Source organism: Schistocerca piceifrons, chromosome 8 (assembly GCF_021461385.2).
Source record: "Schistocerca piceifrons isolate TAMUIC-IGC-003096 chromosome 8, iqSchPice1.1, whole genome shotgun sequence".
Taxonomy (NCBI): Eukaryota; Metazoa; Arthropoda; class Insecta; order Orthoptera; family Acrididae; genus Schistocerca; species Schistocerca piceifrons.
In genome coordinates this window covers 420,007,474-420,079,562 of record NC_060145.1, presented here as the reverse complement: position 1 = coordinate 420,079,562, position 72,089 = coordinate 420,007,474, and the positions used below count along the sequence as shown (strand labels likewise).

At 41.4% G+C, this 72,089-nt stretch overlaps 1 protein-coding gene across 1 annotated transcript; it reads left to right on the top strand.

Annotated features, from left to right (window-relative positions):
• Positions 1–18,217: 18,217 nt before the first annotated feature.
• Positions 18,218–51,942, top strand: LOC124712408 (fatty acid-binding protein, muscle-like). The gene is made up of 3 exons (XM_047242703.1): positions 18,218–18,296; positions 41,843–42,126; positions 51,886–51,942. The coding sequence occupies exons 1-3, from the start codon at positions 18,218–18,220 to the stop codon at positions 51,940–51,942; spliced, it is 420 nt and encodes a 139-aa protein (XP_047098659.1).
• The last annotated feature ends 20,147 nt before the right edge of the window (positions 51,943–72,089 follow it).

Genomic DNA, 72,089 nt, shown 5'->3' with positions numbered 1-72,089 from the left:
TATCACCCACCAGCTAAGCGCACAAAAATTACTGGCCTGTAATTTACTACAATTGCGTTACCGATGTTAGACTTATGCTGAAGATTAGATGGGTAGATCGCATGACTAATGAGGAGGTATTGAATAGAATTGGGGAGGAGTTTGTGGCACAACTTGACTAGAAGAAGGGATCGGTTGGTAGGACACGTTCTGAGGCATCAAGGGATCACCAATTTAGTATTGGAGGGCAGCGTGGAGGGTAAAAATCGTAGAGGGATACCAAGTGATGAATACACTAAGCAGATTCAGAAGGATGTAGGCTGCAGTAGGTACTGGGAGATGAAGAAGCTTGCACAGGATGAAGTACCATGGAGGGCTGCATCAAACCAGACTCAGGACTGAAGACCACAACAACATGTTAGACATCTAGTGCACCACATACTTCCAGAAAACCTACCAGGTGTATAGCGTTCCAAAGGTCGAGTAACGTGCTATTAAGAAGATGGTCATATACTTTCCACTCATAGATATATTAACACAACATTTCTTCTCACTATCCTATCAAAAACAAACATTTTGGGAAACATGGCATCATTCACCAAGATCAACATGAAAATGTGAATGTTGACCATAACGTGTTGTGTCCTACAAATCAGAATGATTTTTATCAAACTAACATGAAGTAAATTGTACAGTAAATACACTGATGAGTCATAACATTGTGATCACTTGTTTGTCCGTCTTTGGAATGAAATACAAAACTGATCCAGCGTACCACGGATCCGACAGTTTGTAGGTAGGTTTGTGGAGGTATGCGGCATTACATGTCTACTCACAGGTCAAGTAATTCGTTTAAATAACGAGCCACTGATTTGGAACGCATTAATGGCACCAGATAGTGACCTAGGTGGGTTCCACAGGTTTAAACTGGACGAGTTTGGCAATCGAGGCATCAACTTCAGTTCTCTATAAAGCTCCTCAAACCACTGTAGCACGGTTCTGGCTTCGAGACACAGACAATTATACCGCTGAAAAACGACATCGCCGTAGGGGAAGACATCATGCATGAAGGGACGCTGGTGATTCGCAGCAGTCAGAGAGTCTCCGATTACTATTACGGGTCTCGTGAGGCGCAGGAGAATGTCCCCATAGCATTGTACTGCTCCCGCCAGCCTGGGTCCGTAGTGTGCTGCACGTTTCGAGCCGCCGTTCACCTCGATGACGGCGTTCGTGGAGACGAACATCGACCCAGCGTAGCAGAAATGTAATTCACTCTAAGAGCCGACACCTTTCCATTGATCTATGGTCGAATCCCGATGGTCCAGTGCGCACTGCAATTGTAACTGACGACTCCGTTGGGTCAACATGTGAAGTATGGATGGTCTGCTGCGTATCTCCACGTTCGACAGTGTACGGTGAATGGGGGGCTCCGAAACACTCGCGCGTTACCAACAATTTGCTCTTTCAGCAGAGATGCCACATATCACTATCTATTCTATTTCACAGGGCAGACAAGCCCCGAACCCCACGTCACGTTTTGTAAAGAATCGTGGACGTCCAATTATTTGTCGCCTAGTACTGTTTCACTGTTCTCTTTCCGTAGATGTTCACGACAGTAACACGTGTCGGCTTGTCGGTTGAATCATGTTTGTGCTACACCATGGCAACGGTCATCTCCACAAACGCAGTCACACAGGCGATCCGCTGCTCCAAACGCGCACCGCACCACAGACGCAGGCCGGTGGGAACAGTATTATGCTATGATAGACATTCTCCTGCGATTGCATTCTCCTGGAGTGTACGAAGACCGAGTCAGCTGCCGACCACCTGCATCCCTTCGCCCCTGATGCCTTCCCTGACAACGATGTCACTTTTCAGCAACATAACTGTCCGTGTCTCGAAGCCATAATCGTGCTGCAGTGGTTCGAGGAGCTTGATAGTGAAATTTCTTGGTCACCAAATTTGCCTGATGTGAAACCGATGGTTCCCATCTGGGTTTCTATCGAGCGCCGTCATCGCGTACCCAAGTCAGCGGGAATCACGTGACTTGTGCGTAGGCATCTGGTACCACATGGTTCCACAAATCTACCTACGAACAGCAGAATCGGTGATATATTTTGTTGCAAATGTGTCCCAACAAATTATTATGCAGGTACTCATAATGATGCCCGAAAGTGGATTTGACCCACTGAACCAGTTAGCAAAGGATTGGAGTAACGCTTACGCGAACTAGATCATTGTTGTGAGGTATAAAATAGCGTTCCGTGAAATAAGATCATTGCACAAATTTAAATTAACGCGGCGCTAAAGACATTTATTGGTATACTTAAATTATTGCTACAATATCCGACTCATACAGGAAATAATTACTAAATGTTTTATTTCTGCCAATCACAACACAACACAAAAGAAAAGCCCATGCTCTACGCATCCACCATAATGACTGTTTCTCATTGATTAGGTCCAATTTCCGTAATAATAGCTGTTATTGATATCTTGGATGGTCTGCCACTACCGGGCTTTAGACAAGCCCTTTACAACCCAATTGAACAATTATGTAATTCCATACGTTATTCGTTGGCCATATTAATACACTTTTATAAAGATTTCAGCCTGTCCCCTCGCGCAATAAGCGAACTAATGGGAAAAATTTACATGTCGATAGGCAGGGCGACAATTCGGTAGAAAATGTACGTATGTTATGATTAAAATTATTGATATTTTCTGTCTTTCCTTCTTTTTCTTCAGTTCGTAAATTAGGCATCAAAAGCAATAATAAAGAACAATCATCGAAACACCTTCATCAAAGTAGCTTGCTACCAAACTCAGCAACCTGCTCTAGTAGATGGGTATAATATGGCGCAATTTTTCTCATACTAGGGAAACTTTTCATTATACTTGTTTTAACTAGTTTTAATAACTCTGATTCACCGGAAAAATTTTGTTTTCTGCAAAACAATACGAATTTTTTAATGTTGTCAGTTTTTGAACTAATTTTAATAATTGAGCCGTATAACTCAACAGATAAAAGAATCATCTGGCCTAGTTGCAGTAGCTCGTCTAACTGCTTCCATGGACAAGTGAAGATTGATGTTAACTGTTTGGTATAATTATTGAACGATAACACTGCTCGCAGATTGTTATCAGAAAATAAAACAGTCAAGATGGCAATAAGCATTTATTTCAAAATGATGATGCTTCATCCTTGCCAGAGCATATCGATGACCATACGCCATCGTCATAACAACAGGCAGCGTCCTCCTGGTACATCTTTGGCTACCAGCAGCCATCTTGACGACGACATGTCTGTGGAAACAGCGTCCCTGAAACTGCCAACCAATGCCACCAGGCGGCGACTGGTTGCCATGTAGCCTGTCACACTGGCCCTTTTAATATGAATTGTTTATAGCTCACACTATTACTACCAACTAACTGATATAGTTTTTGTAAGCTACTCTTTGTATAAAATTATACAAAATATTTATATTTTCTTCCACATCTTTATTCGCTCATTTGGACACTACTTTCGTAAGCCATTGTCTGTTGGCTGAGGCTGACGTCACGTGGCACGAATGCGCGTTCTCCACTTTACTTAACTCGTGGCAGATCAGCCATCATCTCAATAGTGCTATAGTTTTCCCTCTACTTTCCAATCTTCATATTCCACCGCGCCTTTATCAACATATCCCACCAACCCTTCAAATGGTTCAAATGGCACTAAGCACTATGAGACTTAACATCTGAGGTCATCAGTCCCCTAGACTTACTACTTAAATCTAACTAATCTAAAGACAACACACACATCCATCCCCGAGGCAGCATTCGAACCTGCGACCGTAGCAGCAGAGCGGTTCCCGACTGAAGTGCCAATAACCGCTAGGCCACAGCAGCCAGCCCACCAACCCTTCACCTACACACCCTCTACATACTATCCCAAAGAAACTTCAATCATGTCTTCAACCACTGTCCCCTCCCAAGTCATTAACTCCGCGTTGACATTTGCCCATACTAATATTTATAAGTCGACCCCACCCAATCCACCCTATCAGTGCTTCCTCTCCCTCTCCTTCCCACATTTCTTTAGCCCACACTTTGCCCCATCTGCCTTTCTTTTCCCACCCCTCCCTTTCCCCAATAACCACGAGAATCACCAATTCCCCCTCTCTACACCACTTCCTCTTCTGTCCTACCAGCCACTCCTACTCCATTGCTGCTATACAGTAGTCCTCCATCCTTATGTCACTACGTTCCTGCTCTCCTCCCTGGCCAGCATTCGGGAGAATTCCATAGCAAATCCTTCAAGTTTCTACTTATACGAAAGTGTTTCTTTCACGTATTAGTGATTCAGCTACATGTTTTAAATGTGCCCTTATTGAGTTTCATTTTACCTGTTATTATTACTGTTTTAATTAAAAATTCAAGAAGTGGTTTATCTATTAAACTTTCATTTTACTTTTCACCTTTAAAAAGCTTTAAATTTTCGGATTGGTGAGGGATGGGCTCACCCGCCCGTATGTGACGAGTGTGGAAGAAATAACAATAAAAAAACCCATCAACATAAGTAAACGATTGTGATTTCACGCAGCCGTCCCGTGCACCGCCCGCTGCAGCCACATGGGTAAATGCGATGTTGTTGATCTTTCTTTCTCGCATACAATGTTAGTTTATGACATCCCTATTTAATCTGACAGTCTTTCTAGCTTTACAGTGAGTTAGATCTGAGGATGAGCAGCATAGAGGCCGAAACGTGTCATCATTTTTAAATAAATGATTGTTGTGGTCTTGACTATTTTTATTAACTGATGAATTATAGAACGAATTAAAAAATTTAAAATGCTATAGTATTCGAATTATTAAGAGGCGTAGTCTATCGTTTAAAAATTTAACACACCAACTCAGTTTTAAAGTTAGAAACTCTGCATATGTCTTGAAGCACCGTAACCCACAGCGCACAAATTACTCAAACTATGTTCACCCAGTATCTGAGAATAAGAGCGCTTAGCCATTTCGAATAAACTTTACACATAATCTCCCATGTTTTTGAAATTTCTCGCTGACACGCATCACAAAATAAGGAAAGGAAAAAAAAAATATTGCTTCCTACGGTTTCGCTGCTCACACAGCAAAACTTCATCATCAGGTGAACGGGATCGCTCATTGATTAGCACACAGGATTCGCATTCGGGAGGATGACGGTTTAGACCGCGTCCGGTCATCTTGATTTAGGTTTTCCGTGATTTCCCTAAATAATTTCAGGCAAATGCAGGGATGGTGCCCTTGAAAAGCCACGGCCGATTTCCTTCCCCATCCTTCCCTAATCCGAACGTTGCTCCGTCTCTAATGACCTCGCTGTCGACGGGTTGTCAGACACTAATCTCCTCGTCCTCCCCTGTATTACGTCATCACTAATCACAGGTTTTCTGGTTGTATGGTCATATGCCATTGAATAAACCTGACAGATTATATCATTGTGAGACACATAGCTTGAGCCATATGACGTCATCAATACTGAGATATGTGAAACGGATGTTTTATGTATTGGTGTTCGATTATTTAAATATTAGAATGGCGGGGGGGAGGGGGGGGGGGAGGGCGGGGAGGAGTCCGTTTCCTTCTAACTAGAACTAATCTTTTGTTTCTACTTTTGTTTAAAACCGAAGTACTAGTGGATAACAAGTTATACTCCGAAACTAATAGTTTCTTTGCGCCGGTTGTAAATCGCATTTTCAAGCGGGTGTTGTCAGGGGACTCCAAGCATTAGCGAACTCCCTCACTTGCTTGTTCATCACCCAACGTACATCGGGCCGAGACGGTGACAACGCAGGAACAAAAGGAGTATTCTGTTCTCACTTCAGCCGGTGCATTTCAGTTCCAACAGTGCGGCGTGGTCGAGGTTGCGGATCTGCAGCCCCCACCTCCCACCGTGTGGGGATCTCGCATTCCACTGCTGGCCTCGAAGGTCACCTGAAATGATGACACGTGATTCTTTTTCCGTGGACGTTTCTGGGACACTCCGTCTGCCTCCCCTACATCGAGTTAGGGTTACCTGCAATGCCGTGTAGCAACGGGAATCAATGCAACAAATCATGACATGCCTCCTGAAGTTTCACTCTCGTCTGGATAACTGTCATGCATCCGATGGACGGCATATTCAGCATTGGTGAAAGCTAAATGAAATCTCTTGTATCTCAGGCATATACTGTTCACGATTGCTAACTGCGTACTAAAGGAAGCAGTTCACACATATGTGTTTTAGGGACTAATGACGTAATTGAGCTCATACGAAACTTTGGGCTTAATTACGCTGATCGCAAACATTACCTTAAACTAGTACAGTCCGCCAACATCATGAATGCTTTAAAGTGAGCATCACACATATCACTCTCAGTATTAGAAAAGAAGAGTTGTGTTGGGAAACCATGAAAGTTGGTTCAATCCCCTAAATGGAAAGTACTTCAGACATTGATATGTTTCCTTCTCGATATGACAATGTTTCCTCCTGCGTACCACATACAGGATGGACGCAAAAATGATGAAACACAAAAACCGAACACATTACCAGGCGTAATACGGTGTAAGAAAACCGTTGACATTCAAAACAGCTTCTACTCTTCTGGAAAGGATAAATACAAGTCCTGTACAGTTTTCACGGAAATCTTGAATCATCTTGGTGCAAAAAGTGGCAATTTTGGTTAGCAATGTGGGAGTGGACAGTATTTATCTACGAACGGCACCCGTCCAATGTCGTCAATACGTTTGAAGTGTCAATCGTGATCAGAATAGTGTTATGTGTAGTTGTGAGCATATTATGTCGGAGCTTCGAACGTGGACAAATTATTGGTGCTCGTATGGTGCTTGCTTCCGTAATCAAGGGAGGTGAAGTGTTTGGGGTTTCAGGACGCAAAAAACTGTTCAAACGTGTGTGAAATCTTACGGGACTTAACTTCTAAGGTCATCAGTCCCTAAGCTTACACACTACTTAACCTAAATTATCCTAAGGACAAACACACACACACCCATGCCCGAGGGAGGACTCGTACCTCCGCCTGGACCAGCCGCACAGTCCATGACTGCAGCGCCTTAGACAACTCGGCTAATACCGTACGGCTTCAGGACGCATTGTATGTAAGATTCTCAGGAGGTAATGTATACGGCGTACAAGGAAAGAGGAAGTCAGCTAAGTCACAACCCGGACAAAAGTGTGCGTTGAGTGATAGCGACAGACGGTCACTGAAGAGGATTTTGCTGAAAAAAGTGAGGAGGACAGCTGTGAAAGTCACTACAGAATTGAATATCATACTCGCGAACCCAGTCAGCACCAAAACAACAGGAAAGGGTTTCATATACCGTGAATTACGAAGGTACCTGGAATTCCAAAACTACTCATCAGTGATGCAAATGCCTGTAACCGGAATGATACGGTGCAGAAGCCATAAAACTGGAGTATGGAGCAGTGAAAGAATGTCATTTTGTCAGATAAGTGTTGCTTCACATTGTTTCTAACTACTGGCTGGCGTTACGTCCCAAGAATACACGGTGCTGACTCGGTGAGGATTTTGGAAGACTTACTGCAGTATTCCATGGCCCCAAAGTTGATCTGCAAGGTAGTACTGCCAAGCAGCATGTGACCAGTTTCTCTGATCAGGTCCATCCCATGGCGCATTGCTTGTTCTGCAGTGCTGATGCTGCGCTCCAAGATTACAGGACCCCTGTTCACACAGCTCGAGTCCTGCAGGACTGGCTTTGTGAGCACGAAGATGAACTGTCGCTGGCCACCACTGTCATCAGACGTCAATATTATTGAGCCTTTGTGACCTGCTTGGGAGAAAAGTATGCTTTATTACTATCTGCTTGCCGGCCGTTGTGGTCGAGCGGTTCTAGGCGCTTCAGTCCAGAACCGCGCTGCTGCTGCGGTCGCAGGTTCGAATCCTTCCTCGGTCATGGATGTGTGTGATGTCCTTAGGTTAGTTAGGTTTAAGTATTTCTAAGTCTAGAGGACTGATGACCTCAGATGTTAAGTTCCATAATGTTCAGAGCCATTTGAACCATTTTACTATCCATGTCCATCATCGTCATCTGAATTTGCCATTATTTTGCTCGAAGAATGGTATAAGATTCCTATGAAAACTGTACAGTACCTGCATTTATCCTTTCCGAACGACTGGAAGCTGTTTCGAACGTCAACGGTTTCCCTGCATAGTATTACCCACGGTAATGTGTTCTTCTTTTGTGTTTCCATATTTTTGTGCCCATCCTGTATATTGTACTCGGGAAGTAACGTTCTCATATCGAGAAGGAAACATGTCAATGTCTGAAGTATTTTCCATTTAGGGGACTCAACCAACTTTTGTGGTCTCCCAAGCTAGTAACACAACACTTCCTTTGTAATACTGAGAGTGATATGTGTGATGCTCACTTTAAGACATTCATGATGTTGACTGGCGGACTAAGCAGTGATCAGCGTAATTAAGCCCAAAGTTTCGTATGAGCTCAATTACGTCGTTAGTCCCTAAAACACATATTTGGCTGTGAACTGCTTCCTTCAATACGCAGTTAGTAACATGAACAGTATATGCCTGAGGTACTTACCGCGGGAGGATGTACGTCGTTACACGTTGATATCACTCAAATTTCAGGTTCCAGCGCACTGTGTTTTAGCTATCTGATAACGTAGTTATCTAATCGTATTTCCTGTTTTGCAGAGAAGTAAGGCAGCTACACAGCTATATATTCAGGTGCAGCTCCGTGCAACTTGTTAACATCCATTGTTCACGTGTCCATCATGACTCTTGGTTCAGCCGTAGAATCTGCCAGCGACGTCGTCTCCAACCGTGAATCGATGAAACAGTTCTCTGGAATAATATATAAACTTGACGTTGACACTCAAGAGAACGTGGAGGACTTAGTCTACGAAATGGGTGAGTGACACGCCTTTGCATTAACTACGATTGCTGACAACTGAAGGCCGAAGTGTTGCAGTGTAATTCACTTCATGAATAAACTTCCAGTATTGCCGATTCCTCTCCACTGCCAGGCCACACGTTTTGTATTTCTGTTATCTCGGAGAATCCTCTGCCACTTCTGCTGTCTACGAACATTTACTGGAAATCTACATAATGATTCTTAGTTTCGCCTAAGGTGCTTATTGTTAAATTGTCGGGAAGATAGATATAAACCGAACTGTTATCTTTCCGAATTATATTCTTCTGATCTCGTAATTACCACCGCCCTAGAAAAAATTGTGTCTGTTATGTTGTTGAACTTGCATTTGATGTTGTACAGACATCCACACATTCACGTCACACAATTTTTATTTTGATAACCATGCGTAAAATGCTACGAAGCGGTAGGAAAAGAGAACAATGGAAGTTTAATAATAGAGGAGACTTGATATTTGTTAGAAGTGTTTCCAAAATCGGCGATACATGAATTTGTTCTCCAGCGTTTGGCGTTCTTAAGAAATAGGTTTAACAGCAGATAACGAAAGTACACTGTATCTGAAAAATAAATCCCTAGTTTTAATGTGCCCTAGAATCTGTACAAGATGACATACACTATTCTAGTTTGTGGTGTTTGATTCATCAACTGCCCAAATTTGGCTCCCCTGTAGTTGGCTGGTCTGCTTGACCTTGAGGCGGCACCAGTGCTCTTCTTTCCCTCTGTTCCTTCTGTTCAGTCCTGGCGTGCGTGCAATGCAATGCAGAGCAACTGAGCAACCATGTGTGCTCCGCAACAGAAAGCACAGTGTGTTATTTGGCTTGTGAAAACTGAGTCAGTTATAACAGTGCAATGTAATTTTAGACGTCAGTATGGTGGTGAACCACCTACAGCAAAAATTATCCGTCATTGGCTAAAGTCTTTCGAGGAAAACGGAAAAGCAAAATCACCAGGTAGATCGAGAACTTTTGAAGATATTGTTGAACAGATCCGTGTTTCGTGTGTTCGGAACCCGAAGAAATCATTTGCCAGACGTAGTCTACAATTAGGAGTGCCTAAAGGTACTGTGTATGATGTTGTGCGTAAAAGACTTAAGTTGTACAGCTACAAATTGCAGCTGCTACATCAAATAAAACCTACTGACAAAATCGAAAGGTATGAGTTTTCTGTTAACTTTCTATACAGACCTGCTGATCAGAGACATCAATCATTTATTAGAATGAATTTTCGCGGCGGTTGGGACAGTTACATTTGAAATGTTGGTGAATACGTGGCGAGAAGTGGAATATCGTCTCGATGTGTGCAGGGCAACAAATGGAGCCCACGCTGATGTTATTTACATTAAACAAAACGTGAAGGAATTCTCTTTCACGATATGTACTCATTGACGTAATATTTCGTTAATTTTCCTATTAAATTTATACTTAAAACTACAGAGTTCTTTTTGAAACACCCTGTATATATAGATCTCTGAGAACGAAGAAGTAACACAGAGGCTGAGGAAACTTAAATGATAAATTCTTGTGTTTGTGATTACCTGCAGCTTGCAGATATGGAATATGTGTCATGTTATTATATCTTTACTTAATTTATTGTCGTATTAGTATAGGAAGTAGATACCCATCAGCGGCAACTTGTACAGTGCCGATAAGAAAGGTTAGTACAACTGGAAAGACGACGTCGATTTTATTCGGATGGCGGCATATGCCACCTGAGGTGTAGTAGAGGTATAGATAATAGTTTCAACGTTGTTCGCCAACAATAAGATACTGTCATAGTTACCAGAGCGCCATCTGTGTCTACCCTTCAATAGGGGACACCCACACCCAGAAGGCTCAGTGTGGTGCAAACGTTTGAAGCAAGCAGGCAAACATGACGGGATCACCCAGAGAATTTCAGTCCGCAGCTCGTGATCGTGCGGTAGCGTTCTCGCTTCCCGCGCCCGGGTTCCCGGGTTCAATTCCCGGCGGGGTCAGGGATTTTCTCTGCCTCGTGATGACTCAGTGTTGTATGATGTCCTTAGGTTAGTTAGGTTTAAGTAGTTCTAAGTTCTATGGGACTGATGACCATAGATGTTAAGTCCCATAGTGCTCAGAGCCATTTGAACCATTTTTCCGCTGGCCATGACACTCCCCCCTGCTTTCAGGGCGCTTGGTTTCAGACGATTCACGCCGAACACGCCAACGCCCATGTCTGATGGAGCATAAGACTCTATTCACGCGAAAAGACTCACTCAGTGAACGTCCAGTTGCCGTATTGGGTGCAAATTCCAGCCTTTGTCGCCGATAAACCAGGCGCTAGCTGCGGAAGCCCATGCTCAACAAGGTTAGCTGAGCGGCCGTTGAGGAGAGGCTGTTGGTAGCCCTTTGGTTCATCTGGACTGTCAGTCTCTCAACGGTGACGCTTGTATCCGCACGTACACGTGTCCAGAGCAGTCGTTCATCGCTGTCATCTGCAGCCCTTAGTTCACCACAGTTGCCTCGGCTATGCTGCCGCCTGCCGTCTATGAATGGTTATTGCACGTTGACGTCGAACGTGAGCAATTATCACGTAAATGTGACAGGGCTATGTAGTTTTAATAGCAACCACTATGACTTCACGAACATGGAATTCACATCATGTCAATGTACAGTCATCAAACAACTTACGTGCCTTGGTGTTATTTGGACTATTAGCTCTTAGAATCACTTATGTAATGCCTAAAGCCTCAGACTTTCGATACGTTCTCACTTCCCTTGATCCACGTGAAAAATACGACGGTCAGCAAAGCAGTCCGCCGAAGTATTGGTTGCAGCTCTACTATTATTTTAAAATCACTAGAGAACAGAGGGAAAAGGTTTTGAATGTCATTATGATATTAATTGTAGAGACTCGGAATGAGATGTTATATTCAACCATAAACATTAATCAATTGGTTGTACATCTATATCTACACCTACGTAACTACTCTGCTGTTCACGCTGAACTGCCTGGCAGAGCGCTCATAGAAACATCTACCGTTCCACTCCATAACCATACGTGGAAAAAAGAAACGCTTAAATCTTTCATGTGAGGGCTGATTTCTCTTATTTTACAACGATAAACACCTTTATTTTAATGAATGACATCCCAGTTCGCTTATCATATACGCGACACTCTCTGCCCTGTTTCGCGATAGTACAGAACGGGCTGCCCTTCTTTGAACTTCTCCAATTTTCTCCGTCGATCTAGTAGTTACGACGTATTTAGTTGTATCTGCAGCCTTTAGGTTTATGTGGTTTATCACATAACCGAAATTTAACGAATTCCTTTTGGTAGTCATGTGGATGCACTCACACTTTTCTTAATTTAGGGTCATCTACCACTTTTCGAACCATATAGATATCTTGTCTATATAATTTTCCAAATGTGTTTGACCTTCTCATGGCTTTCCAGACAGTAAATGACAGCTCCATCTGAAAACAATCTAAGAAGGTTTTTTTCCTAAATGGTTTATATAGATTAGGAAGAGCAAACAGCCTGTATCACGCCAAATATCACGTTTTATTCGATGACTGTCAATTACTACGAACTGTGATTTTATCGACAGAAAATCTCGAATCAAGTTGCGCAACTGAGACGATACTCCACAGTCACGCAATCTACGCATATAGAAGGCAACGTCTTGACTGACTGAATCATCATCGCCCTGTGGATAAAAACCTGAAATTTGGACAGAGTTTTGATCGTACACTGTAGGCGTCGCAAAGAATGGATTTTTCGAAATTCCACCCCTAACGGTTTTTGGAAATATGTCGTTATTAAGGCAATTTTGAAGACCCAACCACGAAAATTGGTATTTGTTTTCTCGTTCAGAAATCTTTTGTAAACAAAAACTTTCTTTTTATTCTAGTGTATTTTATTTGTTCCAGAAGCGTTTCCTCTTTTTCTTTAAGGCATCTAGATTGGAACCTAACATGATACAGTTTTGTTTTGATATTCAATATTTGTAGATTATAAAACAGTTCACTTTTTTTTACACAAATAAGTGGTTACTTACAGTTATTTGAATATTTGACTGGCATCTGCGTTTCCTCCCACCTGGTCACATGCTGGAGGTTGCTCTATCACAACGCTAACGACACATAAGCACATTTTCGTGTTACTAACTTTTTCCTTCACAATTTTCATGTTCTTTGTGCTAATTTGTGTGGAGCATTATTAGTCTACTGGCACTAGTTGTAGATATTTTACCGAAAACTGTGATTTAAAGTTGTAACTAGTGTGGTTTCACTGCAGGTCTCTTTTTGTTCGGTTTGTTTACATATATATTGACAGTCTAACGAAGTACATGCTGAAAAATAATGTTGTTTTCTTACTAATTCTCTCGTTAATCCAGTGTTGACACTGCTGTTTTCTCTCATATCTTCCCTTCTCCATAAGCTTCTATAATTAGATTTTATATGTAATCTTCGTCTAGATAGAAGAGGGAACAACAGTGTCAACATTGGATTAAATAGAGAACTGATAAAAAAAAGGAATACATAACATAATAACCAACACGAAAACACAGCAGCAGAAACAGAGAATCCGAAACACTCAGAAAACTTAGGAAAAAATTTTAATATGAAAATGTCATTATTGCAAAAGCAGACAAGGGTAACACAGCTGTACTTACAAATAAAGCACAATATACTGAAAAAATACAGGAATTCATCACACAAACTAACTTTACAAGATTAAAATAATGTCACACAAACTGGTTACAGACAAAAGTAAAAAACCCTCTGAAAATTATAGACATGTTACTGAATAACACGAATAAAAGAAAACTGACAGAGAATAGTCCCACTTCACCTGTCCTCCGAAGCCAACCAAAAATCCATAAACCGAATATCCCTATGAAGCCGACACTAGATTTCAGAAAATTCTCCACTTACAAGTTTGTAGAATACATCTTAGAATTACAGTCTGAAAACTTCATTCTGTAAGAAGACAGAACCATTAAAAAAAACTTCTCAGCTAATACAACAAATGAGATATAAAAATCCCAGACATAAGGACAACTCTCTCATTTCATACATAAAGCATGTATTCCAATGTACTAGTAGCAGAACCAATACACATCATAGATAAAAACTTGAAAACACATAGTTAACTGATTACTAGATTAATGAAATACTCACATTAATAAAGCTCATAATAGAACAAAAATACTTCCATTTCAATAATGAACTTTATTTACAAGAAGGTGGATTACCAATGGAGTCCCCAGTCTCAGGAGCCTTAGCAAATATTTTTATAAACAACATTGAAAACGAAACTTCCTGGCAGATTAAAACTGTGTGCCCGACCGAGACTCGAACTTGGCACCTTTGTCTTTCGCGGGCAAGTGCTCTACCATCTGAGCTGCCGAAGCACGACTCACGCCCGGTACTCACAGCTTTACTTCTGCCAGTATCTCGTCTCCTACCTTCCAAACTTTACAGAAGCTCTCCTGCGAACCTTGTAGAACTAGTACTCCTGAAAGAAAGATATTGTGGAGACATGGCTTAGCCACAGCCTGGGGGATGTTTCCAGAATGAGATTTTCACTCTGCAGCGGAGTGTGCGCTGATATGAAACTTCCTGGCAGATTAAAACTGTGTGCCCGACTGAGACTCGAACTCGGGACCTTTGCAAAGGCACACAGTTTTAATAACGCGATGTTGTTTTCCTAAAGATATTTACACAAAATATGCCTTCCTACGTTCGTCCTTGTGCCCCGAAGTTTTATTCTTTGAATGTTTTTATGAATGCACTGGTTCTCTTGAAGCATAAAAATAAAATACAAAGCAAAACTTGAAATGTTTTTGATTTTCAGTTACTATTAATTCTACAAGATTTTTGATGATAAGATATGAAATGGTTCTGTCTTTTGTCAATAATTCTATTGTATTTTATGATGTCACAAAACGTATTGATGTCACATACTTTCGTAATGACAAAAGAAAAACAAAACCTAAAATAGGATTTGAAGATGGACCGAGAAATTTCGAAACTATACTCTTCGCCACTCCGCCAACTCCCTTAATTTTGCAGTGCGTGAGTCAACTCATGATGTTGCGTCGAAAGTTTTACCGTCGTTTTCCCGAGAACTATTGAGTATTGGCACCTAATTTGAAATTGGTGTACCTCTGTTTTCACCCCTCTATCATCATGCCAAGTTTCGATTGCATCAGAGAGCCACCAATGGCGGCTTCCCCTTGTAAGTTACAATACATTTACTCCGTAGTGGGTTTTGTGGCTGGCAACAGATGTCAGCACAAGCCGAACTGTAGCCTTCGTAATCACAATGCAAGAGACAAAAGCGGTTTTCTTATAGAATCAGAAAAATATAAGCTGGAAGTTATTCACTTGGAACGTGGATTAATTTCTTTTATTTTATGTTTTTTTTTTAAATTATTCTTATTTTCCATTTTATTTTTACATTACTGTTACAAACGGTTGCTGTTAACTTATAACTATTTAAAAAATACAAATCATTGTATGTCACCATGGTTATTGACTATGTACGATCTGTTTAGGGTTTTGGAGACGGCAGGTTAAAAATTCGTGGCATGAAACTGAAATTGAATTGAAATGAATCTCTGTGAAGGGTTCAGAGCGCAGTTGCGTATTCTAGTCGAAAGCTCCCGTCTAACTCAAAACATGTTATTTTCTGACCTGTTGTTTCTTAATTTTTCACTGTCGATAAGGTCACCATTCGTCATCTTTGGTTGTGTGTTGGAGCTAGTTGTCTAGTGTATGTGTTGTCTTTCTAAATACGGCGGGTTTTAATTTCCCCATCGGCACAGGGTTTAAAAACCACAGTTCTCTCCTTGGCATGATAGTAGCAGTGATCCTCACGTCGTCATCCGGCCTGTCAGCTTACTTTCCCAGCCAGTTAAATGGGGACTTACAGATTAACATGGACTCAGAAGCAAACAGCAAGTCGGCGTTTTTCACGTTTACAAACATTGCCGGAAATGAAAGGGCTGATAAGCGATTGATAAAAATCAGGAAACTGACCGAGCATTGATCTCCAGATCTTTGGATCTATAGTCTGGAACTTAACACCCAAGTCACCTTACGTCTTTCTATACAGCATTGTTGATGAATACCTCTGGGGGTTAGAAGACGACTGCATGAGAACTACAAGCCATATAGCAAACAGACACATGTCACTAGATACAGCATCTCTCCGTTTCGCTAAGTGACCGATAAAAATCTATGGAGTGGTTGCAAAGAGCACCACTAGAGGGCAGACATGTCACAAGATATAGGCAAGTAATACGCTTCGTATTGCCGCATCGAATTAGTTTGCATCTGTAGTCAGACATGCCAATGAATAGATTTACAAGAAATATTCTTTCACAGTGGCTACGCAAGAAGCAGCAGCAGCAGTGACGTCTACTATCTGCACTCACGTATTGGCATTTGATGCATCACAAACGGTACCCACATTGGGTATCCGTAGCGCGAGTTAAAATTTTGAAGAGATGCAGTATCAATTTATATTTTTATTTTCTGAATGTCTTATGGTTTTCACGTAGTCATCTTCTACAACCGCCGAGGGTACATACGAAAAACCTCGTATATTTCAGCTGCCTTCCAACAACAATTAAACCACAAGAAACATTCTTGTTTCCGCTTTTGGGAACTTAAACTGGTATAATGCTACTGTTGTTCCAAGCACACTTCTCATTCATACTGGCGTGATGTTCAAAAAAATTTAAGGTGACCACCATCACGCTTGAATTCTGGACTCTAAACAGAACGTGATACTAACCTTCCTCCTGACCAAGGCTGAAGGTACGCTGGGACAAGCCGTTTGCAGGAACCTAATTCACTCTGATCAGTAGTTTCAGGCTGATGGTTGTGGCCTGCGTGAAGGGGTATACTTCATACCTAAGTCATCTCGGACCCTGAAAATATGTCAGCTGAGTTATTCCATTTCGGTATCACCCTTTGCCAGATTGGTTTCAATCAGAGAGCGTATTGCATTGTCGAGAAACCATGAATCGAGTAATGACGAAAATAGCGAGGTAGCATCTAAACCTACGGCCTCTTTGCGTCACTCAAGTGCCATTCCCTACAGAGGTGGTCGCATTCTGCGGGAACACGGCGTAAGGAGATTTTCTCCACCATCATCTAAGATTAAAGCCATTTTCTACTATTGCAGAACAATTCGTTGTTATCATTCATGTTATGGAATATGACAGCATAGAGATTCTGGAGTGCATTTCGAGCTATTGCGATAATTTCATTAAGTAAATAGTTGAGATTAAACAAGAAAAGTCCGCAGCTCGTGGTTGTGCGGTAGCGTTCTCGCTTCCCACACCCGGGTTCCCGGGTTCGATTCCGGGCGGGGTCAGGGATTTTCTCTGCCCCGTGATGGTGTTGTGTGATGTCCCTAGGTAGGTTTAAGTAGTTCTAAGTTCTAGGGGACTGATGACCATAGATGTTAAGTCCCATAGTGCTCAGAGCCATTTGAACCAAGCCATTAAACAAGAAAATGATCTTTTCAGAGACCGATACTTTCCCTTAAATTTGACTTGGAACCACGCTCTCTCCTTGGCCAAAACAAAGAACGCGAAAGTTAACGCTACTTGCTCACCCGTTGTTGGTTTCATTCACTACGGACAAATGGACAACTTCTGGCGTGGTCATTTTCGTTTTTATGGCGCTAGTTGTTATTGGTGCGTTATCTTTCTTCACATGACGTATTACGATTCAATTACGATGCATGGTGGGCGTACTCCTCCTGCCGAGGGTTTGAGTATCTTTATTTACACTGCTCTCTCTCGTTGCATCTCGAGCGTATGGAGTAGAACATAAAAAAAAAATTGCTCTCCATTAGATACTCAAATACTCCAATCGTACACCTATTAGCAAGCATATGATGCGCAGAATCACCCAAGGAAGCTCCCAAAGGCAAAATTTCTTACATGCTCGCTAAACTGCGCCTTGCGACTACTTGTAAGCTATCACAAAGCGAATCGATTTCGCCGGAAGTCATGATCGGTGAAACTAGTCCGATTCCAAGGAGCGATATCCTCTCATCTGTGCCGTGTTTTCTGGCGGTCATGTTACAAGAGCCGCTTTATCACATTAAACGTCGCCCTTATCTAATCGAGGCCCGGAGTCGCGAGATTGTGAAGGCCGGCCATCTACAGCAGTGAACGTTTCGTGGCCGGTTCATTTGGCCACGCGTACCGTAAAATAAAAAAAAAGGTCTTTTCTCTTGGTTTTGAGTCGAAAACTGCCGAGTTTCGTGGTAGGAACGGGACGAGAATCGCGAACTGATATCACAGCAGGCCGCAATGGAGAAGATTTCTGGCATCACGTACAAGCTGGATGTTGACAGTCAGGAAAACATGGAGGACTTGCTGTACGCCTACGGTGAGTAACAGCTGGGGCAGCACAGTCCTTTCCTCTTCCTCACCGACACAACTGCTTCGCCGTATCACGGTTCAGGGGGCAGTGACCTCTGCCTCCGCTTCGGAAACTGACCCGCACGTAACTTGTGATTATTTGTACTACGATTTCATGGAGGAACAAGTGCAGATAATTTTAAAAAGGGGATGAATGTTTCTTTTTTCATTAAAAAGTGTCGGAAGTCCTGAACGGTTTGATATATTATTGCTGGGAAGAAACAGTTTCTTGTTGGTCTTATCTTCTCGTCATTACATCTGAATAGTCAGTTTGCCTCCTCGCGAGTTACATTGACCCACTTGACTGCTCACGTTTTCTAAACTGTTTACTGTGGAAGCCTGTGATGTTCGTTATTTTGTTATGGCCAACTTGCTCTAAGTAGTGATTTGTTCTCGAAGAGCTTTGTTTCATTTACGCGGTGTTTTCCGTAAAGTACCTTCGTTTTAGAGTTATGGGTTAGTATATAAAGCAGGCATTCCTCCCCCCCCCCCCTGAAAACTAAATGTTAAGAAACGTGAAAATAAATGTGTAAAAGTTGTACTGCAGATGTATTTTGAAATTAAGTACGGCTGTCAGTGTATAAAACAAGAAAGTGTGAGTGACGGCTGAAACAAAACAAGCGTAATCGGAACTCCACCTCCTCCCCTAGCACACTTCCCCCTCTCCTCCCGTTCCCTATAGCATGAGAAAAAAATAGTACACTGCAGCGTTTACGAGGAACTCAGAGTAGTAAATGACGTGAAAGTCAACATAATTATGGAATTAAGCATTTTGGTTTGTATTCTGCGTGAAGCAGTAAACTGTTTCCGTTGTGGTGGTGTAGTAACATTGAAGATATATCGGCAAGGAAATGAAAAGTGTAAAAATTTACTTATTGTCATTGCTTACCAAAATTAGTAACTGTTTGGACAGAGGTGTGATGTTATAATTACCTCTAATATTAGACAGAGTTCTGAAGAAGGTAGGTGTGTGTTTGGGGAAGCATACTGTGAAAGGACATCACAATGTGCACTTGATAAGAGAAATCTGAGGTTGCAGTAAAAAATATAATCAAACAAGATAGAAAAAAATGAAGACAACTGTTAAACTTTAACGCACATGAGGAAGGAAGCTCACAATATTGAGCAGCGTAGTTTTAATTAACTTCATACAACAATAAAAATAAATTTTACTTATTAATTGTAACACATTCTGCTCAATTTGGTGCGTTTTTTAACTGCAAATGTCCCGTTTTCTCAGATACCTTCCGAGATTTAAAGATTTTAAAGGTTCCGCGTTAAACACACATAAATGTGCATTGAACTGAGCGATTTTATCAATGGTAAATTGTAATGTAAATGTACTCATCGAGTGAAAACCTTATAAAATCTTTCGAATTTATGAAAAAACCCTCATTTTAGATGGGCAGAATAACGTCACTGCAATTGCTATGTTATTGAACTTTCGAATCTGTAGTGCTTAGAGTCACTGATGAACTGGACAATGACCATCTGAAATACCGCAGATGCCAGACAGGATAGCGGAAGCAGAACAATACTCATACTTACTGACCCATATATGAGACCAAGTGTCTTGAGAGGGACGCCAATGAGTTTCAGAAAATATATTTGAGAATGCTGGAAATCATGCTATGCTATCAATTACAGAATCACTGGCTTAACTTCTTATTAACTGTTGTTCCTACAAAGTTTCTATGGTGCATGTCTTGATAGAACGTAAAGACATAACAGTTCACCATTAAATTACTGGTTCCTAAGACTGTTTCGTGGTCATAAACATCCTTATTCCTTCAGAAATATTTTCTCAGTCCCAATGAATGAATCTTAACTGTGGTTGCTATCCTAAGAGAAATAATAGCTTGCAGAGTAAAATTATCTGATGGGAGGTCAGGACGGTGGGGAGGATTGGACGATAAAAACCAACAAGGTTAGTTTATGATTTAATAATGACTCCATATTGTCCTGCTGGATTTGCCCAAGTCCGTCGGAATGCACAAAGGACATGAACGGATGTAGGAGATCAGACGGCATGCTTACGTACGAGTCATCTATCAGACTTGTATCTAGACGTATGAGGGGTCCCACATCACTCCAACTGCACACGCCCCACACCATTACAGATCCTCCAAAAGCTTGCTGACATGCAGGGTCGGTGGACTCAAGAGGTTGTCTCCATACCAGTACACGTCCATCCGTTCGATACAATTTGAAACGAGACTCGTCCAACCAGGTAGTATATTTCCAGACATCAACAGTCCACTGCCGGTGTCGAGAGGCCGAGACGAGGCAGAAAGCTTTGTGTCGTGCAGTCTTCAAGGATACATGAGTGGGCTGTCCGTAAATCCGTAAGAGTACGAGGAGGTGGAGTTATCTTCTGAACAGCACGTTGCAGATACGCTCAATAATGTTCAAATGGCTCAAATGGCTCTGAGCACTATGGGACTTCACATCTGAGGTCATCAGTCCCCTAGAACTTAGAACCACTTAAACCTAACTAACCTAAGGACATCACACACATCCATGCCCGAGGCAGAATTCGAATCTACGACCGTATCAGTCCGGACTTGGCGCCTAGAACCGCTCGGCCATCGCGGCCGGCTCAATGATGTTCATGCTGAGGAGTTTAGTGGTCAGTGGAAGTGTTTAAACTCAGAAGAGTATTCCTGGAGTCACTCTCTAGCAATTCTGGGCGTGTGGGCTGTCACATTGTCCTGCTGGAACTGCCCAAGTCTGTCGGAATGCACCATGGACATGAAAGAATGCGGGTGTACCCATGTCCCGTCTCATTTGCGCGCTGAGCAAACACTCTGAAAACGTTCTCACACATTTACATGTAACGACACAAGAAGCAGCAGGTGGGTTGCATGAATTCCGTATTCTGGTGGGAGGGGGGGGGAGGAGGAGCGGGAGGGGGGAGAAGCACTTGAGACAGTAAGAGAAAGAGACTTTTCGAAGTGTACGAGAAATCAAACGATGCAGATGTAAACCTCAAAGTAATCGAAACGTTTTATATAATTTTTTCATGCAAACCAATATGCATGGAGTTATTGCTACTTTTTTAAAGCTTACCAACAAGAAGCCGGATTAACATAAAATTAAGTACACTGTAGCGCCAAAGGAACTGATATAGGCATGCGTATTGCGACGGGGCGGTAAATAAAGAAGTGCGGTTGAAGCGTTCTCACAAATGTGCGTATACAAATGTGGGTTAAAAATTGTTATTGCAAATTTTGGCTCTACGTAAGTCTCAGGGGATGATTTCCACACTTGGTGCATTCCACACCCGCGCATTAGTTATAGTTTTTGAATTAATATTCATGAGTACAGTTTATACTAGGGAACAAAAATTAGGCGATTATGATAGCAAAATCAGTCTTTCACGACACAGTTCAATCACTATTTATTGACGTTGTCCTTTTCTTTCACACAATGATATTAGTACTGGTGAGACAGTTTACAGTTTTACTTTAGTAATAATTTGATTCCGAGCCCCCAATAGCAGTAATGTAGGCTGCTATAAACGAAACTTACTCAATTATGTAGAACAGAACCACAAGTCCCACTGTCCTCTTTGGTCTAGCAGATTTGGTGTGAAATCACAGATCGCCACAAGTTCACTTACGCCAATGTATACCTCGTAATTCGCACTCACACGAATAATCGTATCACTTCCAGTTCACCAAATATGTGCTTGCACACTTGCACTATTAAACAATACTCTTTGTCGAAATAAATCGGCGCGAGAAAAAATTCTCAAACGACCACATTGGCCACCGTCAAGTGGGGCTCGCTCGCCACCCACCCTTCAAAACGACTGACCAACGACTGACCTCTGGTCAAGATGGCCACTCGCCTATATGGGCTCGGATGTCTGCCCCCTGGTTATGCAAGTACCAGTCTCACCAGTTAACGTTACAAGTTTTGAAACATTCATCCCTCGATAAAAATAAGTACACCATCGGAACCGCGCTAGAAAGTACATCTTACTTACTATTTTACATTAATTTCTAGGATTATTCTATCGCCTGTAAATAAAGTTTTAGTTTTTAGCAAAATTTCGCCACTTAGCGCAAATTTGTTTGTTGACATCTGTGCTTCAAAGTTTTATCATAGGACTGCATATAGCACCGTTTCTAGACGTAATCTATAGCGATCTACACATTGCGCTGCTCAAAATCTTCATATCTATAATAATTAATTAATTATGGGTTTTTTAAATGTTAATAATAATTTGCAAGCAATGGAAACTATTGCAAGTTAAGTGTATAGTATAACTTAACTAGTTTAAATACGTGTGATGCCACCAAAAATATAATATAGTGCCGTTCTTTATATCATGAATTTTCTATTGAATTTTATAAACAATTATCTCTCAAACTTTGTTTATTGCTCTTTACGGGCCTAATTATTTATGAATTTTAACATATGACTAAGGCACTCGATCCGTTATGACAAAAAGTTTTTAATGAGTGCTCGCTCATCCATATAAGTTGTTATTTACTATTTATTATTAATCTTTCAGTATTCGTGATCGTAACGGATTTTGAGGTTACTATAAGTTTTGCGCCTCGTGACTTGAAATAAAGATCGGTCTTTCAGAAGGTGCATATTGCTGACCAAAATCCACTGCCGCATCGCTCTTCACCGTAAGTTACATAGTTTTCGCGTAATGTGCGAAAAACCAAACAATGCCCCAAGCTGCGGGCCGCGTGGCCGCCCGGCGGCGGAGACCATCCCACAGACTGTTGCAAATCTCGCGCGGGCGCGCCATACGCCTCCGCGAATCGCGCACCATGTAGCGCGCTCGCTCTCCACAAAGCAATCCTCCTTGCATACTAGAAATATTCATCTAGTAGCGGGGGTTTGTACCGTCACAGTATTCAGATGCAGAGGTATGTAAAAAGGCAGAATACGAAGTTGCGATCGGCAACGTTGTATGAGACAACAAGTGTCTGGTGCAGTTATTAGATCGGTCACTGCTGCTACAATGGCAGGTTAACAAGATTTAAGTGACCACTATCAGAAGTGGTGTTATAGGCGGCGCACGAGCGTTGGGACACAGCATCTCTGAGGTAGCGATGAAGTGGGGATCTTTCCTGTACGACCATTTAATGAGTGTACCGCGAATATCATGAATCCGATAAAACATCAAATATCCAACATCTCTGCGGCCGGAGAGAGATCCTGCAAGAAAGGGACGGACCATCGATGACTGAAGAGAACCGTTCAACGTGGCAAAACTGCAACCCTTTTGCAAAAGCTGCAGATGTTAGTGCTGGGTCATCAACAAGTAAGTGTCAGCATGCAAACCATTCAACGAAACATCATCGATATGCACTTTCGGATCTGAAGGCCTACTTGCGTACCCTTGACGACTGCACGATACAAATCTTTACCCCTCGCCTGGGCCCGTCGTCACCGACATTGGACTGTTGACGACCGGAAACATATTGCCTGATTGGACGAGTCTCGTTTCAAATTGTATCGAACGGATGGGCGTGTACTGGTATGGAGACAACCTCTTGAGTCCAAGGACCCTACATGTCAGCAAGATGATGGAGGCTCTGTAATGGTGTGGGGCGTGTGCAGTGGGAGTGATATGGGACCACTAGTACGTCTAGATACGACTCTTTGTAAGCATCCTGTCTGATCACCCGCATCCATTCATGTCCATTATGCACTCAGACAGACTTGGGCAATTCAAGCAGAGCAATGTGGCCACCCCACACGTCCAGAATTGCTAGTGACTTCAGGAACACTCCTGTGAGTTTAAACACTTCCTCTGGCCACCAAACTGCGAAACATGAACGTTGTTGAGCATATCTGCAACTTGCTGTTCAGAAGAGATCTCCACCCCCTCGTACTATTACGGATTTATGGACAGTCCTGGAGGATTCATGGTGTCCCTCCAGCGCTGCTTCAGACATTAGTTCAGTCCATGTCACGTCGTGTTGCGCCCTTCTGCGTGCTCGCGGGGGCCCTACACAATATTAGGCTGGTGTACCAGTTTCTTTGGCTCTTCAGTGTAATTCGTATCTAAAATGAAATCTCAAATGTTTCATCGAGCTCCTTCATCTAAATGATGCTCGTTGATCGAAAAACGCACGAATAATTTTAGGGAAGAACCAACAAAAGAGGGTCATGACTTGAGAAACGACTTGCTGACTCCATGCTTGGCGAGGGGAGATACTCGAAGATGTGTCGATGAGTGAATTTGAAGTGTTCTCCGTCTAAATATAAGGGGCAGTCAAATGAAAACGAGACGAAGAGAAAAAAAGCAAGGAAACTGTGTATTATATCAAAAGTAATTACCATAACTGGTGATACAGGGATGCTACTGCGAGTCAAGACAGCCAGTGTCTGGATGGAAAAATGTTTACTGTTACCTATGGAACAGTAACAGTACGCGGGCGTGCACTTTTTCGTCCGAAGCGAGTCGACATACATGAATGTCTTCATTCAGGACCCCAAAACTACGGAAATCGCGTGGGGTGAGATCGGCACTGTATGTAGTATATGTAAGGACTTTCCAGTGAAGCTTCTGCGGTGTAGTCGAAACAACAGTCATGCCAGGTCCGAGAAAGTCATGATGCCCTTTCTCTTTGACTGCGACGGCCCGCTTGTCATTGACTTTCTGAAATGCTGCTCAACATTAACGCACAGTAGTTCGTGGACACTATGCAGTCAATGGAAGCAAACTCCCAGGAATGTTGACGGACGTTATCATTCTGTTTGCAGGATAATGCCCGCTCACATGTTGCCAAAGCTGTTTCGCTGGAAATCCCTAAACGTCCTCCATACCTTCGAGGTCTCCCCTCTAGCGATTTCAAAATTTTTGGACCCTGAAGAAAGAAATGCGCGGCCGTCCGTCTGCTTCGGATGAGAGGTACACAACTGGGTATAATCATAGTTCCGTGGACTACCGAAAACATTTTTCCATGAGGGTCTCAGTGAGATAAATGTATTGACAGTTCCGGCGATTGCTTTTAAATAATAAACAGTTTATTTATTTTTTTTCGGTCTCGTTTCCATTTGATTGGCCCTTATACAGGGTGAATCACTTAAAAGTAGCACCTTAAATATTGCGAAAATAAAAAGTAACATTTGTGCGTGTTTTTCACAGAATCGATTGGTAATAAGGAGTCGTAGTGTGAAAAACTGACCTATGTGCTAATGGTTCTCTGTCCCCCACCACACGCTTACGCTCCATCGACGCTGACGTTCCATCTGCTGAAGCCAACGGGAATAGTAAAAAATGCATGTTTCAACAGTTTACATGTCCATGATTGATAAACGTGGCTTCATTAGTAAACAAGAGACGTGATGCGTCTAAAGTATCCTGTCTTAATGCCCATGTACGGAAGTTAGCACGATTGTCATAATCGTCTCCACGGAGCTCATGATGGAGAGACATGTAATAGGGGTAGAACCAATGTGGATGGATAATGATTAGGACACTTGCATGACATGCCTCTTCCTCGTGCGATAAGGTGCGGATCGTCTGCAGCAAGAATATTAGTTTTTCTCTCGTCACTTGTTTCCTCCTCTTACTTTCATGTAACTGGTTCAAGAGCCTGACAAATAATTACCTAGATGGATGACGTCTGTTGGGATGTATTGCCGCATACAGTACAGGAACGAACTGCATTATTCCTAGCCGGCTGGGTGGCCGAGCGGTTCTAGGCGCTAAAGTGTGGAACCGCGCGACCACTACGGTCAAAGGTTCGAATCCCGCCTCGGGCATAGATGTGTGTGATGTCCTTAGGTTAGTTAGGTTTAAGTAGTTCTAAGTTCTAGGGGACTGATGACCTTAGAAGTTACCGAGCGGGGTGGCGCAGTGGTTAGACACTGGACTCGCATTCGGGAGGACGACGGTTCAATCCCGCGTCCGGCCATCCTGATTTAGGTTTTCCGTGATTTCCCTAAATCGCTCCAGGCAAATGCCGGGATGGTTCCTCTGAAAGGGCACGGCCGACATCCTTCCCTAATCCGATGAGACCGATGACCACGCTGTCTGGTCTCCTTCCCCAAAACCAACCAACCAACCTTAGAAGTTAAGTCCCATAGTGCTCAGACCCATTTTTTGCATTCTTCCTAGACTCGTCACACACCATGAACATGTCGGCTTTTCTTCATCGGTAAATCCCACAGTCCACTCACGACCAACTACATGGACTGTCGTGCACTAACTTACAAACAAGTTGCAATGCAATCAACGAACACACACGCACACTGTAAGGAAACATAACAACATCGGACCTTGCAACTAGAGACCCTTGCACATGCCTTTACTGATATCTGATTATGGATGCCCTTTACGGCCACAGGTAGTTTCCGAAGGTCGTTCCTATAACCAAATATTTTTAATGTTTATTGGCTGAACCGATGCACATGTGAAAAATTTGAGGAGGAGTATTCGCCTGCAAATTAAACAGTCTGGTAAAAAAAAAAATAATTCTAAGAGCTTAGAAGAGGAGCAGGAAACGAAATGAAACTTCATTGGCTGAGAGCGTATATTTCACTATTTCATTGACAGTACCAGTCCACTTATCAGTATGGCGTTTCGCCCTCTATGACCTCAATGCATGCACAGATCGTGCTGGGAAGGATGTCATAAATTCCTTGTATCCTCTACTGAAGAAGCTGGCCCACAACTGTTGTAACTTGTCCTTGATAACCTGGGACGGGGTTAAGGTCCCAGTTGACATGTTCTATATAACACAGGTCTAAGGATGTTGCTGGCCATGGGAGTACCTCAGCACTATGCAGACAGATAGAGACTCGTGTCACGTGTCACCTACCAAAGTTCTCTTTAAAAATAGCACCATGATACTGTCGGATGAGAAGTAACACATGAGGATGCAGGTCGTCCGTGCCGTACCGTTGTACCGACAGAATTCCCTCAATCATTACCAGCCGTGAACTGAAGTCATACTCCATGGCTCCACACACCATGATTCCAGGAGTAGCACCGCTGTGAATTTCCAAACCTGATGATACGGATTATTCGGGTGCTTTCTTCAGAAATAACCTGAACTGTGTTTCAAGAACGAGCCAAATATACTCTGCTCACACGAAGGAGATTAATTTCATTCATCAAGCACTATTCGGCTTTGAGATCTCATTTCAGCGCAATGAAAACTTCTCTACCCAACTTTGGTCCCTGTCGATTTTTAAAAAACAGAAATATTCTGCACCACACCCTTGTGGTATTTCCTTATTTGCTTAATTTTTTTGGGGTTTAGGACATAAAACGGGTGCTTACAACCATTGTGGGTTGCATCCATTTCAAGGTTTGAATAAAACCATTGTAAAAATTACTGAAGTATTCAACGCTGAAACTAACGAAAACTTACAAGTGAAGTAGTTCTACATTGCCTGCGCCACCAGGGCCCAAAAATAGAGCAAAAGCAGACTGTCCAAGTGTCCAATGACAGTTGGTCATGACAATAGCAAAGATGTTTGAAATAGTAATCTGGCACGTATCGCCGGCCAGAGTGGCCGAGCGGTTCTAGGCGCTACAGTCTGGAACCGCGCGACCGCTACGGTCGCAGGTTCGAATCCTGCCTCGTGCATAGATGTGTGAGATGTCCTTAGGTTAGTTAGGTTTAAGTAGTTCTAAGTTCTAGGGGACTGATAACCACAGCAGTTAAGTCCCATAGCGCTCAGAGCCATTTTAACCATTTGGTACGTATCGGAGTCCATGAGGAATGGCAGGTTTCGACAATCAGTTCAGGTGATGTGCCATTGATGAGCCCCGTAGACGAGTGCAGCTCTGGACGGTGTGCACCTGTTATCGCAGGCGGTGGTGTACGTCAACGACGGTGAACTGTTGCTGTTGCTGCTGCTGGTGGTGGTGTTTAAGGAGAGTAAACAACTAAGGTCATCAGTCTCCTATTCACTCCCCATGGATGGTAGGCGGGGGGAGAGAGGGGGGAGGAGGAGTAGCATCATTGCACTCCATTTGTAATTGTCCAACGTAAATTCAGTGTGGAACTGTGCCAAAGATTCCTAAATATTTGTGCAGCGTGTATCTCGGGCAGAACGTGGGTACAAGCCCAATATTCATCTAGTGGGATGTGTAAAACCACCTAAAGCTCCATCCAGTATGGCTGGCATACCTCTCTCATAGTTAATCCGCCGAGCGGATTCTAACATAGGCTAACGCACCTCCACGTCCCGAAAGCGCCCACTTGTCGCTCACGGTTGTACGGTTGGGTGATTGTGCTGTGTCGATATAGATACTGTTTTTTTTTTAGTTGGGGCCTGACTTGTATTTAGGCTGGGACTATTAACAGCCATGCAACTTCACACAATTTCCCACCACTGCGTAGAGACCGACCAGAACCACCGTCGCATCCCTACGGCCATGCCCAGACAAAGTGACTAAAGACATATTAAAGGCTTTCTTCTTTGCTTCACTCTCCATCACAAACTAAGTAGACAATAACCGAAAAGAATAGACAAGATCAAGGAACACATACCACATTCTAAGATATGAAGGACCCAGAACAGTCACGTGAAGGAACGTCTCGGACATCTTTATCCAGAAAGGGACAAAAAAAGGTGCTGCTTTTTGAGAGCATACAACATTCTAGCAAGACACGGCATCCCACCACGTTTCTCTCAATGATGTGGTGAATAATAGGAGAATGACTGCACGATTTCGTGCACGCACTTACGTGAAGCATGCATTCCTTGTATATTAGAAGCGAAATCTCCCTCTCACATCCAAACCAGGGAAGATGAAACATTTGAATGGTTGCCCAGCTGTTCAGCTTCCTGGTGAAATATGGAGTGAGGCCCAACGTGACATCTGACAGAATGTCTGAGGATTATCTAGCTGACACCGAGATACATCCGACACAGTCCGCCAGCTGATAACGGAAGGTGATCAGTCCTGTAAGTTGTATCACATTACCACGTAAAGTATTTACTCGCTGCAACCTACGATTTTTTTCATCACTGACGATGTATCACTCGTTTCTGGGGTCGTAAACACTTCCTTTTCTCACACTGTAATCACTTTTTGCTGTGTTCCCGTGTTTGTGTGTTGTATTTATGCGGAGGGCGGGGGATAAACATCCACGATATTCCTTCATCCTCCAGAGTCATAAACGTTTCTGGAAACAGCACATTTAACACTTCTTTGGACACAGTCTCAGAACGTGTTTTATGTATTTTACAGGTAATCGCCCCCTTTGGCCATCACTTGTGCTTTTGATGACGTATAGCAGTCGGTAAACAAAAAATCCAAAAAAATTCTGAGTTCGTGCCTAAGAAACTATGAAGTGTTACTTATAATTAAAAAGCCAGTTACTATCGAAATAGCAAAAAAGTGATTTTTTCAAAAGATATGTTACATAATGGTATTTCCTTCGATATTTTCAGCCCAATATAAATATTTTTTCTTAAGCTCTACTTCAGATTTAAGTAGTATTTTTTTTACAATAAGCAGTTAAAAGTTTTAATTTTTTAACGACAGTATAGAGAAAATTCATTAATTTCGCTGTAAAGTGACTTAACTCCTGAATCTACTTACTAAGACTGAGGATTCTCCATCCTTTATGTCCATATTTAAATCATAAATTCATGCCCAAAAATATCTTTTTGGAACGAAAATTAAGTAGACTATTAAAATTTCTGTTACCTGAAAACTTCTATTTCTTGCAGAATAGTCGCGCTTCAATTTTTTAACAATCACAAAATAGCTGTTAATGTTTCGGTAGTAGAACACAAGACAGATATGACGTCGTTACCAGTCCTGTCTCTCTCCAGCTGTCCTCTTCATTTCAGCATAACTTTTGCATCAAAAGTCAACTATTATTTGCGTCATACACTTCATATCTTTATATCTAGGTCTACTCCTACTCCTACTCCTACTCACACCACCCTTTCAGTTAAAGCTTTCAGCAACAACTTTTATGATTATCAGGTTGCCTTCCATGGGGTGGGTGCACGCAACGACTGTGGTTATATTGGGTTAGATAGAGCAGCAATCAGTCGTGGAATTAAGTTGCTTTAATATGACATTTATAGTCACAACGCAGATCAGATTTCGACCTGTGTCAGGTCATTATCAATGCAGTGCGGAATTGTAGCAGTTGTTCGTGCTCAAGTGAATGCTTACACAGTTCAACCATTACTCTCTCTGCCTAACCATTCTGTCTGCCCTTCATTGCACATTATTCCTCGTTGACTTGTTGCAGCAACTCTTGATTCTATACTTGACCATTTTAACTGGTCGTCAGCAGTTTACTGTAACATCGTATTTTAATAATTTACAATCGTGTCTTGTATGCCTTTCCCATCGTTCATGTTACGCATCCTTACTTTATTCAAAATATAACAATCCATGACTATTTATATGGTCCCAAAGTTTATGTTTTGGGATGTTGATAGCTGTTTCATTCTAAACGAAAAGCTCTGCTGGTCTCTCCAAACCTCTACATTCTTGCACCTTCCTTCTTTATCTAATCCGCTACCAGGCTAACACATTTTTGTCTATCTCTTCACTTGTCTGAGAGTAGCAGTTAGCCGTGTAGAGTGTTCAAGTATATAACAAACCACTACCTGTTTTCTCACTGTTTTTATACATACGACATCAGTCAGCTGGCCCCCGTTCAATTTCTTTTAACAGTCAATCTACACTGAGGCGACAAAAGTCACGATATGGCGATATGCACATATACAGATGGCAGTAGTCTCGCGTACACAAGATATAAAAGCGCAGTCCATTGGCGGTGCTGTCATCTGTAAACAGGTGATTTATGACAAAAGGTTTCCGACGTGATTATGGGGGCACGACGGCAATTAACAGGCTTTGAAAGCGGAGTGGTGGTTAGAGTTAGATGCACGGGACATTCCATTTCAGAAATGTTAGGGAACTCAATATTCCGAAATCCAAAGTGTCAGGAGTATGCCGAGAGTACCAAATTTCAGGCATTACGTCTTATCACTGACAGCGCAGCGGCCGACAGCCTTCACTTGACTGAGAGCAGCGGCGTTTACAGAGAGTTGTCAGTGGTAACAGACTAGCAACACTGCTTCAAACAACCCAAAAATCAATGTGGAACGGACGACGAACGTAGCCGTTAGAACAGAATGGTGAAATATAGCATTAATGGGCTATGGCAGTAGACGACCGACGCGAGTGCCTTTGCTAACAGCACGACATCGCGTGCAGAGCCTCTCATGGGCTCGTGACCGTAACGGTTGGAACCTAGACGACTGGAAAACCGTGGCCTGGTCAGCTGACTCTCGATTTCAGTTGGTAAGAGCTGATGTTGGATTAGCGTGAGCACAGACCCCATAACCCATGGGTCCAAGTTCTCAATACGATGCTGTGCAAGTTAGTGCTGGCTCCACAGTCGTGAGATCTGTGTGAGCATGAAAAGAACTGCGTACTCTGGACGCATGGCTACTAGGGGACCATTTTCAGCCATTAATGGACTTCGTAGTCCAGAACGTCAATGGAATATTTATGGATGACAATCCGCCATGTCACCGGGCCACAATTGTTCGTGATTGGTTTGAAGAACATGCTGGGCAGTTCGAGCTATTGATTTGACCCCCTCTAGGTGAGTTATGGAACGTAATCGAGAGGTTAGTTCGTTCACAAACACCTGCGGCAGCAGAACTTTCGCCATCGTGGATGGCTACAGACGCAACATGGCTCATTATTTCTGCAGGAGACTTGCAACGACTTTTGAGTTGTTTCACTACGCCGAATTAAAGGAGGTCTGACACCATATAAGAATGTATCCCACGATTATTGTAACCTCAGTGTATTATTATTCACTTCTTGCCATTACTGATGTGTCATCAGCGAATCTTATCATACAAGATTTCCACCCAAGATAAAGAACTTGGTCCATCCGTCGTCTGACTGATTTATTGGAACCCGCCTCTACTTCCTATTTTGTGCCCACCTCTTCATGTCAGAGCAGCACTTGCGCTCTACATCCTTAATTACCTGTTAGATGTAGTCTGATTCCTGTATTTTACCCTCTACATCTTCCCCTAGTACCATGGAAGTTACTCCCCGAACTCTTTATACACGTCGTAGCAATGTATCCCTTCTTTCTGCCATTGTTTTCTATACGGTCCTCTGCTCTGCGAAACTGTGGAGAATATTCGCATTTCTAATTTTATCAGTCGACAGAATTTCAGCATTGCTCTATAGCACTACACCTTAAACATTTCGATTCACCTCTTCACCTAATCCATAGTTCTCCCCATACAATCCTGGGCTCCAGACGTAGATTGTAATAGATTTCTTCCTCAAATTAAGGCCAATTTTAAATACTAGTAGACTTCTTTTGGCTAGAAATTTCCTCTTTTCCTGTGCCAGTGTGTTATCTTATGTCCTTCATCCTTCGTCCATTACGTATCTTTTGCTCCGTAGGCAGCATAGTTTCGTAACTTCGTTTGTTTCGTGGTCACCAATTTTGACGTTAATCTCATTGCTCCTGCTCCACGTTACTTTCGTCTTTCTGCGGATTACTGTCAGTCCACAGCGTGTGGTCATTAGAATGTTCGGTGCATGCAGTATGTCCGACTTATCATCTTCCCTTTCACTGAAGATAGTAATGTTATCAGCGAATCTTGTCATCGATGTTCTTTCCCGCTGAATTTTAAGCTTACTCCAAACCTTTTTTTTTTTTTAATTTGCGTAATTGTTTCTTCGATTCTATTTTCACGAGAATTTCGAAAATCTTGTACCATCTTATATTGTCTAACGCTTTTTGTAGATTCTAAGAATGTGTCTCGATAGTTCTTAAGTAATTCTTTCATTATCACGAGCAATATCCGCAGTGCCTCTCTGGTACCTCTGTCGTTTCTAAAACCAAATTGACTTTCACCTAACTGATCCTCATTTTATTTCTCACTCTTCTGTACCTAATTCTTGCCTGCAACTTGGATGCTTCAGATGTTAAGATGATTGTGTGATAGTTCTCATACTTACCTGCACTTGCTATATTGGGGATTGTGTGCACGGTGTAACATCTTTTTGAAATTCTATTAGTCACCGGATCATAGATTCCACAAAGCTACTTCAATAGTAATTTGGATGCTGCTCCTCCGAATGATTTTAGAAATCCCGAAGGAATGTTATCTGCTCATTCCATCTTACTTAGTCGCAAATCTCCCAAAGCTCTGTTAAATTGTGACTTAAATACTGGATCCCCTGTGCTCCACTAACGATTCTCCTACCTCCTTTTATCACGTCATCAGTTCCTATCGACGTAGACGCTTTCAGTGTACTCATTTCATCTATCCACTCTCTCCTCTGCATTTAACAGTTAAATTCCCTTTGCACTCTTACAGTTGATACCTTTCCATTTAATTTCACTGGACGTCTCTATAAGCTGTATCAGTCCTTCCGCCAAGCGTTTCTTTTTCCACTGCTTAGCTTTCTTATTCCAGGAGATTCGAATCGGATAAAAATCCTGAATCTTTCACCAATGCAGAACTCATGATGACACTGTTTTATTTACAGGACAGGTATCCTGTGGATACAGTTCATGAGTCCATAAAGCAGTGATTTCTATTGATTTCTGCATCTTTAGGCCTTTGATCATTGCTAATTCTTCTGCAGTTAGAGGCAGTTTCCCACCCCAAGGGAAAGAGACTGCTCTGATCATCTGTCCACGTCTCCACCTTCTTTGACAACTACTTATACTGTAATTCCTGGGTCGCCACTGCTTATGATACTTTTTCTTCTTTTCAAAATTTAATCAGCAATGGGGATCGAATCAGGAACCCTGGATGGTTAGATTACTAGTCGAAGACGCTGTTTGCAGAGGAAGGTGACCTTCGTAGACTCACGAATGAAAAACTGCCCACAGTTGCTCTAAATTATGTTTATTTTAAACCTTTACCATGGTTTCTAATATGATAATACAGCCTTCTTCAGAAGTCATACACACTAATAAATGAAAAAAGTCTTACTCCAGCGGCTGCATCACGACCAATAAAATAACTTCAACAGGCATAAGCCTGTTTAGAACATAAGTAAAATTACATATGACACCGTATGTCCTCCGCCACTACCTCTGTTATACTCATACTGTTTAAAATAAACATAATTTAGTGCTACTGTGGGCTGTTTTTCATTCGTGACAATTTCGTAACGGTTGCTGTTGACGCTGCCGTGATAAAAATAATGACCTTCGTAGAGCTTTGTGTTAGTTCAATTAGCGTAGAATAAGGAAATTATGTCAAGTGATATTGTTGCTCAAGACTATAGTAAACTTTTGTGAGCAAGACATGAAATGTATTGGCAGTTGCGAATATGAAGCACCTCCAGCTATATAATGGAATAACGACAATGAAAATTTGTGCAAGACCGGTATTCGATCACGGATTCCTCGATTCACACGAGCGGTTGTCCGATCACGACTACGCCCAGACCCAAACGTACTTACGTCGTCGTTCATCTGTATTACCTGTACTCGTAAACCCCATTAATGTTACCCTCATAGAGGAGGGACATTTTAAGTAGCAGGACCGATATCGGCCGATAAATATGGAATTGCAGTGCCTGTGTTACGAAGAAGTACAAAGTAATGTTTCTTTGGACGTGCATGGGCGTCCGAAGGAACATTGCATCGTAGTTTTTGACAACACAGGCATTACAGTTTCGTATTGTAAGCAAGACTGCACTATCATTCTCGGAACTGTGACGTAAAGGCCTGGCTTTAAGTTGTGCCGTGTCACCTGTCGACTATGAGACCCTTATCATATCGGTATCGCAATCTCAAAGTGCTGATACACTTCCTGGGACTTTGATATCCCCTTATCAGTTACTGTAAGAGTGCTCAGAGGCAGGTACGTGCGTCCTGTTGTGAAGTGCTGAATCTGACTCGAACACACACGCACACACACACACACACACACACACACACACACACACACACACACACACACCAGGTGAACTGTAGTGGACTATTCGCATATAATGCTATCCTTATTCTTGTGGCCAAAACATGCCCATTTTACAAAAGTCATCGACTGTTCGTTGTTCTCAGAATGGAGAAGAATGAGGCACAATATAGTTTTTAATCTCCCCTGTATCTGTTACTGTTTCCTTTTTTTGTATTCTGATTCGTTATAGTTGTGCGAATGCCAAGACACAGATCAGGATCATTCTACATTATTGTCCTTACCCACCTCTGAAACTGAGTCTTTTGGCGTGTAATAGTACAGCAACGATCCACTCAGCGCAGAAGAACCCAGTTCATATCTTTCCTTTGAAAGAAATTTTCATCTATACATTTCTCTACAATTCATTATCGACTCTGATTCTAACCTAAGTAGTAGATCTACAGATCTAAAGTATGTATGGTGGGAAATTTGTCATTGGTATCAATTGCTGCGCGTCGCCAAAATCTAGTTGAACTATAAATGGGATATCTCCCACTAACAACACCTGATGTATGTCGTCAAAACCGAGTTGAACTCTGTTTTGACTACGGGCACCAGTTGATGGCAGTGACTGAAGATAGACTGTTTTGGCTGAAACGGTCATGTCAATAAAATACGTAAAGTAAATTTTCAGCTATTTATAAAACATAGATAACTGACACAAAGTAGATGTAAACAGTAGGATAGGTACGAAAACGAAAGATATGAGATCTTGTATAGAAATGAGTAACGGGATACATCGAAAGGCCCAGAACCATTAGGAGGAATCCCTCTAAACACTAAAAGGAGCATGCCAAACATTAACTTTTCAACTTCGGTTTTAAAAACTCGGATTTATTATTTAAAACTTACAGTTCTGCTCGAAGTCTATTACAGACACAGTTGGATGGAATTAAATCGTTGTTATGCCGACAGTTTACTTTTAATAATATTTGAAACAATCTATATTTGAAACGAGCTACATTCACAAAAGTGAATATACGGGAATTCCATACCAATAACAGCCGTTCGATTCATTTCCTTCTAAGCTAAAACACTGTTTTAAATTCGGAAAAACTCCTATATACGATACCATCTGATATAATAGAGAGAAAATAAAATAACCAAACAACTGTTGGAATCCATTTGTTATTTGAACATTGTGTGATAACTAAATTCAACTTCCACAACTTTTACTGTGATTCCATACATCACCTTTTGTTGCTCACCATCAAGAATAATTTCAGTGTAATTGAATACGGTAGAATAGGGTGGCGACTGCGTGAATAGGGCAAGAAGGTTTCGGTATTTTTGGTAACAACGTTTAATACTTTCGAAAAAATGTGTAGCATATGTCTGTATGAACGTTTACTGGAGTATCACGTAAAAATTTGAAGTATATCAGTCAAGAACTTTTCGAAAATTTTGATAACAACCTTTCCCGTTTATGCAATGTATATGTATTTATATAGCAAATACATTTAAAAATCTGTCAAGAAACTAGCAATGTTAAAGAACGATCTGACTATCTGTAGTAGTATAGATTATTAAGATTATTATCATTGTTATTTATTAATTTTATGAAATTCAATCTCGAAGAGCCTGAAATAGGTATCAATGTTGTTTTGGGGCAGTAACATGATAAAATCTAAGAATCAACGGCCAGCCTCCTCGAAATTTGGAGGAGGGTTTTGTTATATTAGTTAATCATCTAGTGAGAAAGCAATTTTCGTAATTGGACGCCTAATGTGGTAAATTAGGTATGAAATTCCTATTACAAATTCAGTCTCCCAGTTCATGCTGAGGAGCGACATTGTGGACTATGGTAAAGAATTTATATAGCATCAAATGTGAACAAGCGATACTAATGGAACAAGAAAATTCACTCTTTAAATTGATAAAATGTTTAAAAATAAATTGTTTAAAAATAAGTTATGTAAAATATCTAATACACTAAGTAATACAAATAGCAACCTATAAACTTTTTCAGGAGATATCTTCTGTTTGTGATACGAATGAAGGAACTGCTAATTCCCTTCAATTTATTCCCAGCTGGAGACTACAGGCCCCACACTACTTCGCCTGGTATTCGGCTGAAAAGAGACGAAACTCTATAGCGGGCGGAGTCTCATACAGACGTCTATATTCAGGAAATAGAGAATGAAAATGGAATTACCATAAGAATATGCCAACACACATGAGAAACATTCTTTACCTTCTCTTTTCCATACAACGTACATGCATTTTCAGAAGGATTTCATACACCTTCGACCACTTTAAAATGCCAAATGTTTTTCTAGATCGTCAATCATAAGTATCATGTTCATTTTGAAAAAATAGGCGTGACATCTCGTCAGTCATCGTGGGTCTTCCAAGACATTTTATTCCATATGTTACATAGGTCATGGCTGGTCCTTCTATATCGACCTTCAATTTGCCTTTATTCATCCATTATATCATTTATTGGTTTAACCTTGGTTTAACCATGGTTCAAATGGCTCCGAGCACTATGGGTCTTAACATCTGAAATCGTCAGTCCCCTACAACTTAGAACTACTTAAACCTAATTAACCTAAGTACATCACTCACATCCATGCCCGAGGCAGGATTCTAACCTGCGAGCGTAGCAGCAGCGCGGTTCCGGACTGAAGCGCCTAGAACCGCTCGACCATGTCCAGCAACATCCTCAGATCTGTGCCATATAGAACATGTGCACTGGGTCCTGAACCCCGTCCCGGAATACCAAGGACGAGTTACAACATAGCTGTCTTTTAAATAAATCGTTTCTTTGCATTAATCTGTGGGAAACTTTCAAAACAATGTACACTCTGTTGCAGAATGAAAGATTTCCTCTGGAAACAAGATAAAGGCCATGGCTAAGCGATTCGTACGTGGTAATCTTTCTTCCAGGAATGCTAATCCAGTGAGATATGCCAGTAAGCTTCTGCGAAACTGGGAAAGTGTGAGAAAGGTACATGGCAGACGTGATGCAGTGAAGGCGACGTTGGGAAGAGTACGTGGATAATTCAATTCATTAGATCGTTGCCCGCAAAAAGCAAGGGATAAAGGCCGGTTCTCCACACAGTTATCATCAAAAATGGTTCAAACGGCTCTGAGCACTATGGAACTTAACATCTATGGTCATCAGTCCCCTAGAACTTGAAACTACTTGAACCTAACTAACCTATGGTCATCACACAACACCCAGTCATCACGAGGCAGAGAAAATCCCTGACCGCGCCGGGAATCGAACCCGGGAACCCGGGCGTGGGAAGCGAGAACGCTACCGCACGACCGCGAGCTGCGGACTACAGTTATCATGCCAGGAAGTTTATAATGAACACTGTTCTTTAAAAACTCGATGTTAGACGGTTAGTGGAAATGTCATGAGTTACAGAAATGGTGGTGGTGTTACTGGTGCTGCTGTGATTATTATGGCGGTGAAGAAAATCACTCTGCCAGTTACCTGATTATAAGTCATTCTGATGTGAAATACTGTAATTATTTCCGTAAACCACCAGAAACCTTAACTGTCGAAAGAATTAACCAAATGGTTCAAATGGCTCTAGGCACTATGGGACTTAACATCTGAGGTCATCAGTCCCATAGACTTCTACTTAAACCTAACTAACCTAAGGACAACACACACATCCATGCCCGAGGCAGGATTCGAACCTGCGACCATAGTAGCAGCGCGGTTTCGGACTGAAGCGCCTAGAACCGCTCGGCCACCGTGGCCGGCTGGTACACCATGAAATTAACACTATGGTATCTTGCAATGGGGACTCATTAATAATTCAAAAATCGTAGACAGTTACAATGGCTTCAAAGACAATAAACTAAGCGTGTTACGGACATTGCACTTAGTATAAAAGAAGGAATTTTTGTTCGACAAAATAGATAACAATATGCAGGGTGAGAAAAATAAAGCTAATGAGGAAAAATACACTGGCGTGCAAGACGTAAGAACGAAAGTAGCTTTTGCATGATCTACATCTACATGGTTACTCTGCAATTCACACTGAAGGCCCGGCAGACGGTTCATCGAACCATTTTCATACTCCTTCTCTACCATTCCACTCTCGAATGGCGAGTGGGAAACACCTAAATCTTTTCGTTCGAGCTCTGATTCGTCTTATTTTATTATGATGGTCAATTCTCCCTAAGTAGGTGGTGTCAACAAAATGTTTACGCATTCGGAAGAGAAAGTTGATGATCGAAATTTCGTAAATAGATCTCGCCGCAAAGAAGACAGCCTTTGTTTCAGTAACTGCTACTCCAACTCGCGTATCATATCAGTGACATTCTCACCTCTATTGCGCGATAACACGAAAACGAGCTGCCCTTCTTTGCACTACGTCAATCCTACCTGGTAAGGATCCCATACTGCGCAGCAGTATTCCAACAGAGGACGGACAAGTGTAATGTAGGCTATCTCTTTAGTGGGCTTGTCGCATCTTCTAAGTGTTCTGCCAACAAAGCGCAGTCTTCGTTTCGCCTTCCCCACAGTATTATGTATGTGGTGTTTCCAATTTAAGTTTCTCGTAATTGTAACTCCTAGGTATTTAGTCGAATTGACAGCCCTTAAATTTGTGCGATTTGTCGTATACTGTATGATGTGTTACTGACAAGTAACAAAACCTGATGAAACTTGGACCATACATGGAAGGAACTGTGAGAGTGCAGTAGAGAAGGTAAATGAAAGAAACAAGCAATGAGAGGAACAGAAGTGACACTCTTTTAATTAAACTGAAGTCGCCGCGGTTTATGATCATCCTCTAGGCGTTACAAACGGCGGGACACGTTTCTTGAGAGGGTGTGTGCTCACCACGAAGAGCAGTGCATGTTTTGCAGTGAGCTCCCATGCTGGATTGACAACTGCTGGATGATCTTTGTTGCATGGGAGAGTGCTGTAAGACTTCCCGTCACCTTATCACACATGACATTTAAGTCGGGGGAACTGGAATGGCAGGCCATTCGCCGAATATCCTCTCGTTCGGAGAATTCCTCCACCTGCACTATTCGATCTGGTAAGGCAATGCCATCCATAAAAATGAGGTCAGGGCTGAATTTAGCCCTAAAAAGGCGCACTTTGGGAAGGAGTGGTGTGTCACAATAACGTTGACAGGTGAGTTATCGCGTTCAAAGATTTGGAAGTCAGTAAGTCCTTGTCAAGTTCGACAATGTTCCTGGATGCATTATCTGTTCCCATATCTCGCCATATGAAGGTACTTTCAGAATTACCATTCAGACGGAGTACGCTCTCACCCGAGGGGAGCACCCCACCGCACTCTTCGTCGGTGCAGCGCCTATGTTCTTGGTACTATGGCAGACGGCGCCTCCGATGTGCGAGTCTCAACGGTACACAGCGTACTGGTAATTGAGCAAAGTGACCACTCCCACGCAGTCGCCGTCCTCCTGTGGAGCCTGACATTGTGTGTCTTGCAGTTCTGTTAAAGTGGTTCCAATTGCTCCAACTGTTGGATGTCGGTGCCTTCTTGCCTGTTGCAAGATGCAGCAGTCATATGCTGGTGTAAATGACTGTGGTCGACCACTTCCTCTCCTTCCGGCAGCAGTGTCTGTGGTGCGGAAGTCACACCTCCTTCCCCTTCCCCCCCCCCCCCCCCATGCACGTGAAACAATGCGGTGAACAACAACAAGTACCTGACTTGCAACCGTCCGAATCCGTTCTTATTCCCTGAAACAAATCATTCAAAGGTTTCTAGAATGAAACTTTTACTCTACAGCGGAGTGTGCGCTGATATGAAATTTCCTGGCATATTAAAACTGTGTGCCGGACCGAGACTCGAACTCAGGACCTTTGCCTTTCGCGGGCAAGTGCTCTACCAACTGAGCTACCCAAGCACGACTCACGCCCCAGGTCCCGAGTTCGAGTCTCGGTTCGGCACACAGTTTTAATCTGCCAGAAAGTTTCATATCAGCGCACACTCCGCTGTAGAGTGAAAATTTCATTCTAGAAACTTCCCCAGGCTATGGCTAAGCCATCTCCGCAATATCCTTTCTTCCAGAAGTGCTAGTTCTGCTAGGTTCGCAGGAGAGCTTCTGTGAAGTTTGAAAGGTAGGAGACGAGGTACTGGTGGAATTAAAGCTGTGAGGACGGGGCGTGCGTCGTGCTTGGGTAGCTCAGATGGTAGAGCGCTTGCCCGCGAAAGGCAAAGGTCGCGAGTTCGAGTCACAGACTATCTTTTCCGTTCATGCAGCCGTCTCGTATTGTGGGACCTGGTTCATATGGCGCTATACTCACGCTAATCACACGTCATGTGACGTCCAACTGTTTGTGTACGATTGGGAGATTTCTGGCTATATACTCCTGCACTTTCGATCATTTTCGCCGAGTAGTTAATATTTTACGTTACTTTATCTATCTGTCTCTCAACTTTTTTAGAGCAGAGTATTTCACGCATCTTAAGGCAGGCAACTCGCCCGTGACGCTGATGATGTAAGACGGGTTCCCTAGGATGGGGCGCATGAAACACTTTCCAAGTCATTTTACTTGTTCCGCCTACCTAGTACCTGCGCTACGGCCTGTAATCCGATCGTCTGCTGTGACTGTGGGCGTGAGTGTGAGTCATCCGGCTGTTGCAGGCATCCACGACCTGGAGGTGATCCGGAACGCGGTGACGCTGGACTCGACGTTCATGCTGACGGTGGAGGGCGACCGCTTCACGCAGACCTCGCAGACGGGCGACTGGAAGGAGTCCTTCTCGTACCGGCTCGGCGAGCCCTTCGACCAGGTGGCATACAACGGTGTCAAGATCCGCAGCGTCATCACGGCAGTGGGCCCTACGACGCACTGCCACGTCCAGGACTACGAGGACGGCTTGCAGATGAAAATAGAGAAGTGCTTCAGCCCCGAGAAGCTCGTCCTGGTGCGTAAGCTTCCTCGAGCATCCAGCAAAACGCCGTTGTCCTTCTCGTGGTCTCCCGCCCGGAGAGTGATGCATCTCACCACACTCGTCTTTCCCATACTGGTCTCATCTTCTCTACATTACTGCTGCAGCTTACATCCGCTTGAACTGACTGTACACGACTCTTGATTTCCCTCTACACACTCCTACACTCCACACTTTACTCAATTACTGAAATGAGCTTTCCATGAAGTCTTAGGGTGTGTCCTCTCAACAGAACTATCCTTTTTGTCAAGTTGCACCAAAAAAATTCTTTTTTCCATAAATCGGTTCAGTATCTCTTCATTATTTACTTGATCTACCCACCTAATTTCATATTCATCTGTAGCACCACATTTCAAGAGACCTATTCTCCTCAGATCTATACTGTTTCTCATCCAAAAAATGTTCAAATGGCTGTGAGCACTATGGGACTTAACTTCTGAGGTCATCAGTCCCCTAGAACTTAGAACTATTTAAACCTAACCAACCTAAGGACATCACACACATCCATGCCCGAGGCAGGATTCGAACCTGCGACCGTAACGTTCGCGCGGCTCCAGACTGTAGGGCCTAGAACCGCTTGGCCACTCCAGCCGGCTGTTTCTCATTCATGGTTTATGAAAATACACCCTAAGTCTCAAATACGTGTTATCTCTCTTATATTTCTCTTGCCAAGAAACGCTGTTTCTTTGATACTTTCAGTCTGCATTTTATATCCTCTCTATATCACCTGTCTACATTTATTTTATCTGCACAAATACATGTGTACTTTCGTAATCTAGTTCCTTCAACATCGTCTGATTTAATTCTATATTATATCAACTTGTTTTCACTTTTTAAGTATTCATACTATAATATAAACAGTTCAGACAAAAAAAGAATAGCAGCTTCTAAGATGTGGTGCTATAAGTGGGTGTTGAAGATTAGACATGTGGATCGGACTACTAATGAGCGGGTAGAACTAATTTTTGACAAAAGTTGAGTAAATGAAAGGATAGGTTAATAAAACAGTTCTTGAAACATGAAGGAATCGTCAATTTAATAACGGAATAAATTGCAACGGCTAAAGATTGTACTGGGAAATCAAGACATTACAAAAGTAAGAAGGTTCAAATTGATATAGACTACAGTTCTGAGCAGCCGCATCTTCTAACTGAAGAATACAGCAGCAATAACAACATATTTTCAAGACGTAATCAGTTCCATTCAAATGATCTCCCACGTCCTCTCCCGTCTTTGTCACGAGCACAATGCCATCAACAAACCTTAAAGTTTCGTTACTTCTCCCCGAACTTTAATTTGTTTTTGCCACATTTCTCCTCACTTTACTTTACAGTTTGCTCAATATTTACGCCATTGAATAACACAGGAGACACGCTACAACTCTGGCACTAATAGTATTGAATAGATGTTTCGTAAGACAGCACAGTGTGTATCATGTACTTCTCCAAGTATTTAAAATCTGCCTGTCGTATTGAAATTTAATTAATAGTCGTATGGAGTACAGATTTTGACGACTGGTAGAATCCGACCCCGGTGAGATCAGTTGAAATGTAGGTGCATCAGAAGAAACGTAGGTGCAGTAGAGGCAATACTGACCCTATGATGTATCTGGAAAGATGGAATGAACAAGATTAACCATTTGTAGCATTTGTAGATTTATAACAGCTCTTTACAATGGTAAAGGGGCTGTACTCATTGAAATACTGAAGTTATCACTCATAAAATACAATCAAACAAAAGCTATTTACAACTTGTACAGAAACCAGATTGTAGGCATAAGAGATGAAATGGGATAGGGCTTAGCCTGTCTCCCATTTGTTCGACCTGTATATTCAACAAAGAGTGAAGAAAATCAAGAAGAAATTTAGAAAAGCAACCCATTTGTAGGGAAAATAATTAAAAACTAAGATGCTGTATTTTCTATTTTATTTTTCGAAACTGGTTTCAGTCATATGATCATCTTCAGCGAATATTACATGGTGAGGTCTTTGGAGTCAAAAATATATAGCTCTATAAAACCGTGGCATGTTACTTATCCGAGTAGAGACTGTCTTATCATCACTGCTCACATTCGACGGGGCTGCTATTTAGGTTTGCTGATGATATTGTAATTGTCAGAGACTGCAAAGGACCTGGTACATCGACCGAAAGAAAAGATAATTTCTTGAAAATTGTTTCTAAAGTGAACATCAATAAGTCAAAAGAGGGAATGAGGAAATGAGATGTAGTTCACCGGTTCTACTAACTGGACAACAAAATACCAGACGACGGCAACAATAAACAAATTATAGAAAGCATATTATGAAAAACAATAAAATCGTTTCAGAAAAAGGGGGCATTGTCACCAAGAATACAAATTTATGTGTTACAATGTTTATTACTGAGTATTTGTCCGCAGTGTAGCCATATATGCAGGTGAAAGATGGAAACTCTACATTCCAGAAGAGAACTGCAGCTTTTGAACCGTGCTGTTGCTGTAAAATACTGAAAGTTAGATGTGTAGATTCGATAACCGATGAAGAAGTGCTCAAATGAATCATGGAGGAAATAAAGTTAAGACAGACTTGTTCAGAATAAGGGATAGCTTAACACAACATATCTTGAGGCGTCAAGCATTAGTTACTTTGATAATGAAGGGATATATAGACGATCGAAATTGTAAAGGGGGTCCAAAGTTTGACGAGAATGAGCACATTCAAGTGGGTCTAAGTTGCAGTAGCTACGGGACTTGCGCAGGACAGTCTAGCTGGGAAAGTGAAGACCACAACAAGGAATACAGGCGTGAAATCGTAAGACTCATGTTGATTTTGCACACCTACTTGTCTCTTACACAGTGACTGACTGATCTTTTGTGTTTCCTCGGTAAATTTCAGAAAGGTGATTTTTCCTGGTTTTGAGTTTTCATTAATTCTTAAAAAGGTTATCTTGATTACTATTTAATTTCTCCATCGTAACATTGACTCTTATTTTCCGAGACTGATTATTTGTTAATCCTACCCCCCTGTTCGGTTTCGTTGCACAGAAAAGAACTGTGTGCAATTTCGTCCCTGGGAAGGTGTGCCTTGGGTCCTTATACTTGGAGAAAAACGAAAAAATCCATAAAATTCTTATTAACTATTTAACACTGAACATGTTGTACAGATTTAGTTGGTTGACCAATACGACTAGAACATGATATATGAAACTAATGAAACCTAATGATTACAGCGTCTGTGAGGCAAATACGGTGAGAAATGAGATTTCATTTTAAAAATTATTTTTCTGTGTTGAAATCATTTTTTATTCTCAAGGAAACTATGTATTTGGATACTAACAGAATAAGATATTCGTTCTGCTTCTCTCTGTCTGTCTCTTCTTTTATATTTATTTATTTATTTGCAAATAATTCATCACAGTTTACTACTTTCAGTTTGACAGCTAAATGTCTTAATTTATACGCTAATTCGAAGTGTGTGTCTTAAAGAACTGAGCACTCAACTGTCCTATTTCCTTAGAAACAAATTGTTCATTATATAAGAATATACAACCTACAGTTGCAGGTTAACTTTATCGTTTACCTAGGTTTCAACGTTAGTAATAACGTCTTCTTCAGAACATAAAATATTATTTAAATGTTTGCCTAAAACAGGCCATGTCCTAAGTCAACCATAAGGTTTTGTCACTTATATAAAAGAAGCTGTAGCAAATTCACTTTAAGCCCGTTGTATGGGCCTCGTCACACGACGAGCCCCATTCTGAAGAAGACGTTATTACTAACGTTGAAACCTAGGTAAACGATAAAGTTAACCTGCAACTGTAGGCTGTATGTTCTTATATAAACAACATCAGTTGCTGTCGCTGCATAAAAATGTTAAAAATTATGAAACTGTTCATCCCAATTATTGGTCATTTCTGAAATTTGATCTATTCCTGCATCAGCCCTTTAAATATTTGTGTCAGACTGTCGTGCCTCATTTTTCAGTGCATTGACAATTTTAGTTTTTCATTCAGCAGATGAACGGGATGAAAGACGGGCAGAGTGAGTTTTTGTAAAGCCACAATAGGGATGTCACAAGTGACAATATGAGATGTATAAAGCTTTGTTTATATGCCAACTAGCTCTGCAGACGATGAAGAAATAGATGAAATGTATGATGAGATAAAATAAATTATTCAGGTAGTGAAGGGAGACGAAAATTTAATAGTCATGGGTGACTGGAATTCGTCAGTAGGAAAAGGGAGAGAAGGAAACATAGTAGGTGAATATGGATTGGGGGGAAGGAATGAAAGAGGAAGCCGCCTTGTAGAATTTTGCACAGAGCATAACTTAATCATAGCTAACACTTGGTTCAAGAATCATAAAAGAAGGTTGTATACCTGGAAGAATCCTGGAGATACTAAAAGGTATCAGATAGATTATATAATGGTAAGACAGAGATTTAGGAACCAGGTTTTAAATTGTAAGACATTTCCTGGGGTAGATGTGGATTCTGAAAACAATCTATTGGTTATGAACTGCAGATTGAAACTGAAGAAACTGCAAAAAGGTGGGAATTTAAGGAGATGGGACCTTGATAAACTGACTAAACCAGAGGTTGTAGAGAGTTTCAGGGAGAGCATAAGGGAACAATTGACAGGGATGGGGGAAAGAAATACAGTAGAAGAAGAATGGGTAGCTCTGAGGGATGAAGTAGTGAAGGCAGCAGACGATCAAGTAGGTAAAAAGACGAGGGCTAATAGAAATCCTTGGCTAACAGAAGAAATATTGAATTTAATTGATGAAAGGAGAAAATATAAAAATGCAGTAAATGAAGTAGGCAAAAAGGAATACAAACGTCTCAAAAATGATATCGACAGGAAGTGCAAAATGGCTAAGCAGGGATGGCTAGAGGACAAATGTAAGGATGTAGAGGCTTGTCTCACTAGGGGTAAGATAGATACTGCCTACAGGAAAATTAAAGAGACCTTTGGAAAGAAGAGAACCACTTGCATGAATATAAAGAGCTCAGATGGCAACCCAGTTCTAAGCAAAGAAGGGAAGGCAGAAAGATGGAAGAAGTATATAGAGGGTTTATACAAGGGCGATGTACTTGAGGACAATATTATGGAAATGGAAGAGGATGTAGATGAAGACGAAATGAGAGATAAGATACTGCGTGAAGAGTTTGACAGAGCACTGAAAGACCTGAGTCGAAACAAGGCCCCGGGAGTAGACAACATTCCATTAGAACTACTGATGGCCTCGGGAGAGCCAGTTATGACAAAACTCCACCATCTGGTGAGCACGATGTATGAGACAGGCGAAATACCCTCAGACTTCAAGAAGAATATAATAATTCCAATCCCAAAGAAAGCAGGTGTTGACAGATGTGAAAATTACCGAACTATCAGTTTAATAAGTCACAGCTGCAAAATACTAACGCGAATTCTTTACAGACGAATGGAAAAACTGGTAGAAGCGGACCTCGGGGAAGATCAGTTTGGATTCCGTAGAAATGTTGGAACACGTGAGGCAATACTAACCTTACGACTTATCTTAGAAGAAAGATTAAGAAAAGGCAAACCTACGTTTCTAGCATTTGTAGACTTAGAGAAAGCTTTTGACAATGTTAACTGGAATACTCTCTTTCAAATTCTGAAGGTGGCAGGGGTAAAATACAGGGAGCGAAAGGCTATTTACAGTTTGTACAGAAACCAGATGGCAGTTATAAGAGTCGAGGGGCATGAAAGGGAAGCAGTGGTTGGGAAAGGAGTGAGACAGGGTTGTAGCCTCTCCCCGATGTTATTCAATGTGTATATTGAGCAAGCAGTAAAGGAAACAAAAGAAAAATTCGGAGTAGGTATTAAAATTCATGGAGAAGAAGTAAAAACTTTGAGGTTCGCCGATGACATTGTAATTCTGTCAGAGACAGCAAAGGACTTGCAAGAGCAGTTGAACGGAATAGACAGTGTCTTGAAAGGAGGATATAAGATGAACATCAACAAAAGCAAAACGAGGATAATGGAATGTAGTCAAATTAAGTCGGGTGATGCTGAGGGAATTAGATTAGGAAATGAGACACTTAATGTAGTAAAGGAGTTTTGCTATTTAGGGAGTAAAATAACTGATGATGGTCGAAGTAGAGAGGATATAAAATGTAGACTGGCAATGGCAAGGAAAGCGTTTCTCAAGAAGAGAAATTTGTTAACATCGAGTATAGATTTAAGTGTCAGGAAGTCGTTTCTGAAAGTATTTGTATGGAGTGTAGCCATGTATGGAAGTGAAACATGGACGATAACTAGTTTGGACAAGAAGAGAATAGAAGCTTTCGAAATGTGGTGCTACAGAAGAATGCTGAAGATTAGATGGGTAGATCACATAACTAATGAGGAGGTACTGAACAGAATTGGGGAGCAGAGGAGTTTGTGGCACAACTTGACTAGAAAAAGGGATCGGTTGGTAGGACATGTTTTGAGGCATCAAGGGATCACAAATTTAGCATTGGAGGGCACCGTGGAGGGTAAAAATCGCAGAGGGAGACCAAGAGATGAATACACTAAGCAGATTCAGAAGGATGTAGGTTGCAGTAGGTACTGGGAGATGAAGAAGCTTGCACAGGATAGAGTAGCATGGAGAGCTGCATCAAACCAGTCTCAGGACTGAAGACCACAACAACAACAAAGCTTTGAAATGATACGGTAATCCAAATAATCCAAATACGGTGCTTTGGCGTCAGATACACAAATATAAGGACTGCTGTCTGCCCTGAGACCGGCTCGCCTCGCTGTGCCCTTTGTCTCCCTCTCTTTTGATCGTTGACTCTTTACGTTATTCGACCAATGCAATCTCTGAAATGAGAACGCATTCAGTTAACGAAACGTGAAGTAGCCAACTTGTCTACATTAAGTGATATATGAACCTTTATGCGGAAGTCATATATTATGAAGAAGATGGATTGTTTTTTCATGATTTCCTGAGTTGTAAGGTTCACTCTTTCCCTTTATCCTACTGCGTCCAAATATAGCGCAGATCATTGTTTATTGTAATAGAGCCAAAATTTTAAAAAATTTAAAAAGTGCAGTATAAGACCCACTGCAGTGAACAACTAGAATCAAGTGATAAATTCCTCTTCTCTCTTAAATACTGTTTTTCCAACACTCTTTCATCTTCTCAAATGGTTCAAATGGCTCTGAGCACTATGGGACTTAACTTCTGAGGTCATCAGTCCCCTAGAACCTATAACTACTTAAACCTAACTAACCTAAGGACATCACACACATCCATGCCTGCGGCCGTAGCGGTCGCGCGGTTCCAGACTGAAGCGCCTAGAACCGCTCGGCCACCAGAGGCCGGCTTCATCTTCTCTCCGAGTTGATTTTCCCCTTCCTTCCATCAATGTTTTGTTATTTTTTCTATTTTCAGAACCTTCTAAATTTAGTACTTTTTTCTAATTTTTTTTTTTTTGCTGTTATTTCCGAGTTTTTGGTATCGTTTGCTTACAATTATTTTCTTATATCTCTAATTTTCACTAGTGTTCACTTTTTCCCTAAAAATTTATTCATTTATTTTGTATTTCCACATATGAGTCATTATTCTGATATTTTGTCTGCTATCGGCTCGTACTCGGTTTGAAGTAGTGCTTTCGTGTTTCATCTGCAGAGATAATGATACAGAGAATTACTCACGCTCCGTCTCGTAATATGAAACAGACTCTGTTGTCACTTACGTAGGCTTTCAGTACAGGTATGTGTTTATTGATAAGGCAGTTGAGCGAATGTTGCGATACACAAGTCGAGCGATAATGTGAGTCACAGTCATTTCATTTTCTAGAGTCAATACGTAGGCCAAACAGTTCCTCATTTCTTTCCTTGTGACTGTCGAAGTAGACTCTGTCCTCTGTATACCTTCAGTCTGCATATTGTTCACATCAGAACATTCATCGTCATAGCAGCTGCCGTCGATCTGCAGCTGAAGCCGCATATTCAGTAGACGAAGTATTCAGTGTCCGAATTTTACAGAAATCTAAGAGACGAACTTTCCGCACAGTTTACTAATAGATGAGATCGTAAAATAGAATTGAGACAACGTCCCACAGCTTGTCCCCCGTCGGTACTGTCCAACATTAATGCCTGCGGTGTGCACTATTCCTTCCGGTAACCAGAGAATTCTCAAGACATTCGTTAGAAATCACTGAAGAGATTCTGTATTCAAATGGTTCAAATGGCTCTGAGCACTATGGGACTTAACATCTGAGGTCATCAGTCCCCTAGAAGTACTTAAACCTAACTAACCTAAGAGCATCACACACATCCATGCCCGAGGCAGGATTCGAACCTGCGACCGTAGCGGTCGCGCGGTTCCAGACTGAAGTGCCTAGAACCGTTCGCCCACTACGGCGACATTCACATATCAAAACGAATAACGAGAGTTTGTCACCAGCATTGCTTAAATTACATCTGGAGCTAATGATAACTGCGGAAAAGCCAATGTCCAGTATAACTTAATGACTATGTTGTCATTGTTGTTGTTGTTGCGTATCTCCAAACTGAATACTGGTTGGAGACAAGTTGCCATGTTATTCTATCTTGTAAAAGTCACTTCATCTCGGAATAATTACAGAACATACTTACACTATTCATGCCTAACTCTCCCTGTAAATTTATTACCATCCACACTTGCCTCCAGTACCAAATTCACTATTATTAAATAACAGTGAACTTATATATTATTATATTATAGTTATATATTTAATATTATTAAATAATTGTGAATTTGGTACCGGAGGAAAGTGTGGAGGATATGTCCTATCAACCGACTCCACCACTTAGTCAAGATTTTCCATAAATTTCTTTTTCCCTCAAATCTGTTCAGTACCTCCTCATTAGTTAGTCAAATCTACCAATGTAACCTTCAGCACTCTTCTCTGGCACCACTTTTCAAATGTCGCTAGTCTGTTCTTGACTGAACTGCTAATAGTCCACATTTCACTTCAGCACAAGGCTACACCCCAGATTAAAACTTTCGCAAATGACTTCCTACCAATTAAATTTATGTTAGACGTTAACAAAGTCATCTTTCACAGAATCTTAGTACTCCCTGTCGGCATTTTATATACTCTCTACTTCATCTGTTATCAGTTACTTTCCTGCCTAAATAGTCAAACAGTTATAGCAGCTTACTGCATTATTTCCTAATTTAATTCCTCCAGCAAACGACACGTTTGCAAAACAAACGATTCCCGGCCAAACGAAGCGCTATAATCTGGACGGAGCCAGAAGAACATTTCTTAAACACATAGACTGGAGGGTAGGGGAGGGTATTTTATCACGGAGCATTAGTCCGCTCTTAATCAAACTCGTTGGAGATGTTATTATAAGTCTCGTATCAATTAATTAAACTTTAAATACATTCAAAACTAATGTCTATCGTAAACATCAGTATGAGATGTGGCCCCACAGGCATAAATACGCTTTGGTATTCTTTAAGCCGTGGAAGTAGACAGCCTCCGAATATCATCTTGAGGAAGTTCTTTCCACATCTGATACACATGTGATAGATAGGTGGTGCAGAATTCTGGATTGAGGTTGACATAAAGTACGCGTTTCCTTATAGCGTCCCAGATGCGCTCTATGAGTGACAAAGCTAGAAACAGTGATAGTGTAGACATTTATTTACTATAAAGTCAAGAATTCAATTTTTACTGCTGTAGTTCCACTTTCCTACCTTTCACGTGACGGGCCTACGACTAATGGCTGGTTTTCTTTTATTTTTTTCAGACTCTCACCCTCAAGGATATCGTCGCAAGGCGAGAATACCTCGCTGTAAATAAGTGACATCCAGTTACTACAATCTCAAGAACCCCTTGAAATTGAATTTTCTTGAAGACATTTTAAGTTTTAAAAGCAGTAGACCTGAGTTCTCCAACACGGCTACTATGACGTGGCGTGGTGTGATGTGCTCACAAAGTCAGTGCGATCTGTGCAATGTGATTGCATCTCAACGTCTTCTGTTGTTATGGGTTACACTAAGAATGCTAATCGGCAAGTGAGGTGGTCTACTCGAAGATTAGTGCCTAAGCGCCTGCAAGCAAGAACTGAACATTACTGACTGGCGTACAGCTTCGGTCTTTCATCGACGGAGCTATCTTCGTTTATCCATTGTAATTCAGTGTGCTCGACATCTGCAGTGACACAGACGCGCAACCCACTGTTTCACCTGAAAGCCAGAACAACTGATGCAACATAGACGCTAGACTAAAAATGTGCAGTATGTCGAATAGTCATCAAATAATAAGTACTCGATAATGTTAATCGACTGTGAAAGCTTAGTCTAACGTAAACTAAAAAAAGTACGGGGACATCTGAACGAGGCTATAGGAGTGCAATGACACTGTCATACTGTGTATACTCAGGCTCGCTGTGGTGAAAGTGGAACATGAACTATAGGGCTGAATAATGCTACTACCTCTGGTTCCGACGGCTTTGAACAAGAGATGCAATCAAAGTAAACATCATCACTGAAATGAAATTAATTGTGTTAGAACGTACTACTATACGAAATTAAACTAGGTGAATTGGTTTACTACATGAGCTATCACAACCCAGTTGATAACTTCATTGAAAATACTCTCTGTAATGCGTGTTATTACAGTATGAATAGCATGCTTCTATGAAACTTATTGACAATCACCATTAATAAACAGTGTACTAACAGTCAGTAGAAATATCACTTTTGACTAACGTTAACTCGACTAATTACGTTGAAGAGTTCCTAGTCTATTAGCACAGATACTTCACCTAAGTGGATAAAATAAAGTTGCAAGTAAATTATTAAAACTGGAGTTCAACAACAGAAAATTTGATATTGTTAATTACGTTGTACGCTGTAACTAGCATAAGTATTTTCTGCAAAGTTCCTTTAATGCATAGTATTTGTTACATTCAGTATCTGTTAATGGAAATTAAACTGAATAATACTAAATTTCGGATGTTGGAAATTTCTTTTCGTGGAAGGCACTCTCTGGTTAACTTGTTCCTTATATCCTCGACAATCAATCCTATCCAGTTTTTAACATGGTTCTAACGGTTATTACTTATTTCATAGCTGCATATTTTAATGTCTATTTGCATTTGTGTGTGATATGATTGAAATTTCGTCAAAAGCGCCTTAAATGTTCTATTTTTTACCTGTTTGATCCACAATTGTGTATCTAATAATTTTATCGGTTCAAGCTGTAATCTGTCGCGCTACACCAATGGAAAAGGTCATTTACGAATTCTACATTTGTGTTTCTATTTGAAAAAAGGAAACAACAGTGTTTTAATATCACAACTATGTTTTATCAGAATAAAGTATGTAGATATTCCAGTAACAGACGCTATTGCTGTTAAATTATTTTATTTATTAAATGAATTATTTACCTTCGCCTCTGGGCAATCTCCAGTCCCTAGCCACACAGATCGAATTTAAGAACGCTTTCGTAATGACTAAGAGTGCACGGACAAGAACGAAGTGCTCGAATTAAGAAGGGATGTAGTCTTTCGTCCCTACTATTCAATCTATACATCGAAGAAGGAATGATGGAATTAAAAGGTAGGTTCAGGGGTGGAATTAAAATTCAAGGCGGAAGGATATCAATGATACTATTCGTTGATGGGGATGTAGTCTTTCGTCCCTACTATTCAATCTATACATCGAAGAAGGAATGATGGAATTAAAAGATAGGTTCAGCGGTGGAATTAAAATTCAAGATGGAAGGATATCAATGATACTGTTCGCTGATGACATTGTTATCCCCAGCGAAAGTGAAGACGGATTGCATGATCTATTGAATGGAATGTATAATCTAACGATTACAGAATGTGGACTGAGAGTAAATCGAAGAAAGTCGAAAGTAATGAGAAGCAGCAGATATGAGGACAGAGATAAACTTAGCATCAGGATTGGCGGTCGCGAAGTAGATGAAGTTAAGGAATTCTGATACCTAGGCAAAAAATAACAAATGATGGACGAGCAATGTGGACATCAAAAACAGACTAGCACTGGCAAAAATGGCATTCCTGGCCAAGAGAAGTCTACTAGTATCAAACAATGGCTTTAATTTGAGGAAGGAATTTCTGAGAGTGTACGTCTGGAGTACAGCACTGTATGGCAGCGAAACATGGACTGGGAAAAGCGGAATAGAAGAGAATCTAAGCATTTGAGATGTGGTGCTACAGACGAATGTTGAAAATTAGGTGAACTGATACGTAAGGAATGAGGAGACTCTGCGCAGAATCGGAGGGGAAAGAAATATGTGGAAAACACTGACAAGGAGAAAGGACAGCATGATAGACCATCCGTTAAGACATCAGGGAGTGACTTCCGTGGTACTAGAGGAAGCTGTAGAGGCAAGAACTGTAGAGGAAGACAAAAACTGGAATACATCCAGCTAATAATTGAGGACATGGGTTGCAAGTGATACTCTGAGATGAAGAGGTTCTCACAGGAGCGGAAATCGTTGCCGGCTGCATAAAAACAGTCAGGAGACTGATGACTCCCCCCACCCCTCACCCCACAATAAAAAAGGAACTGCAAACAGCAAAGATGTTCAAGACGAATTGGATACTGTACATTGAGGTTTACAAGAATGGTGTGAGACAAACAGGTAAAGGTAACACTGTCGAAATATATTTATACTTTAAATTAAGTACAGATGTGAGATAAAAACATATATCAATGTAATGCGGAGCTTAATTTTTTTGTTTCTTTTGGGGCTTCCGGCCACACTAGTCCTGCCAGACTGGTCAACGTGGGACTTGAAACCGGAGCCAGAGGTTCTGGGTTCAATTATAGATTCAGCACATAATTTGGCGTAGTGTTTCAAAACAGCACACACCCAACTGCAGGGTGAAAAATTCTTTCTGAATATTTGACTTTATTGCAAATATCTTCCAGTAATGGGCCATACAACAAGTTATAAAATGAAGAAAATTGAGATTAAACTACAGGGCATAGGACGAAGAACATACAGAAAATTTACAAAATTAAAAGCTATTGTAAATACATTGAACAGTGTTTCATTTGAAGGTCGGTTTTAAACCATGAACTACATAAAAAAAAGGTGAGAAACAACAATTTAAATTAATATTCAGCTTCCACTTTATTAACTTTAAAAGAAAGTAAGGAGCTACTTTGAGAATGAGTTTTTCAATCTGCTATACAATGTGCATTGATCTGGAACTTCCTCACAGATTAAAACTGTGTCACGGATTGGGATCTGAACCTGGGATCTCTTCGTTCCGCAGACACAGCTTTCCAAGTAAGACTTTTAATACACCACTACAGCTTCCTGTCTGTCAGAGTGAAAAATTCGGTCTCGAAATATTAGCCTAGGCTCTGACTGAGCTATTTCTGCGCACTATCTTTTCTACCGGGAGTTCTAGTCACGCAAGGTATGCAGGAGAACTTCTGTGAAGTTTGCAAATTATGAGATGAAGTACTGGAGGAAGTGAAGCTGTGATGTCCCCTGCTGAGTGGAGCCTGGGTAGCTGAAAGAACTAGGAAATGGGCTAGTTCCAAGCAAGACATGCATCTACAGGGACAGCCCAATATCATCAACACGGCAACGATTATTCCGGCTTTCTTTGTCGCGTCAGAACAGAGAAACGTGTTGAAAGTGATATGTAATACGTGTCGATATTACGGGGACAACGAACAGTAGGACGCTGCGTTCACCATCATTCAGGTCAACTACCTGTCGTGAAGGTACAGGCTACCACTGGTTACACAACAGTCTCTCCTCCGGTTCGCAAAGCCTGTGATTTCGAGCAGCTGTTCCATTTTGGCACATTAGGGTCAGTGGTTGTGCACTATCTTAGAGATCTCCGTGGCGTTATCTTTCAACTAGATAAAACAGAAAAGCATTCTACCCTTTCTGTCTTGATCTATGTCGGTAAACACGGTGTTTTAGTTCACCACGGAAGCCACTGCACCGTTAAGAAAAATAAGCCCTATTCTTCTTGCAAACATTTCTTTCCTTGTCAGTACAAAATTTTCGTTTATTTAAGTTCAGTCAGTCTTGTGTAAAACGACACCTGACTTACAGATATTGAAGATGTTCCAAGTTCTTTTACATGGTTGTCTGTACGAATATTAACTTATATAGGATCACTAATACCAGATTTTACTTCCAAGTTAGGCAAACAATTTATCTATTGTTTACATTTACACAAGGTGATTCAGATGCTTCTACCAACAGAGTTTATTCAAACTGCGGCGTATTTAAAAACTACACGCGATTTTGATATCTTCTCGCTCAGTACGAACTATCAATCCTATAGAAAAATGAACAGGACATTTTCGAAGGAATTTTAATGTAATTAAATTTTATATTGGGACATGTTTTCCTAGAAAATCACAGTTTCTTAGTTATTAAAAAAATGGATGGTAATGCGTTTAAGGTCACTTTTGTATGTTTTTCTTGAATAACTCTAAAATAACGACCTCTAGTGAAATCGTATTCCAGTATAAAATTTAATTACGTCTATTTCCTACAAAAAGTCCTGTTCATTTTTTTTGTATGACTAACACTTAGCAAGTAGCGATCCAGAAAACATGAGAATTTCCTGCGTGGTATTAGAAGGCGTTGTCAGTTACGTAAAACGTGGCAGCTGAAGCACCCAGTCTAATATGAGAACACAGATTTTACGTACTCGCTACAAACACTGGACACGAAATACTTCATACCACTGTAACTATTAGGTTCCAAACCTGTTTTCTGTGTATCCTCGTTCAGTGGTCCCATAGATTAATAACAATTATTATTCTTTCCATGTTCAGGACCATTACATTTCGTTATGGCTTTACGTACCCAGTAGGCCCAGCAACGTGCTTTGCAAATAATTTTGAAACGTGTACTATCTAAACGTTGAATACATGTGGCTTAAGAAACAGTGTATACTACAGTATTATATAGCAGAATGAAACTGGCGAATAAAAACAACTACTCCTCGACCCGCTGCTATGTTTAGCCAAAACGCTGTACACTGCACCAACTGCACAGCGCTACTGCTGCTGTATGCTGACACAGGTAGTTACCGTACATGTGATTACAGTGTTGCCAGATTGCCAATATTTAACGTCCATTTACGGCCGGGAATATGTGCAGGCCGAATTTTTTTTATTTTTCATTTATTTTTTATTTTATTTTATTTTTTTTTTTTTTTTGTGAGAGTCATTTTTGTAATGCTAGTACTCGAGAAATCGCGCTGTGAAGTCCGCGTGCGCGAATTTTTCTTCACTCTGTATTTTCTCAGGTACTTAACCCCGAATATTAGCTACAAAGATAAGTTATCCCCTGTAATGGATATAATTTCCTGTTCCACTAAGTGGTTACTTTCCGTAATATCAGAAAACCTATATGCATACTCGTAAAATTCCTGAGAGACAATCTCCACTCATTCCAATCTAATAATGTAAGTGTAGACCAGATGTGGCTTAAATTCAAAGAAGTAGTATCGGCAGCAATCGAGAGATTTGTACCAAATAAATTAACAAACGACGGAGCTGATCCTCCTTGGTACACAAAACGGGTTAGAAAACTGTTGCAGGAACGACGAAACAAACATACAAAATTTAAACAGACGCAAAATCCACAAGATTGGCGATTCTTTACAGAAGCTCGAAATTTAGCGTGGAGTTCAATGCGAGATGCCTATAACAGTTTCCACAACGAAACTTTGTCTCGAAACCTGGCAGAAAATCCAAAGAGATTCTGGTCGTATGTGAAGTATGTTAGCAGCAAGAAGCAATCAATGCCTTCTCTGCGCGATAACAATGGAGATACTGTTGAAAACAGTGCTGCCAAAGAAGAGTTACTAAACACAGCCTTCCGAAATGACTTCACAAAAGAAGATGATGTAAATGTTTCAGAATTCGAGTCGAGAACAGTTGCCAACATGAGCAACGTAGAAGTAAATGTCCTCGGAGTACTGAAGCGACTAAAATCGCTTAATAAAAGCAAGTCTTCTGGTCCAGACTGTATATCAATTAGGTTCCTTTCCGAGTATGCTGATGCATTACCTCCATACTTAACGATCATATACAACCGTTCGCTCGACGAAATATCCGTACCCAAAGACTGGAAAGTTGCTCAGGTCACACCAATATTCAAGAAAGGTAGTAGGAGTAATCCACTAAATTACAGGCCCATATCGTTAACGTCGATATGCAGCAGGATTTTAGAACATATCTTGTGTTCGGACATTATGAATTAACTCGAAGGAATCGGTCTATTGACACACAGTCAACATGGGTTTAGAAAACATCCTTCCTGTGAAACACAACTAGTTCTTTATTCACATGAAGTGCTGTGTTTCACAGGAAGGATGTTTTCTAAACCCATGTTGACTGTGTGTCAATAGATCGATTCCTTCGAGTTAATTCATAATGTCCGAACACAAGATATGTTCTAAAATCCTGCTGCATATCGACGTTAACGATATGGGCCTGTAATTTAGTGGTTTACTCCTACTACCTTTCTCGAATATTGCCAGATTTCCAATATTTAACGTCCATTTACGGCCGGGAATATGTGCAGGACGAAAGTTTTTTTTTTGTGAGAGTTATTTTTGTGTTGCTAGTACTCGAGAAATCGCGCTGTGAGGTCCGCGTGCGCGAATTTTCACATGAAGTGCTGAGTGCTATTGACAAGGTATTTCCGATCTATTTCGTAATCCTGGATTTCCTGATGGCTTTTGACACTGTACCACACAAGCGGCTCGTAGTGAAATTGGGAGCTTATGGAATATAGTCTCAGGTATGTGACTAGATTTGCGATTTCCTGTCAGAGAGGTCATAGTTCTTAGTAACTGACGGAAAGTCATCGAGTAAAACGGAAGTGGTTTCAGGCGTTCCCCAAGGTAGTGTTATAGGGCCTCTGCTCTTCCTTAACTACATAAACGATTTGGGAGACAATCTCAGCAGCCGTCTTAGGATGTTAACAGATGACGCTGTCGTTTATCGACTAATTAAGTCATCAGAAGATCAAAACAAACTGCAAAAAGATTTATAAAATATATCTGAATGGTGCGAAAAGTGGCAGTTGACCCTAAACAACGAAAAGTGTGAGGTCATCCACATGAGTGCTAAAAGGAACTAGTTAAACTTCGCTTACACGATAAATCAGTCTAATCTAAAAGCCGTAAATTCAACTAAATACCTGGGTATTACAATTAAGAACAACTTAAATTGGAAAGAACACATAGAAAATGTTATGGGGAAGGCTAACCAAAGGCTACGTTTTATTGGCAGGACACTTAGAAAATGTAACAGACCTACTAAGGAGGCTGCCTACACTACGTTTGTCCGTCCTCTTAGAATACTGCTACGCGGTGTGGGATCCTTACGAGATAGGACTGACGGAGTACATCGAAAAAGTTCAAAGAAAGGCAGCACTTTTTGTATCATCGCGAAATATGGGAGAGAGTGTCGCAGAAATGATGCAGGATTTGGGCTGGAAATCATTAAAAGAAAGGCGTTTTTCGTTGCGAAGGAATCTTCTCACGAAATTCCAATCACCAACTTTCTCCTCCGAATGCAAAAATATTTCGTTGACACCGACCTACATAGGGAGAAACGATAACCTCGATAAAATAAGGGAAATCAGAACTCGTACGGAAAGATATAGGTGTTCATTCTTTCCGTGCGCTATACGAGATTGGAATAATAGAGAATTGTGAAGGTGGTTCGATAAACCCTCTGCCAGGCACTTAAATGTGAATTGCAGAGTATCCATGTAGATGTAGATGCAAACTATATGACAGTTATATCACTGCTCTTCTTCTAATCACATTCAAATATCTGAAAACCTGTTCAGTCAAAGAAGAAAAATGAGGTGGAAAAATTCATGTATTCTCAAATTTTTGGACATTCATTGGAGGGAATGTCATGAATAATATACTAAAAAATACCGTTGAAGATAACTTTTTAAGGTTTTTCTCGTTTTTGTAAAAAAAGGCAGTTTCTTGCGAAAATGTTTTCCAGATCAAAAGTACATTAAATTTTCCACAACAAAGATCCCATTAATCTTTTCTCTAGTGCAGTTTCCACGTAGCAGCTCCACTATCATAAACTGACATACAACCGGGAGGGTGGTGTGCTGATCACATTCTCCTCCATATCCGAATCCAGTGACGTCACGGTGGTCGGTCGGTCCTGTTAGTTTTAATATTGTCAAAAAAAAAAGTTGGTTAAGAACAAATATTAAATGTTTGTACCACATCTAAGTGTGGTAGAGCCATAAAAGAAGTAAATCGTCTTCCCGTGGTGGGGGTGGAGGTTAGAAGCATGAGGGAAGATAGTTCGCTAGATTGTTACCATGCATTACCCTCCTCGATAGAATTGTAAAATGAAGAGCGAGTAGACAGTTACCCATATTGTCTACAGCACTACGTCACAAAAAGCAGCTACAGGATGGTTCAAAAACTTACAAACCAATCCGTAGATCGCCTTATGAATCGCTGGCGACGAAGTGTGCAGACATGCCCAGGTGCGTTAGCACTACATGGAACACAGATATGAAGTACTAATAATTCCAACCCAAGGAACACATGTGGACGGACGACACGACCCAAGAGTGGCACTATGATTTTCGGGACGAGTTCTAGTTGTTGTGTTCACAGCATCACGACAGATGTATTCAGGTATCTATGCTCCTAGGGGAATCAACTTTGTCAGACTGAGTTTATTATGATTCAGGTGAACCACCTGGTTAGGAGGAATAAGTTAGCATTGGGTTGACAACACAGTCACCTCTGATTCGAAAAGCCTGAAATCTGGATCAGCTGCTGCATTTCTAATACAATATAGTGGGGGTAGGGATGTGCCGTTTCTTCGAGATATTCGTGGTGTTAACTTTCAACAAGATAACACAAGACCGCATGTTACCCTTGCTATCCCGAACTACGTCGAAAAACAGTATGTTTTACTGTAGTCCACTGAAGCCATTGTACTTGTGCGAAAATTAAGCTCTGTCATTCTGCAGATATTCCCTTCTTGCCAATAAAAAATTCTTATTAAGTTCACGCACTGTTGTGCGCAACAAAGCTTGACATATAAGTGTTGAAGATAGATCAGGTTCTTTTACAAGACGGCTTGTACGAATATTCTGTTTTACAGGGTCGCTAACATCAGTCTCTATTCCCAAGGTAAGTGAATAGCTTATCCAATGTGTACAGCTATGTAATACGGGAATGCTAATTTTATGCAGTCGCTGCAGACACTGTGTACCGATAATGCAATTTCAACTCATATTCCGTAGTATGTAGCTTACTATGTTGAGCTATAAAGACTGATTACCGCAGATAATGGGTGTAATTTGCTATTTTTAAACAGATTCAAATATCACTCAACCTTGAATAGCAGTTATAGATTTATAATTAAAAAGGACTAATATAAGAGATGAAATACAGGTATCGTAACTTACCTCATTACTTACTTATCCCCTATTACGTGATTAAATTTCCGTCCCTAGTTGCCTTTTCTCCAGCGATTCTAGAAGCAAAGATGTGTCTATTCGGAAAGACAAAGAAATACAAGGGTAGCCAAATGAAAAAGGAGACCCATGGTAAAAATAAGTAAACTCTTTATTATTTCAAAAGTAGTCGTTGTAACCTTTAATACGTTCATCCAACTAAGAGACAAGACGGTTGTGGTTATCTTTAGATAATTAATCAATTATTTCCACATTATTACGTTAATTCTGGTGGGATACGTTGTGATCTCCAATACATGTAGCATAGAATACTAAAACTAAATCAAGAGACAAAAAAAACACATAGAATCATGGGTGTGATACAGTATTTACGTACGCTATGATTGTGCTTTCTGTCGTGGTGTGTCATCCTATATGACTCCCCCCCTCCCCCCCTCCCCCCCCCCCCCCCCGAGTATCAACGGTATCTGATGTTGAATCGGACATGAAGTCCTGTACCCATTGTCGCTGTTTTTTGGAAATCTGGTATCATATTGTTGAGCTTGATGGTACCGGCGGGTTGTGGGGGGACTGCACTGGACGTCACTTTCTTCAACACAGCACCCGTTGGTTGTATCTTATCGTCATCATGTTGGATATGTGTATCTTCTGGAATTACATCTTTATCCTTAGCAGTCGTGCGGCCGGTCGTCTTCGTTGTGTCTTATGTATCAAAGAAGCCAGATTTGGGTCTGTCAATGGAGACGGTGGTAGGCACACCCCTGATCTGTAACTTAAAAGGTATTGTTGCTTCTACCAGACACTGTACATAGTCCTTCACATAGAGCCTGCAGCAGCTTGCTTACCGTATCGTTCCGTAAGAAGAAATGAAGAGAGAGGTTCTCGAATGAGAACATGTCTCGTCAACTTTGTTCTCTAGGTGGCACTGGCCGGAGTTGTCACATGTGCCATCATAATTCGGTGACTGACGCATCGACCGTATCATACGTCATATTATGCATGAACTCTCTTGGCGGGCGCAGTGCTTGTCCATACACTAATTAAGCTTCTGTAGCCTTCAGATCGCTCGTAAATAATGTACAGAGACCTAGGAGGACGATGGGTAACGTCTCCAGCCAATTTTATATGGCGTGACGCTGAACTGCTGCCTTGAGTTGGCGGTGCAGGCGTTCTGCTATTCCCTTTGCTGTCGGATGATGAGTAGTAGTGCGAAAGCGCTTAGTGCCCAAGAAACTGGCCAATGCTTTGAATACGTATCCCTCGAATTGGCGTCCTTCATCTGTTGTAATCTGCGTGATCCATCCGCGGGATATTGTTTGTGCTGTTGTCTCGGCTGTATTGTCTTACATAGAAAAAGCTTCAGATCATCTCGAAAATCGATGCACGGCCTTGAGAAAGGAGCTGTGCCTTCACTGGAAGGGGGCCCGCCGTCTCTGTGTGCACGTGTTCAGAGCGCTGACGTTCTGGGAGGACCGTGACTAATGGCGCCTTGACGAGCCGAGTGACCTTACTGTTCTGGCACGCAATGCAGTGTGTGACGCACATCTCACGGTCCGCATCCATTTCTGGCCAGACGAAACTCTGTTTGATTAATGTCGCTGTGTCTCAGATCCCGTCATGAGCCATGTTGTGCACTGACGCTGTTACTTGTGAACTAAATTGGTGAGGTAAGAACGGTCGTGCTTTTGCTTACAGTACAATACGAATTTTGTTGCTGGTAACGTCATGAGTTGTGACTTCTATCGCCCTGGGTGATCCAATAACTTGCATCGTGCTGCCGGACTGAGTGAGGACCTCGTAATGGATTTCCCTTGCTCGTAGACTATGTGAGTCGTAAACTGACATAGTCCAAGTGTTGAAGTTGTCTTGGTAATGCTTTCTCTGGGTTCTTATTGAAAGTGTACCTCAGCATTTATGGTCCGTGTATAGTGTAAAGAGCCACCTTCTAACGAGTGCCGTAACTACCGAACCTCAGAACATGCGGCGTACAGTTCTTGATAGTAAGTTGTCCAGAGTTACTTTGATGTGGACAGCTTGCAGCTAAAGAAGGCGGGTGTCTCCAATTATGTTCAATTTCAATAAAACACACAACCGAAGCTACAAAATATCTCTTCTTATTAGTAGATGAAGACTAGTTTCGGGTTTTTATTTATAACCCATTCTCAAATCATCCTGTGGAACAACAGTCTAATATTACTATTTATTACATGAAGTACCAAACAGCCAATGCGTGTGACAAAGTGCAATGTCTAACATGTAAAAATATGTACCATCCAATGAGAATAAATATTACTCCACACAGAAAAACTCACGACAATCATTATCCAAAGGAGTACAATGCAAGTGATTATGAAACCGGATACAAACAGAAAATGACAGTCTAACTTCAGTCAGCCTGAGGAAATTTTCCTGCACGTGGCGGCGTCCCTATCGGACGTGTAAGGAAGTCTTTGTTGCATACCATAGTTATCACCAATATAACAAAATAATGACTAAAGTAGTGTATGAGTCACACCGCTAAGAAATTATACATCGTTTCTTTGTACAGAGTTTCTTAAGGGGATACGGAATCGGATTTTGGGTTAAAAAATCGAATTTTTTTTTATTGGCGTATTATATTCTGCCATGTTTCCTCTTTAAAATGACGTATCATACATAGCTCTACTACAATTATAACTATTTTATTTTTATATATTTGTGAGATGGGGTATTGCGCTTTAGTTATACACGTCTCTCGTGGCTGACCATGAACTTTTTGGCAGTACCTTTAAAGTGACATGAATTCAAATATCCCGGTTTCCAGCGACTATTTATACACTAGTTGCCCGAAAATGTTTCTCTCTGGTTTCCTCAAGTTACTCTTTGACTTTGTGGCGGGACTGTTTTGTAAACAGTGTGATATAAGAAAGTCGTTGTTGTTGAGTTATTTCGTATTTAGTGCTTCATTTTTCGCAGTGAAAATGCCTAGAGCTAAAGCAAAAGTATTTAAAAAGCGTGTGAACTGGTAAAAGAAAAGAAATAATGATTCATTAGCAAATCAAAGCAGTTCATCATCATCACTGTTGGAAAATGTGAATCCACTTATTACTGATTTGCCGAACGAACTTACACCAAATGAAAACAGTGCTTCTCATAAAAAACTAAGAGATTTGGAAGAGAAATATAATTTACTTGATAGAGGGAATGAAGTTTTTGAACTCATTGATACGAATATATTGTGTGAAGCTCTTGAAAACAGTTTGTGCTGCAAAAAATGTCATGGAAACGTTTCTCTGAAAGTAGAATCCCATGTTGGCCTGGCTGTCCAGTTTAATTTAATACGCAGTGTTTGTAAATACAGCTGTAAGTTTCCAAGTTCGGTTTCAGTAACTGTAAATAATGGATACAAGAAAACTGAACTTTATAGTGTAAATATTAGGTTAGTTTATGGATTGCGAGCAATTGGTAAGGGCAAAGCAGCTGGTGATATGCTATGTGGTGTTCTAAATCTTCCAAGTGCACCTTCAAAGTTTGAAGCTTACAATTATGTACTAGGATCTGCAGTTGAAGATGTAGCACAGAAGTCAATGCAGGTTGCTGTGGAAGAAGCAGTGGAAGAAAATGACGGCAGTCGTGACCTCACAGTGGCGTTTGATGGCACGTGGCAGAAAAGGGGCCACACCTCCAACAATGGTGTTGTAACAGCAACTAGTGTTGATACTGGCAAGGTTATTGATGTTGCAATAATGTCTAAATACTGTAGGTGCACAGGCAGGCTGAAAAATGAACACAGTGATGACTGTATTGCTAATTATTATGGTAGTAGTGGTGGCATGGAGGTTGCTGGGGTGAAGAAAATTTTTCATCGCTCTTCACAGTGGTATAATGTTTGCTATGTCAAATATCTGGGAGATGGTGACTCTAAAGCATTCAAAGAAGTTTTGGAAAGCAAACCATATGGGAACAGTGTAAATATAAGCAAACTTGAATGTATAGGACATGTGCAGAAGAGAATGGGTGCCAGGCTGAGAAGGTTAAAATCAGTTATGAAAGGGAAAAAACTAGATGATGGGAAAACCTTGGATGGCAGAGGAAGATTGACTGATTCCATAATAGACCACATTCAGAACTGCTATGGCCTTGCAATCAGGCAAAATGCAGGCAATCTTGAAGAAATGAGGAGAGCTATATGGGCTTTATATTTCCACACCGCATCCACGGATGAGCATCCACGGATGAGCATCCACAACATGGTTTGTGCCCCAAAGGTGAAAACAGCTGGTGTAAATACAATAGGGGACTAACAACAGGAGAGAAATACATTCACCACCACAGTCTAACATCAGCCATCATGGCAGAAATAAAGCCCATTTTCAGAGATCTGGCTGACAGAAGTCTTCTGATGAAATGTCTTCACGGAAAAACGCAGAACCCCAACAAGTGCTTGAATAGTGTGATATGGCATCGTCTCCCAAAAACAGTGTTTGTCGGAATTAATACACTACATTTTGGTGTGTATGATGCTGTGGCAACCTTCAATGTTGGAAATATAACTAAATGCCAGGTCCTTCAAAAGTTGGGTATGTGTGTTGGTTCCCGTACGGTACGTGCTATGTTCTTTTTAGATCAGCACAGACTAAGGCATGCTGATAATATAATCAAGACATTAGTGAAAAAAGCAAGACAGGTGCAGAGGGGTGCCAAAAGAAGACTTGAAGATGATTATGAAGACTGTGAAGGGGGTATTAGCTACGGATCAGGAATGTTTTAATCTTCTTTCTCCGTTTCCCGTAAGTTTACTTTTTACTTCATCTAGGAACATTATCTCAGGTACTGGTCAACCTAGAAGTCTGAAATTTTTATGACGTAGTGACATAGGTCCCTATTACATACTGAAACAACGATTTTTTAATTACTTGATTTACAAAAGACTTAGGGGTGATAGCCTAGTGAAAAGCGATGGAAAAAATTTACTTAAAAATAAATGTACAATATCTCTGTAAGAAAATACTTTGACAATAATCTGTTGTTTCAGTATTGTTGTAACATATGAATGCACATACAGTAAAATTTTTACCTCTCTGTCTCCAGTAGTTTGTGAGAAAATGTTCCCTATAGTAGGCATATATTAACATTGCGGGGATAGGTGATTCCGTATCCCCTTAAATCAAAACAGGGAGTTCATTTATAAAGGAACACACTTTGCGCCACACTCGGCGCACAAAAACACTGCATGAGCTATCGTTTACAAACAAGAACAGCCCAGACCAAACAAATAGTTTAAACAAAAGTTTGTAATAAAACCAATTTTATCTTTTTTAATGAAAAACTCTCAAATTTAAAAATCAAAATAAAAAATCACAAGTCGTCTGAAGAAAAACTGTATAATAAAACTAACTTCTCATTCTTTCCATATGAAGCTGTCTTTTAAAATGAAGATCACAGTAACAACCATTAATTATTCCCTTTTCTCCCCACCATCATGGAACGCACCGATACCTCAGTCGCTCCACCTTCTCCTAGTCTCCAGTACTTGGGGCAGTTGCTCCCTCCGCCATAAACAATTCAATCACACCACAGGACATTCATCTTATCCTCTGGTCAAAACGCAACACGGCCCCTGGTCACGACTGTGTCACCTACTGCTACCTCAGCGAATGCCCCTTCTCCTTCCTGACTGTCCTTGCCGATTTATACAACGTCATCCTCTCTATTGGCTTCTACCCCAACTTGTGGAAGACGTTGCGCATACTCTTATACCTCTTCCTATCATCCCAAAATGCCTACGACCATGAATGACATCCCGGTCTCCTCCTCAAACTCCAAACCTGCGCCCTGCCTTTCAGTTTTGTCCATCTGGTAGCTTCCTTCCTCTCACGCCGTCCTTTCTTTGTCGCCCTCCACGATGCCAACTCTGGTATCTTTTATCCCATTGCTGCGTCCTCCAGGGCTCTGTCCTCTCCCCTCTCCTCTATCTCCTGTACACCGCAGATATGCCCAAGCAATCCGCAAGTCCACCTCCACCAATATGCTAATGACACCGCCTTCCTGGCTCTCTATCCCATCCTTCAATGGTCCCAATGCACCCTCCAAACCCACTTTGACCAGTTCGCCACTTGGTGCAATCAGTGGTCCCTCCAAAATGCATGCAAACGTCATACACCACACCAACTGCTGATTCCATCTCCATGATTTCTACCTAAGCATTTATTGTTGTCCTATCCAGGTCGCCTCCACCCTCAGATACCTTGCCCTCACCCTCACCTCATCTGGACCCCTCATCTCCTGAACATCCAGGAGAAAGCCCAGTCCCACCTCCATTTACTGAACTACTGTCTGGCCAGACACAGGCACTGCATCCTTCCACCATCCTCCATACCTACAAATCCCTCATCCATCCTATCGTCTGTTATGCCAGCATTGCCTGGATCTCTGCCCCTCCCTGCTTTCATAAGGCCCTCCGAACCCTAGAACGCCACGCACTCTGCCTTTCCTTCCATATGTGGTTTCCATCCCCCACACGACTTGTGTATGACCTCATCCCCTTCAGCAAATCCACAACGTTTACACTGTCCACAGGCTTGATCCTGCCACCCCCTGGTGTCCTCCTTCCACTCCACCCCACCCATTGCTGCGCCTCTATCACTGTATCCCTCCCTCTCTCCACCTCCACACCCTCCATCTCCTTCATGTGGGCAATGTCCAGCACCTCCCCCTCCTGGATGTCGAAATTCGCCATGACATCTACCCTTCTTACCAACTGTAGCCTGGCCTTGTCCCCCCACCCCCCTCCCCAGGGCCCCCTTGTTTCCTCTCCCCTCCTTCCCCTAGTGCGGTTTTACCTTTCCCCCTAAGTCTCTGCATCCCCTCCTCAGCTGTTTGCCCCCTCCACATTTCCCTCCCTGGCCCCCATCGGCGCGCTGCCACGCGACTCCACCTCTCTTCCCCCTCTAGCACCACCTGTCTCCTCTTTCTTCCCTTCTCCCTCATCTCCAAATCCCTGGCAGATCGTCTCAGTTTGTTTGTCGACATCGGTGTGCTATGTCTGTGTTGTGTTTGGTGCTGTTCTCCGATGCTGTCAAGAGCTGTGATATTGGAAAAAAACGACATTTTATCCAAGGAGTGATTGATTATTTCGTAAAATTTTTTTGTTTATTTATAGACGCAATCACATTCTTACGACACAGTCATAACCAGTTTCGGCCATGAAATGACCATCTTCAAAGGCTGCATACACTGGACACTGGGTCATGCGTTCATACGTTGAACACATGAACCTGTGTTCAGTGTATGCTGGCTTTAGAATCTGATGATGGTCATTGTATGGCCGAAACCGGTTATAACTGTTTCATAAACTGTGATTTTCATTGTGTGCTGGACTTGTACATAGTATTGCTGTCTGTGATTGTTCTGCGATACGCTGCTCGTCGCAACTTTTATGCTCTGGCCGTACTTTGCTACTTAATTGTCACAGTGTGTGATTTTTTGTGTATGCTACTTCTTAAGGTTTATATCTCCATTTTACAGTCGTCCCCTTTTTTCTACGTTCCCCCTTTTTATATTTATGTACAGCCATATTTTCTCCTTTATTTCATTTTAAATGTCTTACGTTTTATAATTAATGTCTTTCAGTTGTAGAGCAGCGTCTATGCTGCTGCCAGCCTGCCCCCGATGGGGAATACAATAAAAAAAAACAACCATGAACAATACTAGAAAATATTAAGCTCTTAATGGCTTATAACAATCAATAAATTTTTCCACCATACTCAAAAAGGTGACACAGTCTGATGCCGTGATGGCTCGAATCAGCCTTCCAGATTCAAGGCTGCTTACTTTAGGGCTATGATGCGCGTATATTAAGATAACCCTTAGATGAGGAGGGTATCAAGAAAGAGTTAGATATTTTGAAACTAGTAGCGACAGCTAAACATTATGGATATCCAATTCGTACAGGAAAAAGATGCACAACAAATTTCTAATATTGTAATAAAGGGGGCCTGTTTCAGTTAGGCGGCTTGCGTGTTCCCAAAGAGATTCAGGCTAGATTTTCGATCGAGTGGGGAGGTGAGATATAAACTTAGGCATAGGCTGGAACGACGAAATGGAGACGATGGGAGTGGAAGATATGTGTCATCAGGTGTGTATAGGTTAAACTGTGGTTCGTGTAAGTCTTTTTACATAGGACAGAAAGGCACTAGTTTTGTTAAACGCTTCAAACAGAGTGTGGGTCCCGATAATAGAACAGCGTTGGGGCAGCATTTAAGGGACAAGGGCCACCGAGACGGTAGTATACATACATCTATGAAGATTTTCCATCTTGCGACGAAGGGTGTGCATCTGGATATTATGAGGGAATTGGAAATTTTCAAAAGTAATATGAAAGAACCGGATAAGATTCTGAATGAACAGGTCGAGTTTCGTTACAAACGGTTTTTTGTCCTGTTTCAGAACAATTTCTAATGCTACATCATATGTTTGTTCCTTTAACCCTTATATGAGATGAACATCAACGAAAGCAAAACAAGGATAATGGAATGTAGTCGAATTGGGTCAACGTCTAAGGGAATTAGATTATGAGACGAGGCACTTAAAGTGGTAATGAGCTTTGCTATTTGGGTAGCAAAAGAACTGATGATAGGTGAAGTAATGAGGATATAAGATGTAGACTGGCAACAGCAAGAAAAGCTTTTCTGAAGAAGAGAAATTTGTTAAGTTATTTCTAAAAACGTTAGTCTGGAGTGTGGATGTGTATGGAAGTTAAAATATGGACGATAATAAATTTATTCTGAAAGAAAATAGAAGCTTATGGAATGTTGTGCTACAAAAGAATGTCGAAGATTAGATGGGGAGATTACGTAACTAATGAGGAATTAGAGAACAGAACTGGGGAGACAGGAAATCTGTAGCACAACTTGGCCAAAACAAGGGATCAGTTAATAGAACATATAATGAGACATCGAGAGATCACCAGTTTAGCATTGGAGGGAAGTGTGGGAGTAAAAATCGTAGAGGAAGACTAAGAGATGAACACAGTAAGCATTGCCATTCTTTTAACTATTGCAGCCTAGCGGTACTTATTCGGAAATGAAGAGACTAGCACGGAACACAGTTGCACGGAGAGCTGCATTAAACAAGTGTTCGGATGAAGACAACAAAGACAAAAACAACAACAAGAACACGTTTGTTCCTGATTCACCTTTTCCTCTCCCATTCTGGCTTCCATGCCCTCCCTCTCCCCTCCTCTCCTCCCTCCATCTGTCTACTTTGTTCTGTCTGGTAGGTGCTCCTCCACGATTACCTCATATCCACCACTGCCTGTTCCTTCCATCGTTCCTTTATCTGATGATTGACAGATGTAACGCCCCTTTCTCCTTGTTTCTCTTAACTCCTCTCCCCTGGCTGTCTTAAGCTGCAGGTCTATGAAGGAATTAAGCTTGGCATTATATGATTCTATGTGTGAACGTCCTGGAGGGTAGGCTCCTTGGGATGTATTCAAGAAAGCACAGTAGGAAATACCACCTTCCTCCACCCAACCAGTCCCACCCCATATTAGCAGCCCCTTTGCCATTCTTTTAACTATGTTTCTGATTTGTGGTTGAGTTATTTTATACTAATGGTCCATGGATGGGAAGCAATGTTGAGGGATTGTAACTCTTCCACTGTATATCTATGATTTGCTGGGGTAACTGGTTGTTGCTCTCGAGTCCAATTAGCAGACGTAAATTAAATTTAATTCTGAGTAGGAGGATAGTTTTAGGTTTGTTTTAGTTCACTGGTGTCTATGATACAGTATTTACAGGGAAATTACATTAACTACCAGCGCAGCTAATCGGATAGTCAGGGTGAAGTCAACAAAGCTTTAAGAAATTTGTATTACAGTATGCCTTGCAACTACTGTGGCTGTATCCATTAGTCTGTTCTCTTCCCTCATATTGTCGTACTTCGTTGATATCCGTGAATAGGGGTGCGCGTAATACTACTATACGCCTCCTTAGTGATACATTGGGCAGAATTAACAAATAAATAAATATAATCCGACGTATGGTGAAAAAAATATGTTGATTAATACGATGTACTCCTTTGGATAACAACAGTCATGAATTTTGCAATGCGGAGTAATATTTGCTCTGATTGAGTCGTATGTATTTTGATACGTTAGACATTGCATTTTGTGAGATGCATTGGCTGTTTGGTACTTCACGTAACAAATTATAATTTTATCTTATTGTTTCACATGGTGTTCTGAGAATGTGTTATGAATAAAATCAGAAACTTATAGCGAATATAGTGTTAGCTGAAGCATTCACCGTGAGAGCAAGTGGACCCTGTGATAATAAGTGAGTTAACTGTGAAGCCTCTGCTATTGTTATTTATACAGCTTGAAAGCGAGGTCTGTTTCGCTTGTCCACTGCACCCTGTTACTTGGCTTCAGCATGCCCTTCAAAACTAATTCAGTGGGGCTGTTATCAGTGCATGAGTGCGTATGAATCGATGATGAAAATTAATAATTCCAAGAAAGCGACATAG

Coding starts and splice junctions, on each gene's coding strand:
- LOC124712408 (XM_047242703.1), top strand. CDS start 18,218: ATGGAGAAGATTTCTGGCATCACGTACAAGCTGGATGTTGACAGTCAG. Junction 18,297..41,842: donor GGACTTGCTGTACGCCTACG/GTGAGTAACAGC, acceptor CGGCTGTTGCAG/GCATCCACGACCTGGAGGTG. Junction 42,127..51,885: donor GCCCCGAGAAGCTCGTCCTG/GTGCGTAAGCTT, acceptor TATTTTTTTCAG/ACTCTCACCCTCAAGGATAT.